The sequence below is a fragment of the Lycium barbarum genome, chromosome 10 (assembly GCF_019175385.1).
Source record: "Lycium barbarum isolate Lr01 chromosome 10, ASM1917538v2, whole genome shotgun sequence".
NCBI lineage: Eukaryota > Viridiplantae > Streptophyta > Magnoliopsida > Solanales > Solanaceae > Lycium > Lycium barbarum.
Window position 1 is genome coordinate 88,680,541 of NC_083346.1, and position 72,089 is coordinate 88,752,629.

General features: G+C 40.2%; 1 long non-coding RNA gene across 1 annotated transcript; it reads left to right on the forward strand.

The window, feature by feature from the left end:
- Positions 1-34,197: 34,197 nt before the first annotated feature.
- Positions 34,198-46,454, forward strand: LOC132614752 (uncharacterized). Its single transcript, XR_009572435.1, has 2 exons — positions 34,198-34,657; positions 46,016-46,454. It is a non-coding gene; the product is annotated as an uncharacterized LOC132614752 (long non-coding RNA).
- The last annotated feature ends 25,635 nt before the right edge of the window (positions 46,455-72,089 follow it).

The following is a 72,089-nucleotide window of genomic DNA, read 5'->3' on the forward strand; positions in this document are numbered from 1 at the left end:
ACCGACCCTACGTCACTCCGATAGACACATGACTTTCCTTGGGCTCTCATGCATGCTATATATGTATATGGGAGGGGGAAAGGGATACATGTATAAGGGGATATGGGAAGGGAAACATGTTTCATTGCCACCTGGTCAGCTGGCTTATCATCCCGGACGCGGGATGCCCGGACGCGGGACATATGGGCGAGCCGATGTATTTCGGCGCTATGTGGGCGAGCCGACTTGTTCGGTGCTATGATATGATATGACCAAATAAGCATGCATGGTTTCTGCCCTAAGTGGCCTTCATATGTACAGGTATTTTAATCAGCCTATGATACACTATATGACTCCCTATGATATGATGTGCTATGACATGATATGCTATGAGATGACATGATATGATACGGTATGACATGATATGACATGATATGATATGATACGACATGATATGCTATGAGATGGCATGATATGATACGGTATGACATGATATGACATGATATGATATGACACGATATGATATGACCTGATATGTACCCTATGAGATGCCATATGATTCCTTTATGATAATCTCCACTGATACCTCTTATTGTGTTCTCATTCATGTCTTACATACTCAGTACATTGCTCGTACTGAACCCTCTTCTTCGGGGGCTGCGTTTCATGCCGCGCAGGTACACCCAGAGGAGCCGAAGTCATTATAGAAGGTATTCCAGCGAAGTTGGCGAGCTCCATTTGGCCCTGGAGTGTAGCCGAGTCAGCGTGAGATGCCATGATGTCTTGTTCGAAGTTAGAGACTTTGCAGACAGTGTCATGAGTATAGCGTGTCAGCTTAGTAGACGGCTTCACCAGTCACAATGCTATTACGTTTCATGTCGCGGGTCCCATATGATGATAGACATTACTGATGGTTTTTTTTTTTTTAGAGCTTACTATGTATTTATTTCTTAATTGATACAAGAGTTCATCTATGTGATAAGAGTCAGCGGGTTCGCTCGGCTCCAGATATGGGGTCGGGTGCCTATCACACCCTAGTAAAGTCGGGGTGTGACAAAGTGGTATTTATGGAAAAGTTTATTTTTAGAGCTTACTATGTATTTATTTCTTAATTGATACAAGAGTTCATCTATGTGATAAGAGTCAGTGGGTTGGCTCGGCTCCAGATATGGGGTCGGGTGCCCATCACACCCTAGTAAAGTCGGGGTGTGACAGCCCGCCTGTCGATGGCACCATAACACAGCATAACACCAGAAGGTTCAAATCTCCGTATCCCCGGCACACATCATAACACAGCATAACGCCATACACACCATAACATCATATATAAGTGGAACCCGACCCTCTTTGGCGAGTAGCTCGGTGAACCATAAGCACAGCATAACTCCGGAGTATATCAAAGTGCGCACGACAACAGAACCGGCCCGGAAACCGGCGAAAGATATAACAGAACGCACGAGCAGAGTCATGAGTAACCATATGCATAAAATCATTATCATGAACTCAATTATAAGTAAAATGACCGTACTTTGAAAATCGAGATAATAGTAATGCTACATTCTTTCAAAAGTCCTCCGAATTACATAAAGGAAAGTCGCGGGACCCACGGACGGGTATCGACCCGAGCCGGGCCCGCCTATGGAAAACATACTTATCATACGCCATGCAAACTCCTACGAAGATATCGAAGCAATCCGAGCCTTTCTGTGAAAGTTACGGCGTTCATAGTTACGGAATTCTTTAAAACAAAACTTTTAGTGCAACATTGGAAATCAATTATTTCGAAAACATAAGGGTTCATATTTCATCACATCAAACATACAAATGCCAAGGAATATATATAGAGATCATAACATACTCGGATTGCGGATTTAGAATTTCCTCGAGGCTCGTGACATAGCCTATTTATAACTAAGACATGCCAAAAGAAAGAAGGTTGAGCTTTACATACCTCGTACGCACTCCAAGCTAACTCAACTCAAGCTAATACAACCTACGCCTCGGGCTCCCCAAGGTCTACAAATACGTCAACGAGTATTACACATTAGCCATCGGCACTAGGCAATTTATTCCAAACTAACACTTAATTCTACAGTAATTTGGGCAGCATTTCCCCTGTAAATAGGCCAACCCCGAGAATTTAACTCGGCCAGAATCAACAACAACAACAACAACAACAACAATCAACAACAACAACAATAACCAACCTAGCAACCCCAATGACCAATCCGAAAGATAATATAACATCAACAACTCTCTTTCACATCATTCGACAACATTCATAATATTAAATTCGACGGCTTACATTCAAGCCACATCACCGCTCATACATTCAATTTCCAACCCGAACCCATACCAACAATATTCAAGGACATTTCAAACAAGTTACACAATATTTCCAACAATCCAGCAATTTCTCCAATTTACCCGAAAACAGCCCCCAAACCTGAGAACTCCACTACAACACACTCCTCATTTTCAAATCATGATTTGTATCAACAATCCACACTATAACGATAACATTCTCATAAAAATAAAAGTTGCATTAATTGCACATAATTCTCCAAATCAGTCCGCAACACTTACCATATCAACTTGCGACATTAAACTCTTATTTCCAACATAAAAGTTATCACAACAACCACTAAAACATTAAGCGACATTAATGCGTTCTTTGGCATATAGTATGACCCACATTCGGCTATCACCACACATGCATATATTAGTGATTCTTAGCCATCCTACACACTACAACAATCAAACATGCTACATAAGATCAATTCATCACCTCCACACCACACAACATACACACACCTCACACGGCTAACACACCAAGCACACAATCCACTTCCAACATACCCTATCTCATGATTTTCATTCATTTTAGCATACTACAACATACATACAACATTTATAACACATAAAACAAGATCAAATCTTACCTTTCTTCTTCAACTCCACACTTTGCCTAGGGTTTGCGATCTACTAAACGGATGTCTTGATCGCTCCAAAAACACTTCCACGTTACTTAGGGACCTCCAATTAGTGTATTTGCACCAAATAAATATTTTTGGAATGGCTCAAATTGGATTTGGTTTTTCTCTTGGCTTGGCCGAAAGTTTGGTGTTGAAGTTCTTCAACTTCTTGGTTTATTTTGCTAAGTGTGAAATGATAAAAGATGACTTAGGAGTCATCTTTTAAGCCCCTAAGTGAACCCTCCAAGTTTCCATGGCCCACACAAGTGTTGGACCATTTAAAATTGGCCACAAAGTGTGGGACTTCTTGCATGATTTTCAACTTCCAAATTTGTGAATTTTGGTCCCAACTTTTCCTAATTGTTCCATGCCAACAATTTCATGTACATCTTATTTCTCCAAATAGAATCGAGGGTCAAGAATCCCGACTTCAAGTCCCGGAATGGTCTTGGCCCTAACTTATCATAGTTAATCCAGGTTGTCCCAATGTATAAAAATACGGGACATAACATATACTACCTCTCCCATAGTCTATATCAACTCCCCAACGTTCACAACAACATCCACAATATTACAATCAACAACCATCATTTATATACGTTTATCACATTCCACCATTTTTCTCCAATTTTCCCACATTTATTCTTATAACTCATTTTTGTGTTTTCGCACATTTAATGCTTGTTTCATGATATAAACATCAATTATAACGTATTCATAATCACAACATATAAACATTCATGATTCAATGCCACTATCATTCAATGGTGACACTATTCACCCATTCAAGACCCATTTCCCATGTCTTTCTACAATTCAAGCTTCTTAGTCTTCTAATACCTTAAACAACATGATAAGGTCATGAAACTTACCTTAGATGATAGTTGAACAAGTCTTGAGTTGAAATGCTTCACTTGGACAAAACCCTAGTTCCACCTTTTATGGAATTTCTTAACTTAAATGATCCTTTGATGTGTTTCTTACACTTGGTTTTGGTGGATTGATGAAGTTGATCTTAATTCTTCACTTGAATTCTTGGTTTGGAAGAGTTTGGAATGTTCTAGAGAGATATTGGGTTGTGGAGTGAGAAGGAGGAATGAATAAAATGAACTTGGATCATTTTTTTTTATAAAGTTGAAATCTGTCCCGATGCCATTATGCGGTCCGTATAATCGACCGTAAAACTGCTCCAGTGGCTGCCCTTTTCTGTGTCAACTTGACGGTTCATTTTACGGGCCGTATAATTTTATACGGTCCGTATAATCTACCGTAAAACCCACCTTTTCTCAACTTCACTCTGTGACACTTCTACGGTTCATTATACGGCCGTAAAACCATTATATGGTCCATATAATCGACCGTATAATCCACCAGTTAACTGAATCTTATTTTTGTTGCTTCGTTAAATCTCCGATCCTTATGGAACCTTCTTAACAATTGTTCAACACTTCGATACCAATCTAAGAGACGTCATTACTCATCAAAACATCGCACACGCTATGTCCTTTGTTAGCCTATTCACTGTATGCTAACGGGAAAATTTCCGAGGTGTAACATCCTGTCCCGTCCGTATGTCTAGTACTCTAATAGAGGCTCGTAGATATGCAGTGTGGGTGGTATGGTCTCACGAGGTTGCTATCATATGTATGTATATGTATATATTATTTCAATGACCAAAAGGCTTGTGCAGATAAAAATATTCATATCTTCGAATGAAAGATGATTTTCTTATAACTTGAGTATGATTTTGATAAAAGGACGTTTAATGAGTATGATAAGCAGTAGAATGAGGGGTGCTCGGTGGCTAGCCCCGGGTACCCGTCGCGGCCCCTGGTCGGGTCGTGACATTATGTCATAGTTATGGTTATGGGTGACATTGGAAGGGAAATGTAAGAATTGGATAATGATTAACTTGAAGAAGTTTATTAATTGTGATGGCTTCGTAGTTGTTATTGTATGGGGAAAGTCATTGAAACGAAGGATATGCTGCCCACTTTCCATTAACTCTTAGCCGCTTTAGCTTAAGCTTAAGTATGTTTTCGATTAGCTAATCTTGTACGAATTCTCTTGATGTAGAGTTGTGAGCTTAGAAGGAGAACACTTGGTCGTTAAGGAGACGTAAAGGTATGTTAAGGCTAGTCCTCTTCTTTCAAAGGCATGACTCTTGTATTGTGATTTCTCCTCTACATTCCCATAATATTCTTACATCCTTGGAGACGAAAGTTAAAGGTTCTTAAGAGCTCCTTATGAGATAGAGATGAGCTATGTTCTATGACAATGATGATGATAATGAGGCGTTCATGGGTTTGATAATTCTATATTCTTTATGACTTCAATGACGTTACTTCTTGTTGTTGTCTCACCTCATGTTATTAGTTCTCTCAAGATGAGGCATAGCGGTGATGATTATTCCATAATGTAATCGGAGGTTCCCGATGCTACATCACTCCGATAGAGTTATTGTTTTTACTTGAGCTCTTATGCACGCTTCATGTTAAGAATATAATGATGATTACACCATGCCTAGATGGCCAGGCATCATCGCTAAGGAAGGCGGCTTACTACACCTTGTTTGTATGGCACAGGCAGCACCACTAGTCGGCGGCGTGCCATGATTACCCCGGACGCGGGAGGCCCAGACGCGGGCTAATGATGTTATTGACTCAGACAGTTTGTGCATGTATATGTGATATGTTTAAAGGTAAAAGTGAGCATGTATGATTCCGCCGCAAGAGGTAAGAAGTTATAGTTATCTTTCCTTCCCATGCCTTCTATATTTCCTTATTATGTTATCATATATGCCTTACATACTCAGTACATTGTTTGTACTGACGTCCTTTCTTTTATGGACGCTGTGTTCATGCCCACAGGTAGACAGGGAGACGGTGCAGACGCTTAGGAGCTTACTCAGCAGATCATAGGAGCATCCCATTACTCCGGAGGTGTAGCATATTAGTATATTCTCTTGTGTCAGATATGGGGCAAGGCGGGGCCCTGTCCCGTCACTATGATTCCAGTATTCCAGTTAGAGGTTCGTAGATGCATACGTGTGGGTTGTAGATTCTATGTGGCCTCTCAGTGTATATTTTGTATGTCATTTTTTAGCCTCGTGGGCTAATGTACATATACATGTTATGGGAAATGTTTAGTGGTCATTCCATGGCGGGTATCAGTTTGAGATTATGTTTGTACGGGTTGAGTGTTATAGTTAGCAAGATGAGTGGTGCTCGGTAGCAAGCTCCGGTTACCCTTTAGGGCCCCTGGTCGGGTTGTGATAGGAGCCATCCTTCTTGCGCACAAACAATACCGTTGCTTCCCACAGAGACGTGCTGGGCCTAATGAAGCCCTTATCCAGCAAATCCTGCAATTGCACTTTTAATTCCTGCAATTCAGCAGAGGACATGCGATAGGGTGGAATAGGGATGGGTTGAGTGTCCAGATACACGTCAATAGAAAATTCAATTTCCCTTTCGCGAGGGAGACTTGGTAATTCATTGGGGAATACATCCTGACATTCATTAACTACAGGAACAGATTGCAAAGTTGGTGGTTCGGCCTGTGTGCTCCTAACTCGAACCAATTGATAAATATATCCATTGGAAATCATTTTTCGTGCCTTAAGGTAGGAAATAAACCTACCCTTTGGAGCCGGAGTATTGCCATTCCATTTGAGAACCGGCTCACCCGGAAACTGAAATTTCACAGTTTTGGACTAACATTCCACATTGGCATAGCAAGAGGCTAGCCAATCCATACCCATGATAGCGTCAAAGTCCACCATTTCTAACTCCACTAAATCAGCTAAAGTTTCACGACCATATATCGTAACCACACACTTGCGATAAATTTGTCTCGCAACAACAGGTTCTTCGACTAGAGTAGAAACTAAGAAAGGCTTGGGCAACGATTCGAGCTTAATACCAAACTTATCAGCAATATAAGGAGTGATATAAGATAGTGTGGAATCTGGGTCAATCAACGCGTAAACATCATAGGAACAGATGGATAAAATACCTGTCACAACATCTGGGGATGACTCAAGATCCTGCCACCCTGTAAGCGCATAAATACGATTTTCGCTGCCGCTGGAACCTGACCTCTTCCCCTACCTCTACCGGTTGGAACCGAAGAACCTTGCCCAGGAGGGCGAACAGAAGATGAGGAGCCTGTGATCAAACCTGTCAGCTATGTTGGGCCTCCTCTACCGCGAGATGGACAGTTTCTCATAACATGACCAGGCTGCCCACAAGAGTAACACATCCCCATACCCTGGTGACACTGGCCAAAGTGTCCCTTATCGCACTGATCACAACGGGCCAGTGGGGGCCTTGCTTGGCTTGATTCTCCCCTATAAGAAGGAACTGGTGCTCTCGAACTCTGACTTGGTCCAGAAAAAGTAGTTCGATCATAACGCTACATCAAAAATAGAGAGGGGGCACTAACTGCTGAAGGAGCTGATCTTCTATAAGATAGGGCCTATAGTGTTCCTGATAAGCAGCTGAATAACATGTAGATCTGGCTCGCTTATAACGTCCCCTATTCGGGTCTTGCTCAGTCCGCTGTTGATCTTCAAGGTCCTCAAAATTCTGAGCATACGGCTGGATACGAGCAATATTCATGCCACCCGGTAATGAAGCAGTCATACAATCCTTAATCAAGTAAGGCCCAAGTCTAGTCACAAAACGGTGTACCCTATCTTCCATGTCAGCCACCATTGTCGGAGCATATCTTGCTAAGGAGTTGAATTTCAAACTATACTCCTGGATGCTCATATTGATCTGGCGAAGCAATAAAAACTCATCAGCCCTAGCCCGGAGAACCTCAGCGGGCAGATAATGATCTAGAAAGGCCCTGGTGAATTCGGACCATACTGCTGGAGGTGCATTCTGCCCTCTTGACTGTTGCCAGGACTCATACCATACTGCAGCCACATCCCATATTCTATAAGAAGCTAGCTGCCTTGATTATGTATCAGAAGCATGCATTACCCTCAAAGCGCGACCTATTCGATCTACAAAGTTCTGAGGATCATCCTTCAGGTTTGTCCCCGTGAAAATCGGAAGGTCCAAAGTAAGAACGTCACGCACGCGGGAACCAAAAACCCTATCCAGAAGGCCAGCCTACAGCTGAGTCTGGGTAGCCACCAATCTAGTCAATAGCTGGACTGCATTTCGCAAGTCCTGATCGGAAACAGCAGGGGGAGGAGCTGGAGGCTGAGAAGCCGGAGGGTCTAGAGCTCTATCATGCTCTTCAGTAACTAATGGAGTAGAGGTAGCATGCGAGGGGGTTGAACTCTGGGCCTCACCATGCCCTAACTCGGCTGGGGATACTAGGCTCGGGCCTTTCCTCGCAGCGCCCCATACTTTGCTGGCCTTCTTCTTTCTCGGAGGCATCGCTGAAATTTAAACAGGAAAAGATTAGATAATATCAACCTTACTTGGCTCTATCGCACGATCTAGATCATGAAGAAAAGTGTCTTCCTAGATGCCCTGTAGCCTCCTGGCTATGGATATGGTGCATGACATACCGATAACCAGGACTCTACTGAAGACGGTTCATAGACATCCTAGGATTGAACTGCTCTGATACCAATTTGTCACACCCCGACGAGGAGTATGACGGGCTCCGCCCAGTGGGCCAGATACCACCTGATTTAACAGTTACTTTGAACATCATATACAGTAATTCAAAGAACACCTGCACGCAGAAAAGGTCCAATATAGAAATATCCGATAATCCAACATCTCTATACGTATGCGAACTGGCAAGGTCACTACGACATCACGAGTATCATAAAGGCGGCAAGGCTAACAATAAAGTATCACCAACCAAAACAATGCCAGCATGACCATATACAATACTTACATACCCCACTATGTCTATGAGCCTCTACGAGTGTACATGTGAACATATGTTACACTTGCAAAAAAATACCAAAAGACAGGAAGTCCGGAGAAGTGGCACTTGCTAAAATCGCTGAAGCTGGAAAATCCTACTGCGATCGCTCCTCAATAACCCTGTCAGAGCTTGCAGCATGAAATGCAGCGTCCCGTGCAATGGGATGTCAGTACGGATAAAAGTACTGAGTATGTAAGGCTGGAATCAATAACATAAGTAAGACAGAGGTATAAAGAGAATAGAAGTAACCTGCCATCTGAGAACGTACAATATACAATGCATGAGTTTAAAATCATATGCAAGCATTTATATATATATAAATAGTATCATCATCATAACATAACCAACCTTTTCAGGACTCGGTGTATAACGTACCCGGCCCTTACAGGACTCGGGTGTGTAACGTACCCCACCCTTTCGGGACTCGGTGTGTAATACAATACCAACTGATCAGTGGTTGCACAATAGGTGCCGTACCCGGCCGATAAGGTCGTAACCTCTGAATGAATTATGGATTTCGTATCGAATCCAAGGAACTAACTTAATGATGATAAACATGATATTATGGTAAGGATCAATCTTGTAATTAAGGCATTAAGATTTGAAATATATAGCATAGGAATGGAGTGAATTTGTTATGGAACGCTCATGTTTATGTTCTAGTTGGATTCGTGCCAAAGAAAGAGAGAAACAAACACCTTACATACCTTATCCATCAAGCACCACTTAAAGAATCCCTTACTTCGGTGCTTGCCCTTCACCCGAACCTTTATATTAAGAAATACATCTTTAATCATACTTTCATCATATTTCTATCAACTTATAAGCACTACTATTGAAGACTAATTTGGTTTACGAAAATTTGGGCAGCATCTCCCATATATTATCCACTTCCTCCAAATACCAAAATAACTCGCAAACAATACCAACAACATCAATAACATCATCCTCAAAACCAAAATACTCCATAAAACATCCCGCACGATGTTTCTCCAATTTCTCAACCAATAAATTCGTTATACGACTATTTAATAACTTTATCTCCATAATTAAACCTAAATCCATACTAATAAAGGAAGATTCATACCTCACTCCCGCTAGAACTGCGATACCTTCAATATTCACCTTGAACTCCAGCCAAGATTCACCGTAATACAATTTTATAACCGTAACTATATGTTGTTCGAACCTGAATCCGGAGATTAAACTTGATTTGGGCTAAAATTTGGTGTATGGAAGTTGAGAGAAATTTCCATAGAGAGAGTTTTGGGGTGTTTTGAATAAAAAATGAGGGGTAAGCCCCCTTTTATAATGTTCCAGATTCTGCCTCAACCGACCTAAAAATTACTCAGCGCATTCGCGCCACCTTAGGGTGGCTTCACGCTGCGTTGTCTCCTGTCTCCTCTGTGTGTTCGTGCCACCCACAGGTGCGTTCACGCAGAGCTAATCCCTGCTCCGGTAGCCTGTCTTAAAATGCTCATAATTCTCTATTCCGGGGTCGAATCGACACACGGTTTGTTGCGTTGGAAACTAGACTTCCCGAACTTCAATTTAGGCTTTTATTTCACTTCAAAACTCCTCGTATACCATAAGTTATTTCTTCCTTAAGTAGGGTCAAAATTACCCCTTCTATTTCTTCCAAAATCCAACAAACTTAATTTCCTTGATTCACTTGCCCTCCAATCCTTCCATTGCTTATTATATGGTTTTAAACCCTCATAAACATAAAATAAGTGCATCTAATCTCATGCATCCTTGGAGATAACTCCAATGTCCATACTTAAAACAGCCAACTCTTACGAGTTTCAACGTACCAAACTACGGGGTGTAACACGCTATATCTGCTAGTTCTCTTAAAGCATAACTGAAATGGGTGCAACTAATTGTATGTACCTCTATTACAGTTAGAAGGGGACTCACAATGCTTATATTTCCCTGCCTGAATTGTAAATACTTATAATCTTCACTGACTTGGTACCTCGTATCCTTTTCACCTTGCCTCTCTTGCCTGCTGAAACTTATACTTTTACCTCCTGATACTCTCATTACCTGCTATTCACGAGGTGTGTTAGATATTCCCATCTTAGGGTCTTAAGCAGGAAATTTTCCCATGCATGATCTGATAGGACCTCAAAATAGGCCACGTCATCAATAACTCTCCCTGCTAGTGCCCTTACTTGCTGCTATATTAATCCTCTGGCTAGCTGTAATCTTTCTAATTGCAAACATATCTGTATCATTAGAAAACATAAGTCCCGACTCAAACTCTTATGACCCAGCTCTATAGCACAATTTGGATTTGAAAGAAGGGTAACAGACTACTAAATGCCTTGTAGCTTCATGTTTATATAATGTGGTGCATAACACACTTATAAACAATACTTTACTAGATACGACTTGTAGACTCCCTAGGACAGACTTGCTCTGATACCAAGTTTGTCATGCCCCAAAACCTAGGGAGACATGGCCCGTACCCCGGTGCCTCACTAGGCCCGTACCCGGGGCCTAACAAGGCCCGTACCCGGTGCCTCACTAGGCCCGTACCCGGTGCCTCACTAGGCCCGAGCGTACTAATCTGTAGCTCGTATAACCTATGTCTCAATGAATACCTCAGGCCGATGAAGTCGATCTATAAGCGTGGCATCGTAACTTATAAGCGTGGTATCGTAACTTAGGCCGACAAGGCCACACACTAAAATATTTGTAACAACAGTCACCTTAATCAAAGTGGGATCATCCTGTCATATATACCATAAGTATCATTATACGGGCCGACAAGGTTGCCATACTAACACTACTGGACCAACAGGATATGCCTACAAGCCTCTAAAGAGTGACAACTATACTATGGTCAGGATAGGGCCCTGACCTACCCATCATCTATATATACACAAAAATTTGGACCTGGTAACTCCGATTGACATGGAGCTTACCACACTAGCTGGTACTCAAAATATTTACCGATGAGGTCCCTCCGGCTGTCTATCTGAACCTGCGGGCATGAACATAGCATCCCCGACAAAAGGACGTCACTACAAAATAATGTACCGAGTATGTAGGGCAACTGAAACTAATACTGAACTGAAGTACAAGATAAACTGAAGAGTCAATAAAGGATCTGGCTATTCTTACCTTCCTCTGTCATCTAACAGCTAACCAACATAATATCAAACTACTTAGCCTCATGTATGGCATCTAGACTTGTGTAAATAGCTCCGAAGGCAAGTGCATAGCCCCGAGGAAAGTGTATAGCCTCGAAGACATTCTATATAGCCCCGAAGGCAATCTGTATCTGTATAGCCCTGAAGGAAAGCACACATCTGCATAGTCCCAAAGTCAACTGTATAGTTAATAGCCCCGAAGGCAACATGTGAATAGATAGCCCAGTAGGAAAGTGCATACTTTTATGAACTCTACAATCATCTTTTCTATCTACTAACTTGTCACAGCTTAACCGGAGGGCCATGACGGGTATCCGGAGCTAACCTACCCAACACCTATCATCATACTCTCAAAATCATATCTGGGTGAGCCACAAGGCTGCCTCATAATTACCATGCATCAATAGCACAATTTCCATCGGGAAAAGGCACCATTTTATATAAACATCATCGACTATGCCAATATATACACAAGCCGATAAGGCTATGAAAATGATATATCAATGTATGAGCCGACAAGACTGAGAGATACCTAACTGTACACGACTGTATACGAGCCTCTAAGAAGAGTACATAAAATCATAAAGACGGGACAGGACCCCGCCATGCCCATATATTTACCAAAAGAATAATATCAACTATTTCAGTTCCGGATCAATTGGAGAACCTCAATGCAGTCACTGAAGAAGCAGCCTACTGGTCTGGTCTGTCTCTCTATCTACTTGCGGGCATGAATGCAACATCCACAAATAAAAAGATGTCAGTACGAATAATGTAATGAGTATGCAAGACATGAATAATAACATGATAAAAGCATGAAGAATAACATAAGATAAATGAATCATTTATACCTCTTAAGACATTTGCTAGGCTTACTTAACTTTCCTTTGAAAATAACATTTCATACATCTACATATAATGATACCATACCCGACTGTATCGATTCGGTGTCATCCATACTCGGCCTTAACAAGGCTTGGTGTTTTCCGTACCCAACTGCAGTGGTGTGCACGCAATAGATATCATACCCGGCCATATCGGTTCGGTGTCACATCTTAGCTTCATACATCCATTATTATCGTCATCATTATCATCATCACTATTATCATTATCATCATTATCATCATCACTATTATCATTGTCAACAATATCAAGAGAATATCGAGAATTATGAGCTTACAACATTTATAGGAGTAGGAATATCATGGATATCTCGTATAGGTTCAAAATTAGGAAAACTTGCCTCTAGAAAGAAGGGATAACCTTACATACCTTTACATCTTCTTAACTACTTAACGTTCTTCCCCCAAAGCCCACAAACTCTACATTCAAGAGAATTTATACTAAGGTCAAGTCATTGAAAACATGCTTAAGTTCAAATTAGAGCAACTAAAAGGCTAATGGAATTTGGGCAGCACTTCCCCTATTTCATCAACTTCCACCATAAGGAAAAACAACTCCCAAGCAACATTAAAAACATCTATAATATCATAATCAAGAAGTTATATTCAATTCAATCTCAACTTTATCCAAAATTCCTTTTTCAAGTTCATCTCTTAGTCATCTTCTTCACTAAAACACTTATGGCTTCTCTGCTTTAATTCATTTCCTTTCTAAGGGGTGCTAACCTTATACATAAACTCAACCATAAGAATAGGATGAAGAACATACCTTATAATAAAGGAACTTCACCTCACTCAACTCCCTCCAAGATCAAGTTCAGCACAACTTTGAAAGGAAGCAAGAACTATCACCTTCTATGGGTTACCTTTGACCTTTGATGTTGATCTTCTCTTTTGATGATATGTGTTACACCTCGAAAAATTTCATATCATTGTGTGGTAAATAGACTAACGTAGGGTAAGATGTATATGATTTCCCTACAAGTAAGAAGGGGTACTTAACGATTCTAATTAAGATTCCAAAGACATTTGAGGAAAGAGAAGAAAGTTCGTTGAGGAAGGCGAAGTATAAGTCGTGTTTTGGAAAGGATTTGCAAAGTACCGAGCTACGGGTGATTTAAAAATGCCTTGAGGAAGAATTATAATGCTCCTTATATTTTTAATGAACTTAGATTTTTAATGAAGTGTTAAGAAGGTTCCATAAGGATCAGAGATCAAACGAATCAACGAGAACGACTTCGGAAAAATGTGGGTTATACGACCATTTATACGGTCCGTATAATGGTCCGTATAATAGTCACAGTGAAGGGTCATCACTGGACGACTTATACGGACCGTATAAAATTATACGGACCGTATAAGTGTCCGTATAATTCTTGATGGGCAGCTTTGCACTTCTTATAAATATAAGTCCCTAGTTTATATTTTTCATTTTCCATCTTCTCCACACCTCTCAAGAGCTCTAGAACATTCCATACACAATACCAACACAAATTCAAGAGAGATAAATGATCAAATTCCAAATATTAGTGGAATCAAGTGCAAGGATGCTAACTACGGTTAAGGGAACCCAAGAATCTCTTTGGTATTGAAGTTGGGTTTTTCTCCAAGCAAAGTATTTTCATCCAAAGCCCATTCCTACATAATAAAAGGTGAGTTTTGTATTCATTTTATGCTAATAAGAGTATTGAATGGTTGAATGACTTGGATTGAGGAAGAAGGTAGAATATGAAGTTCAAATATGGAAATAGTGGTATTCTTGAATAGTGACTTGACTTGAATGATAGTTCTTGACATGTTATGGGTATAATATTGTTATGAATGATATTAAGGATGTTAAAGAATCCTTATATGTGAATGAATACGACTTTGGGTGGTAACTATAGTTATGGATGACTTGGAGGGGGTAACTATGGTTATGGATGACTTGGAGAGGGAATTTTGAGAATTGAATCATGTCTAGCTTAAAAAAGTTTATTGGTTATGATATTATGGATGTTGTTATTGATATTTGGGAGTTGTTATATTATATGGAGAAAGTCGTAGAAACAAAGGAAGTGCTGCCCAATTTTCGTTAGCCCTTAGTTGCCTTAGCTTAGCTTCAAGAATGTTTCCGGTTCTCTAATCTTAGTACGAATTCTCTTGAATGTAGAATCGTGAACTTGAAGGGAAGCGTTTAGTCGGCAAAGTTAGTGAGACGTAATGGTATGTAAGGCTAGCCTCTTTCTTTCAAATGCATGGCTCATAATTTGTGATTCCTTTTCTATATTCCCATGATCGTCTTATATCCTAAAAGATGAAGGTTAAAGGTTCTTAAGGGATTCTTATGAGATAGAGATGAGAAATGTTCCATGATCATGATGATGATAATGATGCTACGATGAGCTCGATATTCTTATTTTTATGGTTTCATTGATGTTGCTTCTTGTTGTTAGTCTCACCTCATGTTACTAGTTCCCTTAAAGTGAGACATGACGATCATGACTATTCCATAACATAATCGGGAGCTTACGACCTTACGTCACTCTGATGGAATTATAGATTTCTTGAGCTCTCATGCATGCATTATGTTATGTATACATATGATTACACCGCGCCTATATGGCCGGGCCGTCACCACTATGACAGGCGTAGTGGGTAGCTGTGATGATGATTACACCATGTCTATATGGTATGGGCAGACACCACTAGTGGGCGGCTTGAGATGTTTTACCCCGGACGCGGGAGGCCCGGACGTCGGCTAATGATGATCACATTGTACCTATATGGACTGGAAGTTTATATATATATATATATAGATGTTGTTCATTATGAGAGTTAGCAGGCATGATTCCGCCTTAAAAGGCAATTAGTTACAGGTTATCTGTTCATCTCATGTTCTCTCACTTCTTTATTATGTTGACATACATGCCTTAATACTTAGTACATTGTTCGTACTAATGTCCTTTTTCTTTTATGGACACTGTGTTCATGCCCACAGGTAGACAGGGAGACGGTGCAGACGTGTCACGACTCGACTAGGGGCCGTGACGGGTACCCGGGGCTAACCACCGAGCACCACTCGTTCTACTACTTATCACGCTCATTAAACGCTCTTTTATCACATTCACACTCAAATTATAAGGAAAACATCTTTCATTTGAAAATATAAATACTTTCATATACATATGCCTCTCGGCCATCAAAATAATATATATATATATATATATATATATATATATATATATATATATATATATATATATATATATACATAATAGCATCTTCGTGAGACCATATAACCCACACTACGTATCTACAAGCCTCTACTAGAGTGCTAGACATAAGGACGGGACAAGACCCCGTCATGTCCAAAATACATATACACAAAGGAATAATCATAAGCACCTCCGGACAATGGAGTGCTCTCAAATCAGCTGCCAGCTCCTATGAGTCTGGATCAGGATCACCTCCCTGTCTACCTGTGGGCATGAACACAACGTCAAAAGAAAACGGACGTCAGTACGAACATTGTACTGAGTATGAGAGGCATAAACAATAATGAAACATCAATGAAATGAGGAGCCATCAAATGACGAGCAATCTGTAACTGACTGTGAATCAGAAAAGAAATAAATCATGTTGTCTTACTCATACTCATCATCATATCATATATGCATAAATGTATAAGTATAAGCTGCCCGTCCATATAGGTATGGTGTGATAATAATTAACCTGCGTCCAACCCTCCCGCGTCAGGGGTATAAGCTGCCCACTATAGTGCTGTGTATATCTGCCCGACCATATAGGTACGGTGTAATATCATCATCATATGCTCATTATAATATGCTCATCGTAATACATGCATGAAGACTCAAGGACAACTATACTTTATCGGGGTGACGTAAGGTCGTGATCCCCCAATTTCATTATGGAGCATTCATTGACATTCTGCCTCACCTTGAAGGAATTAGAATATAAGGTGAGTATAAACAATAAATAACATCACTTACTTTATAGGATTCATCATATCACACATTTTAGAATCTCTATACTTTAACTCATCATCATCATTATAGGGCTCACAAAATGTCTCTTATCTCATATAGCTATTCATGATCATTGACTCTCGACTTACCGGTATATATATATAGAGAATTCATGGAGAGGAAGGAGAATCATACCATCGGATTCATGCCATAGAAAGAAAGGACTAGCCTCACATACCTCTTACGTTTAACTAAGCTATCGTTCTCTTGTTCTCCTCCAATGTCACGTTTCTACCTTCAAGAGAGAATTCGCATTAACGTTAGATAATCGACTATAATAACGCGCTACTATTTCTAGGGAAAATTGGGCAGCATTTACTTTGTTTATACTACCTTTCCCATTTTCTATATCAACTTCCAAACGTTCATATCGACATTCACAATATGGCAACAACAATCATCATTTGTATACATTTATCACGATTCACCGTTTCTCTTCAATTTCTCCACAATTTATGGTTATAGCTCATTATCGCGTTTTCTCATATTTAATACTTATTTCATGGTCGAAACGTCATTTATAACATATTCGTAATCATAACACACCAACATTCATGATTTCATCCAACTACCATTCAACCATGACACTATTCACTCATTTATGACCCATTTTCTGTCTTTCTACAATTCAAGTGTCTTAGCTTTCCAATACCTTAAACAACATGGTATGGTCATGAAACTTACCTTAGATGATGGTTGAGCAAGCCTTGAATGGAAATATTCTTCTAGCACCAAAACCCTACTTCATATCTCTTGGGATTTCTTGGTTTGGATGACTTTTACTTAGGTTTCATACACTTGTTTTCATGGATTTGGTGTTGTTGATCATGGATTTCCTTTGATTTTCTAGAAAATGAGTGATGGAGAATATTCTAGAGGGTTCTTGACTTGTGGAGAGTGGGAATGAAGTAAAATGAAATGAAAAAGGGTCCCTTATATTGAATTAAAAGCTGGCCCGATCAACTTATACGGACCAACATACGGTCCGTATATTTTTTAATGACCGTATGTTTGGTCCAGAATGTGCTGCCCCTCTTGACCAATTATACGGCCTAACATACAGCCAGTATAATTTATACGGTCCGTATGTTGGGCCGTATAATACCCAGTGGTTCCGTTTTCGTTCTCGTCGACTTGTTTGATCTCCAATCCTTATGGAACCTTCTTGACACTTATTTAGCACCTCAATACCAATCTAAGGGAAGTTATCACTCATCTCCAAGTCATCATTATTCCACCATTAACTCGTCGCTCGAAATTCTTACGCGACATGCAACATATCCTTTACTTTCTTTACCAAACTTCTTCCTTTTGATCAAATGTCTTCGAATCTTGATTAAGATCATCAAATGATATTTCTTACTTATCCAAATCATCGTATACCTCATGTTCTTTGCTATCCTATTCACTGTACGCTAACGGGGAATTTTTCAAGGTGTAACATTCTTCCCCCCTTTTGGAACATTCGTCCTCGAATGTTAAACACTCGAAATTCTACGAAACTTTCGCCTGAGTTTCCCCTGTAATGGCACTACCAAACTGTCACAACAACCTATAATAACATTGCCTCATAGGGCCTCAACACAATAGAACTTATAAATTGGCCACACACGACCAAAAGCATGAAAAGTAAGCATACATACCTTATATCGTTGGCGCTTCATCTTGAATCTCTCCTGGGGGTTGGAATAAGTGCAGATACTTGGACTTCATACTCTCTTCTGCTTCCCAAGTCATTTCTTCCCGGTTGTTGTTTCGCCCCAAGACTTTGACTAAAGCTACTTCCTTATTTCGAAGTCTTCGTACTTGCCTGTCTAAGATGGCAGTAGGCACTTCTTCGTATGTTAGATTTTCTGTCACCTGAACATCATCAATCGGAACAGTCCTCGTAGGATCTCCAACACACTTGCGGAGCATCGAGACTTGAAACACCGGATGGATTGATTCAAAATCAGGAGGTAGATCTAATTCATAAGCCACCTTGCCTATTCTGCACACAATATCATAAGGCCTAATGCGTCGGGGACTAAGCTCCCCTTTCATTCAATGATCTTATTGCATTCGTAAGTTGTCACACCCCAAGGCTACCGTAGGAAGCGTATATCATGTACTTATGTCATATTCCAAGTAATTGTCCTATTTATCCCTAACAATAATCCCTACTCAACATTTCAGCTCAATTTACCATATGTTTTCCTTCAACTGACCCGGGGTATCATGACCACACTATTCTTGTTTACCTCTGACTCCTCTTTTTAAGTATCCACTTGGTTTCATTAGCGACGTATAATTACTTGCGAGTTACATAATCGTTCTTGCGTGATTCATGTACATACACATCTATACATATACATGTATCCCTATCTACATTCGTATTCATAATCGTACTCATTTACATATCGTATCCATGGTCATATTCATATACATATCATTTACATAGCATGCTCAACCATGAAGGTTCGGTGTCATTCATACCAAAAGTCTTTTGTTTATCTGTAGTAACTTACCTCGTCGTGCTCTCTTCCTTCCTTGATTATCATATCTAGTGTCTTACTATAGAAAACCTTAGGTCTCTTTCTTAATTGTCGCTTATAAATAGCAATATCATTCACAACGACTTTACCGCTAGTGTCTTTACCTCTGTTCTAGTATAACACCGCCATCCTTTACAATACCCCTTGAGTTATTTTCTCTCAATGTCACGTGGTTCAAGGTATACGCGCATGTTTTCCCGTACAGTCTCAGATGCCTGCTCAATTTATGTTCGTTTATTTACTAGTCATTAGATTCATTTCTGCATAACTCTCGCTCTTTGCTTTAGAGTCTATATCTGTCACATCTTAGGGCCCATCATTTCAATCTTCACACTTGTATCCTCTTTATTCGCTCCCCCCCTGTCACGACCCGACTAGGGGGCCACGACGAGCACCCGGTGCTACCCCACCCGGGCACCCCGTTATCATGCATATCATAACATCTAGGTGAACCATAATTCATTTCATGCATTTTAAATCATTAATCAAGCTAGTCCCATTGGACGATCATCATCAATTAACATATCATGGGCATCTATGCCATGTCAAAAATACAAGGCCGACGAGGCCAACAAAAGATATACAAAACATAGGCCGACATGGCCAAACATCTCTACCCACATACACATGACTACGAGCCTCTAAGAGTATGACATATCATGAGCGGGACAGGACCCCGCTATGCCCATAGTTATATACACAAAAGAATGAGTACCCAAAAGATATGGCTCCGAAGGAAATGGAGCTCTCTATGAAATCTTCAAATAGGCAGCTATGGGTCAAGTCTGTCTCCCTGTGCACCTGCGGGCATGACGCAGCGTCCACAAACAAAAGGACGTCAGTACGAAGAATGTACTGAGTATGTAAAGCATGATTAACATTGATATACAACATAATAAACAATATATGGAATAGCATAGGAGGGGAGACAATAATATCATCATCATCATGTCGCTTACTTACTCACATCGTCATTCGTATTCTTATACATAGTCTCATCACATTCTTTTACATAATATATATAAATACATAATCATTTCGTATACATGGCATTTACATAGCGTACCCGACCTCATTGGATCAGTATTTCATATACATACTTGGCCAACCAAGGCTCAATGTTACTCATACCTGGCCCTACCAAGGCTTCAGGGTTATCCGTACCATCTGCAGATGTGTGCGCGCGTTTCGAAATCGTATACATATTCTATACATATTCATACCCATATATTCTACCCGGCGTTATAAGCTCGGGGTTTCATTATAGCCCTTCAGGGGCACGTATGAGCATAACAGCCCGTAGGCACTCTTAGCATCATTATTATCACCATCATCATTACTATCATTATCGTTATTGTTACTTCTATATCGTAGTCCTACTCGTCACCTGAGGTGCGTAGCGCATTCGTAGTACCAATCAAGGATAGTGAGCTTATGAGCTCGGAATGTGAAACATTTGTAGTCAACATGCTCATATAGAGGGATTAGGAGTTTGGCCAAAGAACCATGCCTTATGAAAGAAGGGTTAGCCTTACATACCTCTTTGTCGAATTATTCTACACTTGCACGTACTCCTTCGATGCTCACGTTTTTACCTTCATTAAGGCCATACTATCATTAGTATCGATAACTAGTGCACATGGCTAGAACTAGAGAAAATTGGACAACATCTCCTTTATCTATACAACATTTGTCCATATCATAATTCAACCCCAAACGTCAACAACACATTTATAATATCATTTCCATGGCCATTAATCATCTACATTATCCACATTCTCAATTCACTTCCATTTGTCCCTATTTAGGGTCACAACACCCAACTTCGTTCATCCATATACAATGTTTATTTCATGATCTTAACGTCATTTATAACACACTCATATCACAATACAACAACAATCATGATTCAATTCAAACTATGTCTCAAAAACGTCACTATTCATCATTCATGTCCTAGTGGACCATGTTTTCTACAATCCATGCATTTTAATTCTCCCATACCGTAAACATCATATAAAAATCATGAATCTTACCTTAGAAGTTGTAGGGACAAGCTTTTGTTGATAATACTCCACTTTGAGTAAAACCCTAGTCTTTCTCCATTTGGGTTTCTTGACTTTAGATGATCCTTGATGGGTTTCTACCTTGGATTTACTTGTTTAATGTGGTTGATGGATTAATACCCTTGAAAACTTGTACAAACGTTGTAGAGAGATGTTTTAGAGAGATAGAGGAAATGTGGAAATGATTTTCATGAACTTGGTCTTTATTTATTAAATCATCACCGAACTGCCGGGTTCCATTATACGGTCCGTATAATGGTTATACGGTCCGTATAATAGACCGTGAAATGGGTCTGCCCAGCACCCCTTCACTGTGACTACTTGACGGTCCGTTATACGGTCCGTAAAACAGTTTTACGGTCCGTATAACTGACCGTAAAACGTTACTAGTGAGTAACCTTTCACTGTGACCATTCGACGGTTCGTTATACGGTCCGTATAAATTTTATACGGTCCGTATAACTGACCGTAAAATTCCACCAGCAACCAACCTTCACTGTGATGGTTTTACGGTCCACTATACGGTCCGTATAACATTATACGGTCCGTATAATGAGCCGTAGAACTCATCAGTCACTGAACTTAGTTTCGCCACTTCGTTTGATCTCCGATCCTCATGGAACCTTCTTAACACTTGTTTAACACTTCAATACTAATCTAAGGGACGTTATAACTCTTTCCCAAAATGCCCTTAAGTCATCATTAACCCGATACTCGTATTTCGCTAGTTCATTCACTTGCGTACCAACGGAAGATTTTTCCGAGGTGTAACATTCTCCCCCCCTTAAGAACATTCGTCCTCGAATGTCGAGAACACCCGGGATTTTATAAAAATTTCGCCAGAGTTTCCCCTATAACATGGCACTAACAACCTGTCACAACAACCCATAATATCGATGCCACACAGGGCCACATCATAACAACATGAAAAATTTTTGGCCACACACGACCCATAAGCATAAAAGGAAAACATCCATACCTTATGATTTTGACGTCTCATCTTGGACTTCTCCCAAGGGCTGAAATAAATGCGGGTACTTGGATTGCATATTTTCTTCCGCTTCCCATGTCATTTCCTCTCGATTATTATTTTTCCACAAAACTTTAACTGAGGCCACTTCTTTGTTTCTAAGCCTCCGTACTTGCCTATCTAATATGGCAATGGGTATTTCATCATAAGTTAACTTTTCTGTCACTTGAATATCATTCACTGGGACGACCCTCGTAGGATCTCCAACACACTTCCGAAGCATCGAGACATGGAAAACCGGGTGAACTGACTCCAAGTCTGGAGGTAAGTCTAATTCATAGGCCACTTTGCCTATCTTTCGCACAATTTCATAAGGCCCTATATACCGGGGACTAAGCTTCCCCTTTTTGCCAAATCTCATAACGCCCTTCATCGGCGACACTTTCAAAAACACCCAATCCTTAACTTGAAACTCTAAGTCCCTTCGACGATTATCTGCATAAGACTTTTGGCGACTTTGAGCCGCCAACAACCGATCTCGTATGAGCTTGACTTTCTCTATGGCTTGTTGGACCAAATCGGGCCCCATTAACTTGGCCTCTCCCGTTTCAAACCACCCAATCGGGGATCTACACTTTCGCCCATATAAAGCTTCATATGGTGCCATTAGGATGCTGGAGTGATAACTATTATTGTAAGCAAACTCAATGAGTGGCAAATGGTCATCCCAATTTCCCCCAAAATCTATCATGCATGCCCGTAACATATCTTCAAGATTCTGGATGGTGCGTTCAGCTTGCCCATCGGTCTGTGGGTGAAATGCCGTGCTAAGGCGCACTTGGGTCCCTAGACCCCCTTGAAAGGACTCCCAAAATTTGGCCGTAAACTGAGTTCCTCTATCGGAGATAATAGACACTGGGACACCATGGAGTCTCACTATTTCTTTAACATAAAGCCTTGTATAATCTTCTGCCACATAGGTCGTCCTGACCGGTAAGAAATGAGCTGATTTAGTGAGTCTATCCACAATCACCCATATGGAATCATACTTGCGTCGAGAACGAGGTAGCCCTGTAATGAAATCCATATTAATCACTTCCCACTTCCAAGTTGGGATTTCTATAGCTTGCAATAAGTCACCCGACTTTTGGTGTTCTATTTTTACTTGTTGGCAATTGGAACATTGGGCTACAAACTCCGCTACATCTTTCTTCATCCCATTCCACCAATATATAGACTTAAGATCATGATACATCTTCGTCGTTCCAGGGTGAACGGAGTAACGGGAACAATGAGCCTCTCTCAAAATCTGGTGGCGTAAGTCTGCCACATCGGGGACACATAGCTTGCCTCGGCATCGGAGGGCTCCGTCTCCCGAAATATCAAATGGTGACCCCTCTTTCTGAGCGAGCGTATCTCTGTACTGCATTAGCCTGGAATCCTCACCTTGCCGCTCTTTTACTTCCGCTACTAGCGACGGAACTGCCGAATTCTGAATGGTAGCTCTGCTGCTACCTGAGTCCACTACTCGGACCCCTAGGCTGGCTAGCTGCTGAAGCTCACGGGTCATTTCTCTCTTTTCTTGTCGCACATCGCATAAGCTTCCCATAGACCTGCGGCTAAGAGCATCGGCCACAACATTTGCCTTTCCGGGGTGGTACAGGATTTCGACGTCATAGTCTTTTAGCAACTCTAGCCATCGTCGTTGCCGCAAATTTAACTCTTTCTGCTTGAAGATGTACTGGAGACTCTTATGATCTGTATAAATATCCACGTGGACACCATATAAGTAATGTCTCCATATCTTTAAAGCATGGACCACCGCGGCCAATTCTAAGTCATGGGTAGGATAATTCTGTTCATGTTTCCGTAATTGTCTAGAAGCATACGCGATCACCTTACCATTTTGCATCAATACACAGCCTAGCCCGACACCTGAAGCATCACAATAAACAACATATCCTTCCACTCCCTCTGGAAGTGTCAAGACTGGGGCAGAAGTCAATCTGTCTTTCAACTTTTGGAAACTACGTTCACAAGCATCTGTCCATTGAAACTTAGCTGACTTCTGAGTCAACTTTGTGAGCGGTGCAGAAATAGAAGAGAAACCCTCAACAAATCTTCTGTAATACCCGGCTAAGCCCAAAAAGCTACGAACCTCTGTAGGGGTTGTGGGCCTTGGCCAAGTTTTCACTGCCTCGATCTTTTGACTATCCACTCGAATACCATCAGATGCAACAATATGGCCCAGGAATGATACCAAGTTCAACCAAAACTCACATTTGGAGAATTTTGCAAACAACTCTCGAGCTCGAAGAACTCCAAGGACGGTTCGCAAATGCTCCGCATGCTCAGCCTCGGATCTAGAGTACACTAGGATATCGTCGATGAATACAATCACGAATAGGTCCAGAAAAGGCCTGAATACATTGTTCATTAAGTCCATAAACACTGCCGGTGCATTAGTTAGCCCAAACGACATTACTCGGAACTCGAAATGGCCATATCTTGTTCTGAAAGCTGTCTTAGGGATATCTTTCTCCCTAACTCTTACTTGGTGATACCCGGACCTCAAATCAATCTTTGAAAACCATTTGGCACCATGCAATTGATCAAATAAATCATCAATCCTCGGGAGGGGATACTTGTTCTTAATTGTCACTTTATTCAATTGCCGATAATCAATGCACATTCTCAAGGAGCCATCCTTCTTCCGGACGAACAATACGGGTGCTCCCCACGGGGATGAACTAGGCCGAATGAAGCCTTTTTCAAGCAAGTCTTTCAATTGCTCCTTCAACTCTTTCAAATCTGCGGGTGCCATCCTATAGGGAGGAATAGATATGGGATTTGTGTCTGGCAACACATCAATCGCAAAATCTATCTCTCGCTCGGGAGGAAGGCCTGGAAGCTCTTCCGGGAACACATCCGGAAATTCGTTCACTACCGGAACTGATTGAAGAGTCGGCGACTCAACCTCTACATCTCGAACTCGCACTAGGTGATAAATACACCCTTTAGTGATCATCTTCCTCGCTTTTAGATAGGAAATAAACCTACCCTTTGGTGACGCCGTATTCCCTTTCCATTCTAAGACTGGTTCGCCCGGGAACTGGAAACGAACCATCTTCGTTCTACAATCAACATTGGCGTAGCAAGAAGCCAACCAATCCATGCCCATAATAACATCAAAATCTACCATTTTTAGTTCACGATTTTGTTAAGGTTTCGTACGTGGATGGTCAAAGTCATAGATTATAAAGAAAAGATAGGGATATGGTACAGTATGCCAAGTGAGTTGAAAAAGGGGGGGGGGGGGATCAGATGAATTTGAGATTGGAAATAGGGATGCAGAGCGGAATATAAACAGATAATGGTATAAGTACACCCTAAAGGGGGGAAGCGGGTGTGAGAAAAGCAAGTGTAAAATGGAAACAATTGACACTGCAATATATTTGATATGGATATTTAAACTTCAAGTGAGATCCCTTGCCGAAACAAGTTAGTGAGATCTGAAAGCCAGCAATAAACGGATAGAAGTCAGGATGATATTTGAGACGGTGTTGAGAATCATTTGTAAAGGTCTTGAATTGTATGACATTATACGACAAGAGAATGGTAACGAGTAACTTAAAAGATATTATAAAGGATGGCAATGCTATACTGGATTAGAGGTTAATGTTATATCCCGTATTTTTGAACGTCGGATTATTTGTAAGCTGAGGTGGGGCCCACACATCAAGATTTTTTTTTGGAACACGTGACAAGCTATATGAATCACATATGTAAAGTTAAACACAACTCATGAAGGACCCTTGGGCCAAATCAAAGTGGAAGCCCTCCAAACGAATATTTTTAAGAAAACGTTTCCGGGTGACCTGACTTGGAGGGGCAAACACGGTATTATAAGTTTGGAATGTGGAAAAATACCAAGAGATATAAGTTATAGATAATTGAATTATCTTTCCAACCATAGGTCGTGGGTTCCTAGGTGACGTTGGTACAAGGAGATATGGACGTTTTAAGGTCGAAAAGTCAGTGGGCTAGGCCCAACTCGGGACCAACCGAATTGGCCCAAAAAAATGAAAAGAAAAAAAATTAGGCCCAAGTTTGAAGGGAGGCCGGCCAAGCCTTGGCCCAAACCCACAATATGAAATTGTCATGTGATTAGTCATGTGACAATTATATTAAAAAGGGGTCTTTATCCTTTTGAAGCTTCAAGAAAAATTAGATAAGGAGAAGACAAAAGATGAAGAGCAAGAGAAAGGGGCCATTTCGGCCAAGACCATGGAAATTAGGTGCTTTAAATTTTGTTCCAAAAATTATTTTCTTGTAGTATTTCCAATAATTCAAGGGTCCTCTACAACATAGTATAATTGTTTCGGAAGATAAGTCATCTGTTTCATTGTTTCCGCACTTTGGCCAAGTGAAGAAGTTGAAGAGAAAGGGTAAGATTTAATTCTTTTTTATGTGTTATGAAGGTTTGGTTTATGTTGTGGGAAGTAGAAAGGGTTAAAATTCATGAAAACATGGAAGTTGCATGAATATATATATGTATGAATGTAGCCGTGTACATGTGTGGTTGTGTAGTCAAAGATGAGTTAATTTTATGTTGTATTCTAGTTGTGGTTATGGTGAAATTCATATTGGAAATGAAAGTTGATTGAATTTGATTGAAGTTGGAATTATATGTATTGGCCGAGTGGTATATTGAAATTGGAATGGGAATGAATTAATTTTGTTTAATATGTTAGTTGTGTTGTGGTGATCCTTGCAATGTAAATGAAGGTAAAATGATATAAGTTTGCATTGTAATGGAATGTAGAAGTTTGTGTCATTTTAGTATGATTTTATGACATTATGGAAATGAAGTTGTTAAGGTGCAAATAATGATGATTGTTGATGTAATAGGAAGATGGAAACATGTTATGAATAAGTATGTTAAAGATTAGAAGTTTTGGATGAATTATGACTTTGGTGGAAAGTTTGTATATTTTGTATATCTTCTGAATATTTTGTGGAAATGATATGAAATGCTTCCAAATTATATTGTGATGATCTAGATTAATGATGAATGTGAAACCATCGAGCATGGTTTGGAAATTTGAAGTTGAAATGGAAGATATTGCACTATGTTGGAAAGGGAACTAGTTGTGCCATATTGAGTGTTTTATAGTGATTGTTGTTGGTGGTGTTGTTGTTGTTGGGTTGTTGTTGATTGTTTTGGCCGAGTTGAATTCTCGGGGATGCTATATGTATAGGGGAGATGCTGCCCAAATTTCTGTAGAAAAGTGTTAACTTTAGATTTAAGCCTAAAGCCTTATGGTTAACATTTGGTAAATGTGACCATTTGCAGATTTTGGACGAAACGGGAAGTGAACTTGAAAAGGCGTAAAGTGTGTAAAAGGTATGTAAAGGCACCCCGATTCTTCTTTTGGCATGTCCTAGATGTACTAGGATCGGATTCACGCCTCAGAGCATATTCTGCTCATCGGAATCCGCGTCTGAAATTGTCACATTTTCGTTCAATAGAATTGAACCCTTTTAGTATGCTTTAATGAAAAATTATGCAAAATTTCTCCAAATCACTTAGGAAGTTATGGAATGCCCTAGGACCTCTGTAGGTGACCCCATAAGCTTAATACACGTAATTTGAGCCCGCCGCTTTGGTTGTCCCGAGGTGGGCCCGCTATTTCCGATTTTACCCTTATGGTCCTTTGTGACTTGATGTCAAGCAATTTTTAAGGAAACGTCTTATCTACTTTTCCAACTACTAATGATGCTTATTCGGGGTACTATATTGAGTCTCTGTAAAGGTACGATATTTTGTATTGCATTTAGTTCCACTATTCCCGCTTTGCTCTCTTATTGTACTATTGCCTTATTTTCGAACAATATAAAATGAAACGTTTTAACTATCCTTTTAACTACTAAGGAAAATTGTTTAAATGATTCCCTCGAGTCTGGTAAACTATTTGGGAATATGAGAATGACCCCAGAAGGATTATTCTTCCGTAACTCATTATGACATACGACATACACCTACTATGATTCTGTCCGACTTCATTGATTTGATTTGTCATTTCGATATGCCTCATTGAGTCTTTGGAAATCTGTGATATTTTTTGTTGCATTTAGTCTCTCACTACTCCATTCGTGGATGCCCCAATGTTTCCCACACTGAGCCCGGGCCAGGATATATTGTCAAGCGTATTCCAATGCATTGTTCGCCGTGCCTCGATGTGAGGGGGCAGGTATATATGTACATGGGTTTTGGAGTATGCTGTGCCATGTACACACATTCTGATATGATATGATCTGATATGGCCATCTGATATGATATGATATGTTATGTTACGGGGTTATCCCCTACTCTGTTCCTTATGTATGGTGGCACCAGCGTCTGGGGGTGGCCACGTTCTGTTTCGCCGAGCCCTTGGCAGGGGCCGGACATGATATGGTATATGTTTCTGAACACACTCCTCATGTTTTGAAAATATGCATTTGATACTTCGGATGTCACACTCACTTCTCTGTAAGTTCTGTTTCGGTTATGATCTTGTTCCGTATTGGGACCAGGTACGACATATGTTTTCAACAAATACTATTTATACTTTATGATCAGTATTTTGCTAATCTGTACATTTTGTCCATTTTCTGTACCTTCTACTTTGATTATGACTTTGTTTACTACGTTCCGTGCTTTACATACTCAGTACATATTTCGTACTGACCCCCTTTCTTCGGGGGCTGCGTTTTCATGCCGCGCAGGTACAGAAGACATATTTGTTGATCGCCTGCCTAGGACATCTATTCTGCTATATTGGGAGCGCTCTTTTGTTCAGAGCCTGTATATTGGTACAGTCTGCCGCTATATTATATATATGTATGCAATTCAGGGGTATGACGGGGCCTTGTCCCGTCTTATGATTTTGTTATGATCTGTAGAGGTCTGTAGACATACTTGTGTGGGTTCTGTATATGTTTGGGTATGATATGATCTGTGACAGCCTCATCGGCTTCCATGTACGGTGTCGGTTCATTGATGGTTATTATTAACGCCAAGCGACTTCTATATTTTAAAATATTCTGTCGTTTGCTAATTTGGGTTATTGGGTACGTTTGAGTGTCCATCACGGACACTAGTCGCGGCCTACGGAGTTGGGTCGTGACAGTTAAGATGTTGGCAATGGAATTGTTTGCTAATGCTATTGTGACTTATAAGTAGCAAAGGAGAGGGGACAGAAAATCTCCTATAATAGGATATGAGAAAATCAAAGGGTGAATCAAGGGAAAGGAGTATGACAAGATATGCTACGAGCGAGTTTTAGTACAGATGAGTTATGTAATGCATAATGAACCAGGAAAAGGAAAGATGTAAAGATGGTTTGGGTCAAATTACCGAGATAGAATTAATACTAAGGGCAAGTAAGACATGGCCATGGCTAAGCCGAAGATTTATCCCGATACCTATTGCAAGATATGAGGGGAGAATGCAAGATAAGCATGAAGACTACTGAGACGACGCTAAAATATCTCTGGGGCTTATTTGAGCACTGATGCATATTCTGATGCGTGATAAGAGAACTAAGAGAAAAATCTGAGTAAAGAGGCAATAAAATAAGTTTGAGGAAAGGGAGTAATGTGTCCCTTATAGAAATCAATATAACTGAAAGCATCAATGAGGTTAAGGGAAGTTGAAGCTCATAGAGGAAAGGTAAGTAGTGAAAAAGACTTTAAGAGTTGTGAAGGGTTAAGTGATATGTCACGACCCAACTAGGGCCGCGACGGGTACCCAATACTTGTACCGAGCACCCCCTATCTCGTATCGTATTCTTATCACTAAGTGGGCCGTATGCACTATACCATATCCTGTTTTTTTTGCTTAACATCAACATTAATAGCATAATTATAAACACGGGCTAATAAACTTTGCTAGTACATTATACAGCGACGAGGACCCTTAAGAGTACAAAACATCTAACTATACATATCTGTCTACGAGCCTCTAAACAGAGTACACATATACATAAGAAGGGCCGAGTACTGCCGTGCCCGAATATATACACAAAATAGTACCAAGGAACTGAGGCTCCGAGACAACTGGAGCGCCGCTATAGTAATGCTGATGAAGCTCCTAGGAGTCAAGCCTGTCTACCTGCTGACCTGCGCGGCATGAAACGCAGCGTCCACAAGAAGGGACGTCAGTACGAATAGTGTACCGAGTATGTAAGGCATGGAAAAATAATGCAAGCCGAACCATAGAGCTTGAATAACAATATCATGGGATCATAGGACATATAATGAAATAAGAAAGTAACCTGTACATAGGAATGCCCTTTCAGGCCAGATACCATGCATGCTTGTCTGTCTTTGGAAAACATTTCTTTTTCATAGACATAGAAAATAGAACTTATATTATGTCATGTCTTATCATATCATATCATATCGTATCAAATCATATGAGATCATGTCATATCATATCGTGTAATAGCATAGCAGGACATAGCATAGCACCGAACAATGTCGGCTCGCCCACATGGCACCGAAATACATCGGCTCGCCCATATATCCCGCGTCCGGGATGATAAGCCAGCTGACCAGGTGGCAATGAAACATGTTTCCCTTCCCATCCCCCATGTACATATTCATATCTCACATACATATGTCATATAAGCATGCAGGAGAGCCCAAAGAAAATCATGTAACCATCAGAGTGACATAAGGTCGGTGACCTCCGATTACATTATGGAACAATCGTGATTGCCTTGTCTAACCTTGAAGGAACGAGTATTTTAAGGCGAGACTATCAACGGAGAATAGTGTTGAAAGAAACATAGAATGAAATCATAGACGTCATAGAAATCAATTCACCGGCTTTAGAATCTTTAGAGGATGGTGTCATAACCAAGGAATAGAATTGAAATCAAGAACTAGTTTGATACTTTCATATTCATATTGGGTCCTTAGCTTAAGACTCTTAGTCATGGAATCATTCTTGTCATACTTATCATAGACGTATTCTCTTCCTTAGCATCATCGTTATCATGGTCATCATAGACATATTTCTATTAAAAATAGTACAGTACTTATCGTTTGATAATTGGAACAAGGATCAAAAGCTTCCTTTGGATTCTACTCCAAAATGAGTCACACGGAGCAATAGGGAAAATCCGGGAACAATGGGCCCACCTCGGGCCGAATGAGGTAGCGTACACCATTTTCATATGTTACATGTCATGGCGTTACTTGTGAGGGTTTCAAGGTAGTCGGGTCTTATTTATGCAAGTTCTAGAGGTTTAGGAAGTTTTTCCAACATTTCACACGATTTATAATTCAATTCTACTGAATGAAAAAGGGGAAACTTTAGGTAGGATTCCGGAGAATAGAGTTGTCCCCGAGGCTCGTATCCGACCTATTATGTCTAAGACATGCCGTAGAAGGAAGGGTGAAGCCTTACATACCTCTTTCCGCTCCTTATGCTATTCCAAATTCAAGTTGCAAATCCGCCAAAATCTACAAATTGGTCACATTTACCAAACTTGATTAGAGCATTTAGAATTGAAATCTTAAGATAATACTTGGCTACCGAAATTTCGGCAGCACTTCCCCTGTAAATACACCATCCCCAAAGTTCAACTCAGTCAATTTTTAATCAACAACAATCCAGGAATTCAACCCGGCCAAATTATCAACATAATATCAACAACCATACTAACAATTTCCATATTCAATCCAAGATACATTATAACAACTTAATCAATTTACTACTTCCTTCAAAACCTTCCAACTCCAATAAAACAATAACAACCTTATAATATACATTCCAACAACACCATATTAATATCATTACCTTCCATACATGTAAGAACATAATATTCAATTTACATAATCTTCCAAGACAAGCCTCCAACTACTAATACTTCACTAAGCTCATTAGGCTTTTGTTAGCAATATAGAATCCACACAACAACAATCAATATACTAAATAAAATTAACTCATCTTCCTCCACACCACACCACAACTACACGGCTAACATCATGCACACACAACTACAACCTCTCCAAAATCATTCAACTTCCATTATCAACATAGCATCCACAACAATAACAACCAAACACTAGATAGAATAATTAAAACATGATTCATACACACACATAGGCATGCACGGCCACACACCTATATTCTTTTTCTTCATGAATTTCACTCATTTTTACACACTACAACATGCACAACATATAAGAAAAGGATGAACCCTTACCTTCTTCTTTGATTCTCCAACTTGCTTGAATTTCCAACTTATGAATTTGTGTTTTTCTTGCTTCAATAACAACTCTACTTTGTTAAGGACCCTCCACTTGGTAGAAAATGATTTTTGAAGGAATTTTTGTCAATTTTCTTGTTGTTTTTGCACTTGGCCGAAATGGCCTCAGAGCTTTCTCTTGCTTTTCTTGTTCTTTTGTTTTCTTGAAATGTCTAGAAGGTGTTGGAAATAAGATGACTAAGTCATCTTTTTATTTATCCATTAAGATCCAAAGTGGGCTAAGCCCACTCCAAGTGGGAAGGCCAACATGGCCCAAAACATAAGCCTATTTTTTTTTGTACTTCATGACAAATTTTAATTTTTCCAATTTCCAAATTTGCCCTTCGTCTTCCTCCATAATTCCACGAGTCATATTGCGAATTTCCCTTTATGCCCTTGACCTTTCTTAATATTCCCACTTCAAAATTTTCATAACAACTTGTATGCCAAACAAAATAAAAAAATAAGGCCTTGCTTGTCATCTCCCCGCAATTATCTTAAATTATCCAAATGCGCAAAATGCGGGATATAACATGATATTAGTAAGCATTGGAATTGGATACGAGTATTGATCTTCATTGAACATTCGAGGACGAATGTTTCTAAGAGGGGAAGGATGTAACACCTCGTACCTTGGCGTTAGGATATGTCGTAAATTTCGTACATGATTAAGGTCATTCATGAGGTTATAGAGGGTTTATAACGGTATTATTATAAGACCCAGTATGTTTGACAACCTGGATACCGTTAGATGTTATTTTGATATGGCATATATATTTTCTTTTAAGTAAAACCTTTTAGTAAATATTTGACCACTATGATTTCGGGTAGTTACTATTATTACTACCTCCGAATATGTTTTAAATTATACACATTATATGAGGAAGAATATAAATGGGATTTCCTTTATTATAAAGGTAGAACTGATTTTCTCATGAGAAAAGAAAGTACTTTTTCCCATTTTGAGAATTTATAGAACAAAATTTGTACACTTGAGATCAGATTGGAGAATTAAAATGTGATGAAATATTTTTTTTTTGGATATAATGTTAGTATATGTGTAAATTTTTATGAGGTATTTTGGAACTATTAGTATTTTAAATTGTGAATTTATTTTGTTACAATGTATAATAATTATCAATTAATAGATAAATTATATACATATATTATATGAATAAGTGGGTAGGTGGAATTATATACGTGCATGTAAGTGTAGGTGGCATAGTTAGTAGTGAGTATTAAAGGGGGTTGGCCAAAAGGATGCCATGTGTAAAGGAAAAAGGACTTCCATTTATCTCTTTTCACTTTACTGAGAGGATTCATCTTTCAAGCAAATATAGGCAATATATGTTTCATAGTAGCATTAGATCGTGAGCTACATTTTCTTGGCAGTAGCACAACACAATCACGTCAATAGTGGGAGCTGATTTCTCACTTTGATTCACCAATCTACTTAGCAACGTTTTCCCCCACAAATACCTTGATAATTTGTGTTTTCTTCAAAAAAAAGAAAAATAGATGCCACATAGGAGGGCACGTGTAAACAACAAGGGCAGCACCTAAATACCCATTTGATGACTAAGTGGATCCATTATTTCATTCACAAAATTGGAATTTGAGAGAGAAGCAATTTATTTCCCAAAGTGAGCTAGAGAGAAGGACTCTCGGCCATGGTTGCTCTTAGTTGAGCTCAAGATTTTGATAACAAATAAAATGGTTTCTAAGGTGCTACATACATTCAAAGGGGGTGGCAGCATGAATTTAATTCTTGGAGCAACAAGAATACTTGCAATCTTAATCTACAAAATGCAACAACGTTAGGTGTTCTCAATTTGCTAAGGTAAGATTCAATCCTTTTTACACATTTTGGAGAATGTTTAGACTTGTATAATTGATAGATGTATGTTGAATATGAAGTGTTATATATGTTGATGTGGGAGTTCAAGTTGGACCGTGTAGTAGGGTTGTGTTGAGTAAGGATGGTGAATTGATTTTAAGTTGCATTGTGGTTGTTACTATCATGGATTATATAGTAAAAGAATGAAAGAATTGGATAGTTAAGGTTAAAGTTGTGTTGTTATGAACATGTTGTTATCCTTGTCAAATTGGAATGATTGAAGATATGACTATGTCCATATGTTATTGTTGGTATTTCTGTGTTGACAGGAGGATAATTGGCAAATCGAGTTAGTCGAATATATAGGGGAAATGCTGCCCGATTGTCATTAAGAATTTAACTAATAGAAAACCCTAAACGAGGAATATAAGTTAAAAGAATAAGTTCTATAAGCGATGGCCTACGGATTTATAAACTAGAAAATATAGTTACTAACGATAACGTTACTCTTATATTAAATAGGCTAAAAGAGCGACGAGGCGAACAGATTTATGAATAGTCGCTAACAGGTATGTAAAGTTAACCCTTCTTTCTTTTTGGCATGATCTTTATGAAACGAACAGACGATGTGTATAAGGTTCCAAGGAAATTCCTATTCTTAGAGCCACTAGGATGACTAATGTTATTGATTCCCAGAACTTACTTTATTATGTTTTGATACGTACATATGGTTCCAGAGTTCGATTTTGATATAATTCACAGTGACATTCGAAAAGTATTTGCCATGACTATTGTCTTGATTTGCAATTGATGGTTTGTTTTGATTATTCCAGTAAGTCTCAAATATGATTTAAATTGCATATAGTTGCTCACTACTCTGCTCGTGCGTGCCTCAATATGTCTTTCACTGAGTCCCGGGCCAGGACACGTTTTCGTGAACAGTTTCACTGCATTGTTCACCGAGTCCCTCACTAGAGGGCCGGGACACGTTATATATATGATGTGATGATATGATGGTGTGATGATGTTACACCTCGGAAAATTTCCCGTTGGTACGCAAGTAAATGAACTAATGATGTGTGCGAGGAGTGCGAGTGTATAATGTTTCATGGGAAATGTATGTAAAGGGATGTGGATGATTAGAATGAAAAGTCGAGAAATGAGAAAAATTGAAAGTTGGCAAAACTGCCCAGTGGTCGTATATTGCAAAATACGGATCGTAAAGTGCAATACGGTCCGTAAACTGGCAGTCGTAAACTGCCATGCAAAAGCTTCAGCTTTCTGCCAGTGGTCGTAAAGTGCAAATACGGACCGTAAACTGGTATACGGTCCGTAAACTGCCAGGTCGTAAACTGGCATGCCAAAATTCAACTTTCTGCCAGCCGAGGAAATGGTTAAATACGACCTGGTGGACGGACCGTAAAGTGATTTACGGCCCGTAAACCATGGTCGTAAATCACCATCAAGGCAGCCCAGCTTCTGGTTCTGGAAATGGCTAAATACGGCCATAGAGGACGAGCCGTATAGTGGAATACGGTCCGTAAACCTCCATGGACGACCACTGTTCACCCAGCACAGATTTTCCAATTCATTAAATATGAGGATCAAGACTTATTTTATTTCATTACAACATTACACCACTTCTCTGTAAAACTTCTCTCTACATTTATTATATGAGTTTTCAAGGATTATAAGCCATCAATAACATTAAGACAAGTGAATCAAGGATAAGGGAATCATCAAGGATCATCCAAGTCAAGAAATCCAAATGGAGAAAAACTAGGGTTTTGTTCAAAGAAGAGTATTTTCAACCAAAGCTTGTTCTTACAACTTCTAAGGTAAGATTCATGATTTTTACAAGATGTTTAAGGTATTGGAGAATTAAAATACATGGATTGTAGAAAATGTGGTCAACTAGGTCATGAATGATGAATAGTGACATTTTGAGAAATAGTTTGGATTGAGTTATGAATGTTGTTGTGTTGTGATATGAATGTGTTATAAATGGTAGTAAGATCATGAACTAAACACTTTAGACGAATGGATGAAGATGGGTGTTATGACCATGAATGTGGGTGAATTAGAGGCAAATTGAGGAATCTAGATAATGTGGATAATGTGAATGACTAATGGCCATTGTTATGATATTAATGAAGGTATAAACGCTAGCATTGGAAGGGAACGTGAAAGTGTAGAATAGTTCGACGGAAAGGTATGTAAGGCTAACCCTTCTTTCATAAGGCATGGTTCTTGGCCAAATTCCTAATTCCTCTATATGAGTATGTTGTCTTCACATGGTTGACATTCCGAGCTCATAAGCTCACGACCTTTGATATGTACTATGATTATACTACGTTCCTCGTATGACGAGTAAGTCCATAATGTAGATGTAACGATAACGATGAGAATAGTAATCATAATGATATCAAAAATGATGTAAAAGGTGTCTACGGGCTATTATACTTATATGTGCCTATGAAGGGCTATAATGAACCCCGAGCTTATAACGCCGGGTAGAATATATGTATATGAATATGTATGAAGTATGTATACGATTATGAAACGCGCGCGCACGTCTGCAGATGGTACGGATAACCCTGAAACCTTGGTAGGGCCAGGTAGAAATAACATTGAGCCTTGGTTGGCCAAGTATGTATGAAACACCGAACCTTATGGTCGGGTACGCTATGTATGTATATAAGTGTATGGCTATGTATATAATATGAATATGAATGTGATAAGACTATGTATAAGAATACGAATAAGGACATGTATATGAATTTGAGCACAAGTATGGTACGAGTATTATTATGGGATACGAACGACGATGTATGCAAGTAAGCGACATGATGATGATGATATTACTGTCTCCCCTCCTATGCTATCTTCATATGATATCTATTATGCTTCTATATTGATGTTGATCATGCTTTACATACTCAGTACATTCTTCGTACTGACGTCCTTTTGTTTGTGGACGCTGCGTCATGCCCGTAGGTGCACAGGGAGACAGACTTGATCCATAACTGCTTGTTCAGAGATTGCATAGCAGAGCTCCATTTCTTTCGGGGCCGTAGCTTTTGGGTACTTATTCTTTTGTGTATATAATTATGGGCATAGCGGGGTCCTGTCCCGCTCATACGATATGTCATACTCTTAGAGGCTCGTAGTCATGTGTATGTGGGTAGAGATGTTCGGCCATGTTGGCTCATGTTTTGTATATCTTTTGTTAGCCACGTCGGCCTTGTACTTATGATGTGGCACAGATGCCTATGATATATTAAATGATGATGGTCGTCTAATGGGATCAATATGATTAATGATAAGAAAAGCACAAATTGACTTATGGTTCACCTAGATGTTATGTTATGTACGATAAGTGGGTGCTCGGGTGGGTAGCACCGGATGCTCGTCGCGGCCCCCTAGCCGGGTCGTGACAAAAGTGGTATCAGAGCAGTTCAGTCCTAGGATGTGTCTACGAGCCGTGTCTAGTAGAGTCTTGGTTATGGGTGTGTTGCGCGCCACACTTATAAACGAGAAGCTGCGGACATTTTAGGAATATATGACCTTCTTTCTTCATAAGAATCGTGCGATAGAGCTATGATGTAAGAAATTCTTGTTCCTAAATCGTGTGTTGTGTATTTCAGAGATGCCTAAAAAGAAAAAGGCTACAGCAGCCCAAAAGGGCAAGACGGTGGCAGAAAAGCGGGCTGAAAGAGCACCGCCACCGGTAGTAGAGGAAGATGAGTCCCAGAGTGCGGCTTAATCTCAGTCCTCCCAGACAGTGCCTATTACTGAGGAGCACGTGGGAACCTCAGCCCCAGCTCCAGCTCCTCCACCGAATGCTTCGGGCCAAGACGTGAGAGAGGCCATTAATTTGTTGACTCAGTTGGTTGCGGCCCAGACTCAGAGGCCAAGAGCAGGGCAAGGTGACAGGGTTGTTAGTGCAAGGGCCCGTGACTTCATTGCTTTGAAACCCCCGGAATTCTTTGGGTCGAAACTGGAGGAGGATCCCCAGGACTTTATTGACGGTATGTTGAGGACTCTCCGGTTGATACATGCTTCAGACACCGAATCGGTGGAGCTAGCGTCATATAGATTGAGGGATGTCTCAGTCCAGTGGTATACAGTTTGGATGGTTTCGCGGGGAGCCAATGCACCTCCACCGGTATGGCAAGAGTTTGTTGATGCTTTTCTCCGTCATTATATGCCTCTGGAAGTTCGGCGAGCTAGGGCCGATAAATTCTTGAATCTGAGGCAAGGTAGCATGAGTGCTACAGAGTATAGTCTCCGCTTCAATTCCTTGGCTAGGTATGCTTCGGCCATGGTAGCGGATATGGGCGATCGGGTGCACCGGTTTGTGAAATGCCTAGGGCCACACTTGATGGATAAATGCTTGATTGCGTCCCTTCAGGATGGCACGGATATTGCACGCATTCAGGCACATGCTCAGGAATTAGAGGAACACCTACAGCAGCGGAGAAATGAACGTGAGCAGGATAGGGGCCATAACAAGAGGCCCAGACCTTCGGGTTCGAGGAACGAGTCCAAGGGCGGACACAGACAACAGTTTCCCAGCCATTCAGGCTATTCTATGACAAGTACACCTCCACAGTTCACGGGGCAGAGATTTGACAGATCTACTCGATCCGAGCCGAGTCAGGGTTATTCGGGGTCTCAGTTTAGAGGTGATTCAGGCCAGTCAAGGCCGCCTGTACCATGATGTTCCCAGTGTGGGAAGTTGCATTGGGGTCGATGCCGATTGGGCTCGGATGGTTGCTATTCATGTGGTCAACCAGGCCATATTTTGCGTGATTGCCCCTCAGTACAGGGTAGAGGTAAGACCCAGCCAGCAGGGTCGGCAGCCGGATCATCAGCATCTGTACGCCCTACGGGGCCAGGTTCACATGCGCCAGTCGACCATGGTAGAGGTAGAGGCAGAGCTCCCAGTACTAGCGGTCCTCAGCACCGTATTTATGCTTTGGCTGGACGCCAAGATCTTGAGTCTTCTCCTGATGTAGTCACAGGTATATTATTGGTATTCTCTTATGATGTATATGCTTTGATTGATCTGGGCTCCACATTATCATATGTTACTCCATATATTGCGGGTCGATTTATAATTGAGCCGGAGTCTATCAAACCTTTTGAGGTGTCTACACCCGTGGGTCACTCGGTAATAGCTAGACGAGTATATAGGAATTGTGTGATTGTGATTTGTGATCGTCGTACCGTGATTGATTTGCATGAGCTAGAGATGGTAGATTTTGATGTCATTATGGGCATGGATTGGTTGGCTTCTTGTTATGCCAATGTTGATTGTAGAATAAAGATGGTTCATTTCCAATTTCCGGGAGAACCAGTCTTAGAATGGAAAGGAAATTCGGCATCACCAAAAGGTAGGTTTATTTTCTATCTAAAGGCAAGGAAGATGATCACTAAAGGGTGCATTTATCACCCAGTACGAGTTCAAGATGTAGAAGCTGAGTCGCCGACTCTTCAGTCAGTTCCGGTAGTGAACGAATTTCCGGATGTGTTCCCGGAAGAGCTTCCAGGCCTTCCTCCCGAGCGAGAGATCGATTTTGCGATTGATGTGTTGCTAGACACTAATCCCATATCTATTCCTCCCTATAGGATGGCACCCGCAGAGTTGAAAGAGTTGAAGGAGCAATTGAGGGACTTGCTTGATAAAGGCTTCATTAGGCCTAGCTCATCCCCGTGGGGAGCACCCGTATTGTTCAACCGAAAGAAGGATGGCTCCTTGAGAATGTGCATTGATTATCGACAATTGAATAAAGTGACGATTAAAAACAAGTATCCTCTTCCGAGGATCGATGATTTATTTGATCAATTGCAAGGTGCCAAATGGTTTTCAAAGATTGATTTGAGGTCTGGGTACCACCAAGTAAGAGTTAGGGAGAAAGATATCCCTAAGACAGCTTTCAGAACAAAATATGGCCACTTCGAGTTCCGAGTAAGGTCGATTGTGTTAACTAATGCACCGGCAGCGTTTATGGGCTTAATGAATAATGTATTCAGACCTTTTCTGGATCTATTCGTGATTGTATTCATCGACGATATCCTAGTGTATTCTAGATCCAAGGCAGAACATGTGGATCATTTGCGAATTGTCCTTAGAGTTCTTCGAGCCCGAGAGTTATTCGCGAAGTTTTCCAAATGCGAGTTTTGGTTGAATTCAGTGGCATTTCTGGGCCACATTGTTTCAGATGACGGTATTCGAGTGGATAGCCAAAATATTGAGGCAGTGAAGACTTGGCCAAGGCCCACGACCCCTACGGAGGTTCGTAGCTTTTTGGTCTTAGCAGGTTATTACAGAAGATTTGTTGAGGATTTCTCTTCTATTTCTACACTACTCACCAAGTTGACTCAGAAGTCAGCTAAGTTTCAATGGACAGATGCTTGCGAGCGTAGTTTCCAAGAGTTGAAAGACCGACTGACTTCAGCCCCAGTCTTGACACTTCCAGAGGGATTGGAAGGATATGTTATTTATTGTGATGCTTCAGGCATCGGGCTAGGCTGTGTATTGATGCAAAATGGTAAGGTGATTACGTATGCTTCTAGACAATTACAGAAACATGAGCAGAATTATCCTACCCATGACTTAGAATTGGCCGCGGTGGTCCATGCTTTAAAGATATGGAGACATTACTTATATGGTGTCCACATGGATATTTATACAGATCATAAGAGTCTCCAGTACATCTTCAAGCAGAAAGAGTTGAATTTGCGGCAACGACGATGGCTAGAGTTGCTAAAAGACTATGATGTTGAAATCCTGTACCACCCCGGAAAGGCAAATGTTGTGGCTGATGCTCTTAGCCGTAGGTCGATGGGAAGTCTAAGTGAGGTACGACCAGAAAAGAAAGAGATGACCCGTGATCTTCAGTAGTTAGCTAGCCTAGGAGTCCGAGTGGTGGACTCAGGTAGCAGCGGAGCTACTATTCAGAATTCAGCAGTTTCATCGTTAGTAGCGGAAGTAAAAGAGCGACAATATGAGGATCCCATGCTAATGCAGTACAGAGATACACTCCCTCAGAAGGAGGGGTCATCATTTGACATTTCGGAAGACGGAGTTCTCCGATGTCGAGGCAGGTTATGTGTTCCCGATACGGAAGGTCTATGCCATCAGATTTTGAGAGAAGCTCATTGTTCCCGTTACTCCGTTCACCCCGGAGTGACGAAAATGTATCATGATCTTAAGTCTATATATTGGTGGAATGGGATGAAGAAAATATAGCGGAATTCGTAGCTCAGTGTCCAAATTGCCAACAAGTGAAGATCGAGCACCAAAGGCCGGGTGGCTTATTGCAAGCTATAGAAATCCCAACTTGGAAGTGGGCAGTGATTAATATAGAGTTCATTATAGGGTTACCCCGTTCTCGACGTAAATATGATTCTATATGAGTGATCGTGGATAGACTCACAAAGTCAGCGCATTTCTTACCGGTCAGAACGACCTATATGGCAGAAGATTATGCCAAGCTTTATCTTAAAGAGATAGTGAGACTCCATGGCGTTCCGGTATCTATTATCTCTGATAGAGGAACTCAGTTTACAACCAAGTTTTAGGGGTCTTTCCAAGAAGGTTTAGGGACCCAAGTGCGCCTAAGCACGACATTTCACCCCCAGACCGATGGGCAAGCTGAACGTACTATTCAGACTCTTGAAGATATGTTACGGGCATGTATGATAGATTTTGGAGGAAATTGGGATGACCATTTGCCACTCATTGAGTTTGCTTACAATAACAGTTATCATTCTAGCATTCAAATGGCACCGTATGAGGCTCTATATGGGCGAAAATGTAGATCCCCAATTGGGTGGTTTGAAACCGAAGAAGCTAAGTTGATAGGGCCAGACTTTGTCCAGCAAGCAATAGAGAAAGTTAAGCTCATACAAGATTGGTTACTAGCGCCTCAAAGTCGTCAGAAGTCCTATGCGGATAATCGTCGAAGAGACTTAGAGTTCGAAGTGAAAGATTTGGTATTCTTAAAAGTGTCGCCGATGAAGGGCGTGATGAGATTTGGCAAAAAGGGGATGCTCAGTCCCCGGTATATTGGGCCATACGAAATTGTGCACAAAATAGGCAAAGTGGCCTATGAGCTAGATCTACCTCCAGATTTGGAGTCAGTCAATCCAGTATTTCATGTCTCGATGCTTCGGAAGTGCGTTGGAGATCCTACGAGGATCGTCCCAGTGAATGATATTCAAGTGACAGAAAAACTAACTTATGATGAAATACCCATTGCCATATTAGATAGGCAAGTATGGAGGCTTAGAAACAAAGAAGTGGCCTCAATTAAAGTTCTGTGGAGAAATAACAATCGAGAGGAAATGACATGGGAAGCGGAAGAGAATATGCGATCCAAATACCCACATTTATTCCAGCCCTTGGAAGAAGTCCAAGATGAGACGTCAAAATCATAAGGTATGCATGTTTTCCCTTTTATACATTCAGGTCGTGTGTGGCCAAAATTCTAGTGCTGTTGTATTATTGCCCTGTGAGGCATTGTTATTGTGGGTTGTTGTGACATGGTGGTAGTGCCACATTACAGAGAAAACTCTGGTGAAAATTTTATAGAATTCCCCAAGCCTTTAACATTCGAGGACGAATGTTCCTAAGAGGGGTAGAATGTTACACCTCGAAATATTTCTCGTTGGTACGCAAGTAAATGAACTAATGATGCGTGCGAGGAGTGCGAGTGTATAATGTTTCATGGGAAATGTATGTAAAGGGATGTGGATGATTAGAATGAAAAGTCGAGAAATGAGAAAAATTGAAAGTTGGCAAAACTGCCCAGTGGTCGTATATTGCAAAATACGGATCGTAAAGTGCAATACGGTCCGTAAACTGGCAGTCATAAACTGCCATGCAAAAGCTTCAGCTTTCTGCCAGTGGTCCTAAAGTGCAAATACGGACCGTAAACTGGTATACGGTCCGTAAACTGCTAGGTCGTAAACTGGCATGCCAAACTTCAACTTTCTGCCAGCCGAGGAAATAGTTAAATACGACCTGGTGGACGGACCGTAAAGTGATTTACGGCCCGTAAACCATGGTCGTAAACCACCATGAAGGCAGCCCAGCTTCTGGTTCTGGAAATGGATAAATACGCCCACGGAGGACGAGCCGTATAGTGGAATACGGTCCGTAAACCTCCATGGACGACCACTGTTCACCCAGCACAGATTTTCCAATTCATTAAATATGAGGATCAAGACTTATTTTATTTCATTACAACATTATACCACTTCTCTCTAAAACTTCTCTCTACATTTATTATATGAGTTTTCAAGGATTATAAGCCATCAATAACATTAAGACAAGTGAATCAAGGATAAGGGAATCATCAAGGATCATCCAAGTCAAGAAATCCAAATGGAGAAAAACTAGGGTTTTGCTCAAAGAAGAGTATTATCAACCAAAGCTTGTTCCTAAAACTTCTAAGGTAAGATTCATGATTTTGACAAGATGTTTAAGGTATTGGAGAATTAAAATACATGGATTGTAGAAAATGTGGTCAACTAGGTCATGAATGATGAATAGTGACATTTTGAGAAATAGTTTGGATTGAGTTATGAATGTTGTTGTGTTGTGATATGAATGTGTTATAAATGGTAGTAAGATCATGAACTAAACACTTTAGACGAATGGACGAAGATGGGTGTTATGACCATGAATGTGGGTGAATTAGAGGCAAATTGAGGAATCTAGATAATGTGGATAATGTGAATGACAAATGACCATTGTTATGATATTAATGAAGGTATAAACGCTAGCATTGGAAGGGAACGTGAAAGTGTAGAATAGTTTGACGGAAAGGTATGTAAGGCTAACCCTTCTTTCATAAGGCATGGTTCTTGGCCAAATTCCTAATTCCTCTATATGAGTATGTTGTCTTCACATGGTTGACATTCCGAGCTCATAAGCTCACGACCCTTGATATGTACTATGATTATACTATGTTCCTCGTATGACAAGTAAGTCCATAATGTAGATGTAACGATAACGATGAGGATAGTAATGATAATGATATCAAAAATGATGCAAAAGGTGCCTACGGGCTATTATACTTATATGTGCCTATGAAGGGCTATAATGAACCCCGAGCTTATAACGCCGGGTAGAATATATGTATATGAATATGTATGAAGTATGTATACGATTACGAAACGCGCGCGCACGTCTGCAGATGGTACGGATAACCCTGAAGCCTTGGTAGGGCCAGGTAGAAATAACATTGAGCCTTGGTTGGCCAAGTATGTATGAAACACCGAACCTTATGGTCGGGTACGCTATGTATGTATATAAGTGTATGACTATGTATATAATATGAATATGAATGTGATAAGACTATGTATAAGAATATGAATAAGGACATGTATACGAATTTGAGCACAAGTATGGTACGAGTATTATTATGGGATACGAACGACGATGTATGCAAGTAAGCGACATGATGATGATGATATTACTGTCTCCCCTCCTATGCTATCTTCATATGATATCTATTATGCTTCTATATTGATGTTGATCATGCTTTACATACTCAGTACATTCTTCGTACTGACGTCCTTTTGTTTGTGGACGCTGCGTCATGCCCGTAGGTGCATAGGGAGACAGACTTGATCCATAGCTGCTTGTTCAGAGATTGCATAGCAGAACTCCATTTCTTTCGGAGCCGTAGCTTTTGGGTACTTATTCTTTTGTGTATATAATTATGGGCATAGTGGGGTCCTGTCCCGCTCATACGATATGTCATACTCTTAGAGGCTCGTAGTCATGTGTATGTGGGTAGAGATGTTCGGCCATGTCGGCCCATGTTTTGTATATCTTTTGTTAGCCACGTCGGCCTTGTACTTATGATGTGGCACAGATGACTATGATATGTTAAATGATGATGGTCGTCTAATGGGATCAATATGATTAACGATAAGAAAAGCACGAATTGACTTATGGTTCACCTAGATGTTATGTTATGTACGATAAGGGGGTGCTCGGGTGGGGTAGCACCGGGTGCTCGTCGCGGACCCCTAGCCGGGTCGTGACAGATGATGTGATGGTGTGATGATGTGATTATGGCGCCAAGGATGGTATGTGGCGACCTTATTCACCGAGTCCCTCACTAGAGGGCCGGGACACGTTTTATATATGATATATGATATTGATATGCATGATTTTCATTTCATAAGGCAAGTGTATTGATGTTTAAAAAGTCATACTTGTTTATGGTAATCTCTATTTCAGTTACGATCCTTTGTACTGTATTTAATGCTTTATATACTCAGTACATATTCCGTACTGACCCCCTTTCCTCGGGGGGCTGCGTTTCATGCCCGCAGGTACAGATAGTCGGTTTGGTGACCCTTCAGCATAGGACTTCCACTCAGCTGTCTTGGAGAGCTCCGTTGTTCCGGAGTCTAGACTTTTAATACAGATCTCATGATATATATATATATATATATATATATATGTTTATCCAGGGGTACGGCGGGGCCCTGTCCCGTCATATGTTACTGTTAATACTCTTAGAGGTCTGTAGACATATGTGTGGGTTGTGTATAAGCTCTGTTCAGCTGTGTCTATACGTTGTGCTATGTATATGTTCGTCTGTAATGGCAGCCTAGTCGGCTAGCATATGAGATGATATTGATGTGTAGTGGCAGCCTTGTCGGCTTGCGTATCGTTTTATTATTTGATCAGTTGTGACTCCTCAGGAGACAGTTTATCTCTGAATATACATATATGACGACGTTATGAACCGTTGGAGTTCTTTTGCAAGTTTCCATATTATTCATAGATTCAGTTTGATTATATGTAGCAGGTTCGTATACGGGTGTCCAGTTCGGGCACTAGTCATGGCCCACGGGGTTGGGTCGTTACAGATATGGCCGAGCCGAGCACAGGTATAACAAACATCTGAGCCCAAACGGCATGGTCCCCAATGTAACCTGCGACACCGAGTACATCGTGGTACCGAGGATCTCGTCTGACTAGAACCACTCTGAATCTGAGAACTAGAAACTCTGAGACTTTGGGGTGACCTAGAGTAAGTAGGTCCATCAAATCTGGGTCTAGGAAGCTGCGGAGGAGCACCTCTTGTTGAACGAACTGAGTGCCTAGAGGATTGTTGCCTCGGGGCACCCTTACACTCATGATCACACCCTGAAGAACTAACTCTCTTTCTCCAACCCATGTTATCGGGGCCTAAATCCTGCCGCTGAGCTTGAGCGGCTACCAATTGAGTTAGTAAAAGAATAGCCTGTCCCATCTATTGGCCCAAGGCATCTGGTGGAGGAACGGGGGGTGCTGGAGCTAAAGTTGAGGCTCTCCTCTGATCCTCGAAGGTGGGCAAAGTACGGGAAAAACGAGGTGGGGCCTTATTCTGGGGTTCGCCCTCCTCCATATCTATAGACGGCTCCCGTTCAAGCCCTTCTTCGGCCACTATCTTGCCCTTTTGGGCTGCCGTAGCTTTTCCTTTCATCAACTTTGCTGAAATTATAAAGCACCATTAGGGAGGGGATAATCTTATAAGACAGCTCTATCGCACGATCTCTTAAGATGAAAGATGGTCATTTTTCCTAAATGCCCTGTAGCCTCTTGTTTATTAGTGTGGTGCGTAACACACCATAATCAAGACTCTACTAGACACGGCTCGTAGACACTTCCTAGGACTGAACTGCTCTGATACCACTTTGTCACAACCCGACTTGGGGCCGTGATGGGTACCCGGGCTAACCACTGAGCACCACTCGTTCTACTGCTTATCATGCTCATTAAATGCTCTTTTATCACATTCACACTCAAATTATAAGGAAAACATCTTTCATTTGAAAATATAAATACTTTCATATACATATGCCTCTCGGCCATCAAAATAATATATATATATATATATATACACATAATAGCATCTTCGTGAGACCGTATAACCCACACTGCGTATCTACGAGCCTCTACTGGAGTGCTAGACATAAGGACGGGACAAGATCCCGTCATGTCCAAAATACATATACACAAAAGAATAATCATAAGCACCTCCGGACAAAGTGCTCTCAAATCTGCTGCTAGCTCCTATGAGTCTGGATCAGGATCACCTCCCTGTCTACCTGTGGGCATGAATACAACGTCAAAAGAAAACGAACGTCAGTACGAACATTGTACTGAGTATGAGAGGCATAAACAATAATGAAACATCAATGAAATGAGGAGGCATCAAATGATGAGCAATCTGTAACTGACTGTGAATCATAAAAGAAATAAATCATGTTGTCTTACTCATACTCATCATCATATCATATATGCATAAATGTATAAGTATAAGATGCCTGTCCATATAGGTACGGTGTGATAATGTATAAGCTGCCCGTCCATATAGGTACGGTGTGACAATAATTAACCTGCATCCAGGCCTCCCGCGTCCGGGGTATAAGCTGCCCACTATAGTGGTACGGTGTAATATCATCATCATATGCTCATCATAATATGCTCATCGTAATACATGCATGAAGAATCAAGGACAACTATACTTTATCGGGGTGACGTAAGGTCGTGATCCCCCGATTTCATTATGGAGCATTCATCGACATTCTGCCTCACCTTGAAGGAATTAGAATATAAGGTGAGTGTAAACAATAAATAACATCACTTACGTTATAAGATTCATCATATCATACATTTTAGAATCTCTATACTTTAACTCATCATCATCGTTATAGGGCTCATAATATGTCTCTTATCTCATATAGCTATTCATGATCATAGACTCTCGATTTACCGGTATATATATATATATATAGAGAATTCATGGAGAGGAAGGAGAATAATACCATCAGATTCATGCCATAGAAAGAAAGGACTAGCCTCACATACCTCTTACGTTTAACTAAGCTATCGTTCGCTTGTTCTCCTCCAATGTCACGTTTCTACCTTCAAGAGAGAAGTCGCATTAACGTTAGTTAATCGACTATAATAATGTGCTACTATTTCAAGGGAAAATTGGGCAGAATTTCCTTTGTTTATACTACCTTTACAATGTTCTATATCAACTCCCAAACATTCATATCGACATTCACAATATGGCAACAACAATCATCATTTGTATACATTTATCACGATTCACCATTTCTCTTCAATTTCTCCACAATTTATGGTTATAGCTCATTATCGCGTTTTCTCATATTTAATACTTATTTTATGGTCTAAACGTCATTTATAACATATTCGTAATCATAACACACCAACATTCATGATTCCATCCAACTACCATTCAACTATGACACTATTCACTCATTTATGACCCATTTTCTATGTCTTTCTACAATTCAAGTGTCTTAGCCCTCCAATACCTTAAACAACATGGTATGGTCATGAAACTTACCTTAGATGATGGTTGATCAAGCCTTGAATGGAAATATTCTTCTAGCACCAAAACCCTACTTCACCTCTCTTTGGATTTCTTGGTTTGGATGACTTTTACTTAGGTTTCATACACTTGTTTTCATGGATTTGGTATTATTGATCATGGATTTCCTTTGATTTTCTTGTAGATGAGTGATGGAGAATATTCTAGAGGGTTCTTAACTTGTGGAGAGTGGGAATGAAGTAAAATGAAATGAAAAAGGGTCCCTTATATTGAATTAAAAGCTGGCCCGATCAACTTATACGGACCAACATACGGTCCGTATATTTTTTACTAACCGTATGTTGGACCGTATGTTTTGTCCAGAATGTGCTGCCCCTCTTGACCAATTATACGGCCTAACATAAGGCCAGTATAATTTATACGGTCCGTATGTTGGGCCGTATAATACCCAGTGGTTCCGTTTTTGTTCTCGTCGACTCGTTTGATCTCCAATCCTTATGGAACCTTCTTGACACTTATATAGTACCTCAATACCTATCCAAGGGACGTTATCACTAGTCTCCAAGTCATCATTATGCCACCATTAACTCGTCGCTCGAAATTCTTACCCGACACGAAACATATCCTTTACTCTTTTTACCAAACTTCTTCCTTTTGGTCAAATGTCTTCGAATCTCGATTAAGATCATCAAATGATATTTCTTACTTATCAAAATCATCGTATACCTCATGTTCCTTGCTAGCCTATTCACTGTACGCTAACGGGGAATTTTCCAAGGTGTAACAAGACGCTTAGGTGTTTTTTCCAGCAGATTTGCAGGAGCACTCCACTACTCTGGAGTCACCATTTCTTGGTATGTTCTTTTTTGTACATAGTGGGGCATGGCGGGGTGCTTTCCCATCCTTATGATTTCAGTACTTCAGTTAGAGGCTCGTAGGTACTTATATGTTGGTTGTAGATGTTATGGGACTTTTTCAGTGTATATTTTGTACATCATTTTTGTGGTCTCGTGGGCTTATGCATATATACATGTTTCGGGAGATATTTGGAGATGGTTTCGTGATAATTCTTGTATTGAGGTTGATGTATGTCCAGGGTGAGTATGATGGATAACATGATGAGTGGTGCTCGGTTGTCAGCTTCGGGTACCCGTCATGGCCCACTAGTGTGTCGTGACAAAAGTGGTATCAGAGCAGTTCCGTCCTAGGGTGTGTCTACGAGCCGTGTCCAGTATAGTCTTGTTTATGGGTGTGAAGCGCGCCACACTTATAAACAAGAGGCTGTGGGGCATTTAGGAATAATGACCGTCTCTCTTCTTCATAGATCGTGTGACAGAGCTATGTTATAAGATTTGTTTTTTCCCTAATTGTGCGTTATGGTTTCAGCGATGCCGGTAAAGAGAAAAACAATAGCTGCCCAGAAGGGCAAGATTGCAATAGGAAGTCTGGTTGAACAGGAGCCACTGGCAAATATAGAAGAGGGTGAGTCTCATAATGAGGCTCCATTCTATACCTCTCACGCTCTAGCTGTTTCGGAGGAGCATGAAAGGGACTCAGCTCCAGCTCCAGTGCCTCCAGTTCCTCCACCGGGTGCTTCGAGTTAGCAGATAACCGAGGCTATTCAATTATTGACACATTAGTTGCTGGCCAGGTTCAGCGGCATAGTGTGGGTCCGGGTGATAGAGCCACTAGTGCCAGAGCTCGTGATTTTATGAGTTTGAACCAGCCAGAATTTTTTGGGTCAAAGCCTGATGAAGTCCCGCAGGGTTTTATAGACGAGATGCTGAGGACATTGAGGATTAAACATGCTTCTTATACTGAGTCAGTGGAGTTAGCGTCCTATAGATTGCGGGATGTTGCCGTTCTATGGTATAATAATTGGATATCTTCGAGGAAGGAAAATGCACCTCCTCCAGTTTGGCAGGAATTCGTAGATGCTTTCATCCGCCATTATTTTCCACAAGAGGTCCGTCGAGCTTGAGCTGATAAGTTTCTGAATGTAAAGCAAGAGAATATCAGTGCTCAGGAATACAGTCTTCGTTTCAATTCATTGGCCCGGTATGCTCCGACTATGGTGGCCGATATAGGAGACCGAGGCCACATTTGATCAAAGACTGCTTGACAGCTTCTCTACAGGAGGGGATAGACATCTCCCGTATTCAGGCCCATGCTCAAAATCTAGAAGAGCAGTAGCAGCCGTAAAGGGATGAGCGTGATATGGACAGAGGGCATAGTGAGAGATCTAGATCTGCCGGTGCTAGTAGTTAGTATAGAGGGGGTCAGCGGCTACAGTACTCTAGATATTCAGGCCAGTCTGCAGCTAGTGCACCTCTTCGATTCGCAGGCAGGAGATTTGATCGCCCCGTATATTCAGGACAGGGTCAAAGTTCGAGGGTCTCAGGTCCTCAGTTTGGAGGTGATTCTAGTCAGAGGAGACCACCGGTACCGCGATGCAACAAGTGCGGTAGATTACATTCAGGTCCATGTCACCGAGGCTCAGATGCTTGCTATGCCTGTGGTTAGGTTTGGCATATGATGTGTGATTGTCCGTCGATGGGTGGTAGAGTTGGGGCTTAGCCTACCGGATTAGTAGAAGGTTCTTCTTCGTCTGTGAGCCCTGTAGGGCAGACTCCCCAGGGTTCCGCAGGAGTGGTAGGGGCAGAGGGGTAACAACTAGTTCAGGTGGCCCCCAGCCCCGTATTTATGCTTTAGCCGGACGACAGGATCTTGAGTCCTCCCCTGATGTGGTTACAGGTATACTATCCGTATTCTCTCATGATGTTTATGCATTGATTGATCTGGATTCTACGTTTTCTTATATCACTCCTTATATTGCTAGCCGTATTGGGGTGAAACCCGAGCCAATTAAACCTTTCGAGGTATCTACTCCGGTTGATGATCCAGTAATAGCTAGAAAAGTATATAGAAATTGTGCAGTTGTGGTATGTGATCGCCAGACTATAGCTGAATTGATTAAGCTGGAAATGTTAAATTTTGATGTGATTATGGGCATGTATTTGTTGGCTTCTTGTTATGCTAATGTGGATTGTAGAACGAAAATAGTTCGGTTCCGATTCCCCGGAGAACCAGTGCTTGAATGGAAAGGTAATGCAGCATCTCCTAGAGGTAGGTTTATTTCCTATCTCAAGGCGAGGAAGATGATTGCAAAAGGCTACATTTATTATCTAGTCCGGGTTCATGCTACTGAAGCACAGCCGCCGACTTTCCAATCCGTCCTTGTAGTAAATGAGTTTCCAGATGTATTTCCAGATGAACTTCCAGGTCTTCCACCGGAACGGGAAATTAATTTTATCATTGATGTGCTGCCGGACACCAAGCCTATATCTATACCTCCTTACAGAATGGATCCTGCAGAATTGAAAGAGCTAAAGACACAACTGAAAGATTTGCTCGAGAAAGGATTCATTAGACCCAGTTCGTCGCCATGGGGAGCACCTGTCTTGTTTGTAAGAAAGAAAGATGGGTCTCTACGAATGTGCATTGACTACAGACAGTTAAACAAGGTGACAATCAAGAATAAATATCCACTTCTGAGAATCGATGATTTATTTGATCAATTGCAAGGCGCCAAGTGGTTTTCAAAGATTGATCTGAGATCGGGATATTACCAAGTGAGAGTCAAGGAAGAAGACATTCCGAAAACGGGTTTCAGAACTAGATATGGTCATTATGAATTTCGGGTGATGTCATTTGGGTTGACTAACGCTCCAGCAGTGTTTATGAATTTGATGAATAATGTATTCATGCCTTTTCTAGATCTATTTGTGATCGTGTTTATCGACAATATTCTAGTATATTCTAGGTCGGAAGCAGAGCATGCAGATCATCTACGTACTATCCTTGGAATTCTTCGGACTCGAGAGTTATATGCAAATTTTCAAAATGTGAGTTTTGGTTGAATTCTATGACTTTTCTGGGCCATATTATCTCAGCTGATGGTATTCGTGTGGATACTCAAAGGATTGAGGCCGTGAATACTTGGCCAACGTCTATAACGCCTACAGAAGTCCGTAGCTTTCTGGGATTGGCAAGTTACTATAGAAGATTTGTGGAAGGGTTTTCTTCTATTTCAGCACCATTGACGTAGTTAACTCAGAAATCAGTAAAATTTCAATGGACTGATGCCTGTGAGCGTAGTTTCCAGGATTTGAAAGATAGATTGACTTCGGCCCCAGTCCTGACACTTCCAGAAGGGTCAAAAGGCTATGTTGTTTATTGTGATGCCTCTGGTGTTGGGTTAGGCTGTGTATTAATGCAGCATGGAAAGGTTATAGCCTATGCTTCCAGGCAATTGCGGAAACATGAGAAAAATTATCTGACCCAGGATCTTGAACTAGCCGCAGTTATTCATGCATTAAAGATATGGAGACATTATTTTTATGGCGTTTATGTTGATATTTATACAGATCATAAGAGTCTCCAATATATCTTCAAGCAGAAAGAATTGAATCTGTGGTAGAGGCGATGGTTAGAGTTATTGAAAGACTATGATGTGAGTAACTTATATCATCCCTGAAAGGCAAATGTGGTGGCCGATGCTCTCAGTCGTAAATCTATGGGCAGTCTATGTGATGTTCAGCTAGAGAAGAAAGAATTAGTCTATGAGCACCACCAGCTAGATAACCTGGGAGTCCGTTTAAGGGACTCGGCAATACAGGAGTCGGTATTCATAACTCAGATGTTTCATCCTTGGACATGGAAGTGAAGAGGCACCAATATGAAGATCCCCAGTTGAGTCACTATCGAGATATACTTCCTCAGAAAGAGGAGTCACCATTTGAGGTTTCGGCAGATGGAGTTCTAAGGTATCGAGGCAGGCTATCTGTGCTAGATGTGGCAGGACTACGTCATCAGATTCTGGAACAAGCTCATTACTCACGTTATTCTATTTGCCCAGGAGCGACAAAGATGTACCATGATCTTAAGTCAATATATTGGTGGGATGGAATGAAGAAGGATATAGCAGAATTTGTAGCTCAATGTCCAAATTGCCAACAAGTGAAGATTGAGCATCAAAAGCCAGGAGGATTGTTACAAGCCATGGAAATTCCAACCTGGAAAGAGGAAGTGATCAACATGGATTTCGTTGTAGGTTTACCTCGTTCCCGGCGCAAGTATGATTCCATATGGGTGATTGTTGACAGACTCATGAAATCAACTCATTTTCTTCCAGTCAGAACCACATATTCAGCAGAAGATTATGCAAGGTTGTATCTTAAGGAGATAGTGCGACTTCATAGTGTCCTAATATCCATTATCACAGATAGAGGAGAAAAATTTACTGCTAAATTCTGGAAGTCTTTTCAAGATGGTTTGGGAACTCAAGTGAGACTCAACACAACATTTTATCCACAAACTGATGGGCAAGCCGAACGCACTATTCAGACCTTAGAAGACATGTTGCGGGCATGTATATTAGACTTCGAAGGAAATTGGGATGAACATTTGCCACTTATCGAATTTGCCTATAATAATAGCTATCACTCCAGTATCCAGATGGCTCTGTATGAAGCTATGTATGAAAGGAAATATAGGTCGCCAATTGGATGGTTTGAAGTCGGGGAGATATAATTGATAGGTCCAGAATTGATTCAGCAAGCGGTGGACAAGATCAAGCTTATCAGAGACCGATTGTTGACAGCCCAAAGTCGCCAAAAACCTTATGCAGATAACTGCCGAAAAGACTTGGAATTTCAAATCAATGATTGGGTGTTCTTGAAATTGTCGCGTATGAAAGGTGTAATGAGATTCGGCAAGAAGGGTAAGCTTAGCCTCCGGTATATTGGACCTTATAAGATTGTGCGCAAAGTGGGCCAAGTGGCTTATAAGCTAGACCTACCTTCAGAACTTGAGCCAGTTCATCCATTTTTCATGTGTCGATGCTCTGTAAATGGGTTGGAGATCCTTCCAAGATCATGCCGGTAGATGATGTTCAAGTTACGGAGAAGTTAGCTTATGAAGAGGTACCCATTGCCATCCTAGATAAGAAAGTGCGGAAACGTAGAAATAAAGAGGTAGCCTCGGTTAAGGTCTTGTAGAGAAACAATAACCGAGAGGAAATGACTTAGGAAGCAGAAGAAGACATGAATTCCAAATATCTGCAATTGTTTCCACCCCCGGAAGAGACTCAAGATGAGGCGCCGCTATCATAAGGTATGTAATGCTTTCTTTTAATGCTTTGGTCGTGTGTGGCCATATTTTCGTGCTATTGTGCAGTAGCCCTATGAGGCGTGTTATTGTGGGTTGCTGTGATAGGATGGTAGTGCCATATTACAGGGGAAACTCTGGCGAAATTTCTGTAGAATTCCCGAGAACTTAACATTCGAGGACGAATATTTTTAAGGGGGGGGGGGGGGGAGAGTGTTACACCTCGAAATATTTCATATCGTTGTGTGGTAAATAGACTAATGCAGGTTAAGATGTATATGATGTCCCTACAAGTAAGAAGGGGCACTTAACGATTCTAATTAAGATTCCAAAGGCATCTGAGGCAAGAGAAGAAAGTTCGTTGAGGAAGGAGAAGTATAAGTCGTGTTTTGGAAAGGCTTTGCAAAGTACCGAGCTAATGTTGATTTAAAAATGCCTTCAGGTAGAGTTATAAAGCTCCTTATATTGTTAATGAAGTGTTAAACAAGTGTTAAGAAGGTTCCATAAGGATCGGAGATCAAACGAATCAACGAGAAAGATTTCGTAAAAAGGTGGGTTATATGACCATTTATACAGTCTGTATAACTTTATACGGTCCGTATAACAGTCATAGTGAAGGGTCATCACTGGATGACTTATACGGTTCGTATAAGTGTCCGTATAATTCTTGACGGGCAGCTTTGCACTTTTTATAAATATAAGTCCCTAGTTCATATTTTTCATTTTCCATCTTGTCCACACCTCCCAAGAGCTCTAGAACATTCCATACACCATACCAACACAAATTCAAGAGAGATCAAATGCCAAAAATTAGTGGAATCAAGTGCAAGGATGCTAACTAGGGTTAAGGGAAGCCAAGAATCTCTTTGGTATTGAAGTTGGGTTTTCTCCAAGTGAAGTATTTTCATCCAAAGCTCATTCCTACATAATCAAAGGTGAGTTTTGTATTCATTTTATGCTAATAAGAGTATTGAATGGTTGAATGACTTGGATTGAGAAAGGAGGTAGAATATGGAGTTCAAATATGGAAATAGTGGTATTCTTGAATATTGACTTGACATGAATGATAGTTATTGACATGTTATGGGTATAATCTTGTTATGAATGATATTAAGGATGTTAAATAAGCCTTATATGTGAATGAATGCGACGTTGGGTGATAACTATGGTTATGGATGACTTGGAGAGGGAATTTTGAGAATTGAATCATGTCTAGCTTAACGAAGTTTATTGATTATGATATTATGGATGTTATTATTGATGTTTGGGAGTTGTTATATTATATGGGGGAAGGTGTAGAAACAAAGGAAGTGCTTCCCAATTTTCGTTAGCCCTTAGTCGCCTTAGCTTAACTTTAAGTATGTTTCCGGTTATCTAATCTTAGTACGAATTCTCTTGAATGCAGAATCGTGAACTTGGAGGGAAGCGTTTACTCGGAAAAGTTAGAGAGACGTAAAGGTATGTAAGGCTAGTCCCTTTCTTTCAAAGGCATGACTCTTAATTTGTGATTCCTTTTCTATATTCCCATGATCTTCTTACATCCTAAAAGATGAAGGTTAAAGGTTATTAAGGGCTTCTCATGAGATAGAGATGAGATGTGTTCCATGATCATGATGATGATAATGATGCTACGATGAGCTCGATATTCTTATATTTATGGTTTCATTGGTGTTGCTTCTTGTTGTTAGTCTCACCTCATGTTACTAGTTCCCTCAAAGTGAGATAGGACGATCATGACTATTCCATAACATAATCGGGGGCTACCAACCTTACGCCACTCTGATAGAATTATAGATTTTCTTGAGCTCTCATGCATGCATTATGTTATGTATACATAAGATTACACCACGCCTATATGGCCGGGCAGTCACCACTACGGTAGGCGTAGTGTGCAACTATGATGATGATTACACCATGTCTATATGGCATGGGCAGACACCACTAGTGGGTGGCTTGAGATGTTTTACCCCGGACGCCGGCTAATGATGATCACACCGTACCTATATGGACGGGCAGTTTATATATATATATATACATGATATGATGTTGTTCATTATGAGAGTTAGCATGCATTATTCCGCCTTAAGAGGCAATCCGTTACAGGTTATCTCTTTATCTCATGTTCTCTCACTTCTCTATTATGTTGACATACATGCCTTACATACTCAGTACATTGTTCGTACTGACGTCCTTTTTCTTTCATGGACGCTGTGTTCATGCCCACAGGTAGACAGGGAGACGGTGCAAATGCTTATGAGCTTTTCCAGCAGATTTGCAGGAGCACTCTACTACTTCGAAGTCGCCATTTCGTGGTATACTCTTTTGTGTACATAGTGGGGCAGGGCGCGGTCCTGTCCAGTCCTTATGATTTCCGTACTTCAGTTAGAGGCTCGTAGATACTTATATGTGGGTTGTAGATGTAATGAGACTTTTCAGTGTATATTTTGTACATCATTTTTGTAGCCTCGTGGGCTTATGCATATATACATGTTTCGGGAGATATTTGGAGATGTTTTCGTGATAAGGCTTGTATTGAGGTTGATGTATGTCCAGGGTGAGTATGATGGATAGCATGATGAGTGGTGCTCAGTTGTCAGCTTCGGGTACCCGTCATGGTCCACTAGTGGGTCGTGATAATATGGAAAGGTGTGGAGTGTTAGGGAACCTTCAATAGCTCTCAAGAAGTCTCTAGAAATGTAAGGAAATAAGTACGGAAAGTTAGAAATGAAAATGAGGTCCTTGGGGATTTAAAAAGGTGGCAAAAATCGCTCCCCGACTCAATTAGCAGTGAGTATGTGACCTAGCACACTAAGTGTGCGGCCGCACACTCTCTCCAACACTTGGGGGTGGTGTTGGCCAGTGAGTACACCCAAAATGGGGAGTTTGCGATCACTATGCGGCTCAGCACAATCAATGTGCGACCGCACACTACCCCAATTTCTTCAATTTGGTGAAATCGCATTCTTTTCGATTCGTTTGACCTCCAATCCTTATGGAACCTTCTTGGCACTTGTATAAAACTTCATTAACCATCTAAGGAGCCTTATAGCTTCCCCCTCAAGATATTACCATACAACGCATAACTCAAACAATACGAAACCTTCCCAAAACATGACTCCATTTCCAATCTTTCAACAAACTGAATTCCACCGCTTCATATGACCCTGAAACCTTAAGGTACATACTCGGAATTGTTGGATAACGTTCTTAACCTTATAAGGGATTTATATGCACTTTAGGCTTGCACTATTTAACTCATAATGCAAACGACATGAAATTTCCAAGATGTAACATTCCTACCCCCTTAAGAACATTCGTCCTCGAATGTTAGGCTCTTAGGGATTCTAGGAAATTTCGCCGGAGTTTCCCCTATAATATGTCACTACCATCCTATCACAACAACCCAAATTATACAACGCTTCACAGGGCTACAATAACAACAACAATAACGGCTACACACGATCAAGAAATCATCGAAGGAAAACATTACATACCTGAGGACAGTGGTGCCTCTGTCTGAATCTCTTCTGGGGGTGGAAATAAATAAGGACACCTGAAATTCATATCTTCCTCAGCTTCCCAAGTCATTTCTTCCCTATTATTGTTTCTCCATAAAACTTTAGCTGAAGCTACATCTTTGGTTCTGAGTCTCCGAACTTGTCGATCTAGAATGGCAATGGGAATTTCTTCGTAGGATAGTTGCTCGGTGACCTGGACATCATCTACTGTTACAATTCTGGAAGGATCTCTATTGCACTTACGAAGCATTGACACATGGAAAACTGGGTGGACTGATTCCAAGTCCGAAGGCAAATCTAACTCATAAGCCACCTGGCCTATCTTGCGTACAATCTTATAAGGCCCAATATACCGAGGGCTAAGCTTGCCCTTTTTTCCAAACCTCATGACGCCCTTCATCGGCGATACCTTCAAGAATACCCAGTCATTCACTTAGAACTCTAAGTCCCATTGACGATTGTCTGCATAAGATTTCTAACGACTCTGAGCTATTAATAATCGGTCCTGAATAAGCTTGACCTTTTCTATGGCCTGCTAGATCAAGTCTGGCCCTATTAGTTTAGTTTCTCCCACTTCGAACCACCAAATTGGTGATTTGCACTTGCGCCTATATAATGCCTCATACGGGGCCATCTTGATGCTAGAGTGATAACTATTGTTATAAGTAAACTCAATAAGTGGTAAGTGATCATTCCAACTACCTCTAAAATCCAACACACATGCCTGTAGCATATTCTCGAGAGTCTGGATGGTATGCTCAGCTTATCCATCGGTCTGTGGATGAAATGCTGTACTAAGGCTCACTTGAGTTCCCGAACCTTCTTGGATGGATTTCCAGAAAGTAGCCATAAACTGCGTCCCTCTATCAGAAATAATAGATATTGGAACATCATGAAGCTGAACTATCTCTTTGACATAAAGCTTTGCATAATCTTCAGTTGCGTATGTAGTTCTGACTGGTAGGAAATGAGTTGAATTCGTAAGTCTATCCATAATTACCCGTATAGAATCATACTTATGCTGAGATCAAGGTAAGCCTGTGATAAAATCCATAGTAATCACTTCCTATTTCCAAGTCAAAATTTCCATAGCTTGCAACAATCCACCGGGCTTTTGATGCTCAATCTTTACCTACTGATGGTTAGGACATTGAGCTACAAATTCTGCTATATCTTTCTTCATTCCATTCCACCAATATATGGTTTGAAGATGATGATACATTTTCGTCGCTCGCGGATGCACCGAATAACGGGAACAATGGGCTTCCTCCAAAGTCTGATGCTGTAACCCTGCAACATCTGAAACACACAACCTGCCTCGATATCTGAGAACTCCATCTGTAGAAATTTCAAATGATGACTTATTCTTATGAGGAAGTGTATTTCTGTAGTGAACTAGTATGGGATCCTCACACTAGCGCTCTTTCACCTCAACCACCAATGACGAAACAGCTGAATTCTGGATGGAAACTCCCATATTGCCCGAGTCCATTACCGAACTCCAAGGCTGGCTAACTGCTGAAGTTCATGAGCTAACTCTTTCTTCCTTGGTTGAACATCACATAAGCTTCCCATAGATCTACGGCTAAGAGCATTAGCTACGACGTTTGCCTTCCCGGGATGATACAGAATGCTAGTATCATAATCTTTCAAGAACTCTAACCATCGGCTTTGTCGTAAATTCAACTCTTTCTGCTTGAAAACATACTGGAGACTCTTGTGATCTGTATAAATATCAACGTGAACACCATACAAATAATGTCTCCACATCTTTAATGCATGAATCACCGCGGCTAGCTCAAGATCATGGGTTGGATAGTTTTTCTCGTGTTTTCGCAACTGCCTTGAAGCATAAGCAATAACTTTACTGTGCTGCATTAACACACAACCCAACCCTACTCCTGAAGCGTCACAATAGACAAAATAGCCCTTTAACCCTTCAGGAAGTGTCAGAACCGGGGCCGAAGTCAGCCTATCCTTTAGCTCCTGAAAACTGCGCTCACAAGCATCCGTTCATTGAAATTTAGCTAATTTTTGAGTTAGCTTCTTCAGTGGTGCAGAAATAGAAGAAAATTCTTCTACAAATCTTCTGTAATAACCCTGCAAACCTAGAAAACTACGAACCTTTGTAGGTGTTATAGGTCTTGGCCAAGTCTTTACAGCTTCAATCTTCTGGGTATACACCTGAATACCATCAGTTGAAATAATATGCCCCAGAAAGGTCACAGAATCCAAACAAAACTCACATTTTGAAAATTCGCAAATAGCTCCCGAGCCTAAAGAACTCTAAGGATAGTACGTAAATGATCTGCATGTTCTGCCTCAGATCGTGAATATACCAAGATATCATCGATAAAAACAATCACAAACAAGTTTAGGAAAGGCCTAAACACATTGTTCATCAAATCCATGAACATTGTCGGTGCATTCGTCAGTCCAAATGACATTACCCGAAACTCAAAATGACCATATCTAGTTTTGAAGGCTGTCTTTGGAATATCTTTCTCTCTAACTCTTACCTGGTGATACCCGGATCTCAGATCTATTTTTGAGAACCATTTGGAACCCTGCAATTGATCAAATAAGTCATCAATCCTTGGAAGCGGATATTTATTCTTGATCGTCACCTTATTCAGCTGTCTGTAATCAATACACATTCGTAAGGAGCCATCATTATTTCTTACAAATAGCATGAGTGCTCCCTATGGCAACGAACTAGGCCTAATAAAGTCTTTCTCAAGCAAGTTCTTCAATTGCTCCTTCAACTCTTTCAACTCTGCAGGAGCTATTCTATTGGGAGGAACAGATATGGGATTAGTATCCGGTAACACATCAATAGTGAAATCAATCTATCGCTCGGGTGGAAGGCCTGGAAGCTCTTCCGGAAACACATCTGGAAACTCATTCACCACGGGGACAGATTTAAGAGTTGGCGACTTTGCCTCTATATCCTGAACCCGAACTAAATGATAAATGTAACCTTTGCCAATCATTTTCCTTTCCTTGATATAGGAAATAAACCTACCTCTCGGGGACGCTGTATTTCCCTTCCATTCTAAAACTGGTTCTCCTAGAAACTGGAAACGAACTATTAGTTCTACAATCAACATTGTCATAGCAAGAAGCCAACCAATCCATACCCATAATGACATCAAAATCTACCATTTTCAACTCATGTAGGTCATCCATAGTATAAATTCAAGAGAATTTATACTAAGTTCAAGTCATTGAAACATGCTTTAGTTCAAATTAGAGCAACTAAAAGGCTAACCGAATTTGGGCAGCACTTCCCATCAACTTCCACCATATCGCAAAAAAACTCCCAAGCTACATTAAAAACATCCATAATATCATAATCAAGAAGTTATATTCAATTCAATCTCAAATTTATCCAAAATCCCTTTTTCAAGTTCATCTCATAGTCATCTTCTTCACTACAACACTTATGGCTTCTCCACTTTAATTATTTTCCTTTCTAAGGGGTACTAAACTTCTACATCAACTCAACCATATGAATAGGATGAAGAACATACCATATAATCAAGTAAATTCACCTCACTCAACTCCCTCAAAGATCAAACCACAACTTTGAAAGGAAGCAAGAACTTTCACCTTCCATGGATTACCTTTGAGCTTTGATATTGATCTTCTCTTTTGATGATATGGAAAGGTGTGGATTGTTAGGGAACCTTCAAGAGCTCTCAATAAGTCTCTATAAATGTAGGGAAATAAGTTTGGAAAGTTGGAAATGAAAATGAGGTCCTTGGGGATTTAAAAAGGTGGTAAAAATTGCTCCCCGACTCAATTAGTGGTGAGTATGCGACCTAGCACACTAAGTGTGTGGCCGCACACTCTGTCCACCACTTGGGGGTGGTGTTGGCCAGTGATTACACCATAAAATGGGGATTTGGCGGTCACTATGCGGCTCAGCACAATCAATGTGCGACCGCACACTACCCCAATTTCTTCGATTTGGTGAAATCGCGTTCTTTTCGATTCGTTTGACCTCCAATCCTTATGGAACCTTCTTGGCACTTCTATAAAACTTCATTAACCATCTAAGGAGCCTTATAGCTTCCCCCTAAAGACATTAACACACAACGCATAACTCAAACAATACGAAACCTTCCCAAAACATGACTCAATTTCCAATCTTTCAACAAACTTACTTCCACCGCTTCATATGACTCTAAAACCTTAGGGTACATACTTGGAATTGTTGGATAACATTCTTAACCTTATAAGGGCTTCATATGCACTTTAGGCTTGCGCTACTTTACTCATAATGTAAACGGCACGAAATTTTCAAGATGCAACATAACTATATAAGCAACCATCCTATTCTGAAGGAAATCTCTCGACAAGAGAAACTACTATGAAGCTATCAAGAACAATATGGAGATGAGATATTTATGGAGGCACTTCTTTATGCTCTTATTCAGGACTCGCTCGGTTGAGGATTCATGCCAAAACGAAGAAGGAGAATAGCCTTTACATACCTTTCGTCGAATTACTCCAACAATCCCAATGAACAACACCCGAACAACACTTCAATCTACAACCACAGTGATAACATTCTCATCAAGCTAAGAATATACTAGTATACAAGGCATATCAAGTGGCAAGCTCGTTCTATAACAAATCGGACAGTACCCCCTTTTCTTAACATCCTATAAACTGAAACAACAAGAACAACAACAAATATCCAAAATCCATCAATTTCAGCCATCAAGATAACTTGGAACCATCATTAAACATCCCACACGACCACCACAACATCAAATACTATTTACGGTATAATTTTCGTACTTTATCATTTAGCAATTTAGCTATGATCTAGATTGACTCAAATTCATAATAAGGAGGAGAATTCTTACCTTTTTTGCCAAGAACTCCTCTTCTTCCACCTTACTTCAATTCGAAGAAAGCCCGGATTCAACAAAACGATAAAATAGAACTATGCAATCGAAGCGGTGAGCGATTGAATAACGTTGCTGCTCATCCTAAAAATAGAAGTTGCTGCTTTACGTCTCCCTAAAATCCCGTAGCTGCTGCCCTTTTAAAAATAAGAGCATCCCATTAAATCTCGTATGCCATTCATTCCGAAGGTACAATCTGTTGCATATTACTATTATATATAAGGGACTACAAATGGGCGTTTGATACTCTGGCTCGAACCCGAGACCCTTGATTAAGGGAGGAATAGCCCCATCCGCTGCACTTTATTTTTCGTATTGCTTTCTTATATTGATCTTATCTATTAACCTAAAAAATAGTCATTTCTTCACTAGATAATCTTGCTTCTTGTTGCTCTTTATTTTCTTCTTTTTCATTTGTTTCTTATTATCGATTTTTACATGTAAGCATTTCTTTTACTTTATATTTGTATTATAAAATTTGAGATTTTTTGAAAATTCTTTTACTCATATGCAGGCATTTATTTTACTTTATATTTATACTTTAATGAGCTCGTGTGTTTACCAAGATTAGTACAAAAATGATCTCTAGATATTTTTAAAAATTATTAAATGATGCCATATAATGTTGAAAATGAAGACAATATTATCAGTCGAGATCGGGTTATCTTTAAAATATTTTGTTTGGTTAACTAAAATTAATCTTTTAAACGCAAAATGAGTTTGAAGCAAGGCGGAATTAGAGTGTCAGCTACCGATTTGATTGGATTCGGTAGCACTTCGGTTCAAATTCTGCATTTGTCTTAAAAGTTCATTAAATATGTATAAATTATTAATTTAGAACTAAATAACGTAAAAATTAGGATTTGAAACTCATATATTTCTAATTATGGCTCCGAATTTAATTTGAAGTAAATAATTTCATCAAAATGAAAGTTAAGATATTAAAGGAGTGAAATGAAAGTTCTGCTTTTATATATTGAAAATATACTTATTTGAAGTTTAATTATTACCAACATAAATTATATTTCTTTAATTAAAATATTACTTTTTATATATGGAGTTGGGCTCGGGCTTAGCACGGGCCTCGTGAGACTAGTATATATATATTTATGATTTATCATATATAAAAAGCTTATTAAAAAGGAGAAGGGTCCAAGATATACTCTCTAATGGGGTCCACCAACTTTAAGCCCGAGCTCGTGAGACTAGTATATATATATATATATATATGATTTTTCATATATAAAAAGCTTATTAAAAAGGAGAAGGTCCAAGATATACTCTCTAGTGGGGTCCACCCACTTAATCAATGCATTGCTATACTTACACGTTATCCCAAGCCACCAACTCTATAATTAGTCTTAGGCCTCATTTGTTTTCATTAAGATTAAGACGTCTGAATCTGAATATACATCTGAATGATTAGGATGTTATCTCTAGATCTGAACATTGAATGATTTAGATTGTTTGTTTTCTCAACGTCTGAATGTGCATAATGTATTTATTTAAACGCAATAAATATACAATTCAAATAAAATCAGAACTAAAAATTATAAAATAAATAAAAATTTAATAAAATAAGAATATTATTTGATAAAAATATGAAACATTTATGTCTGCTAGAAATGATGGGGTTGTTTGTAGTGATAGTGGGTAAGGGTTTTTTTTTTAGGGTTGGGAGGGGGGGTTGGTAGGTGAGGTGGGGTACGGTGGTGGTGGGGTGGGTCTGGGGGTAGGGTGGGTGGTGAATGTAGTGGTGTGGTGGTGATGGGTGGGTTTGTGGAGTAGGGGTGGAGGTTGGGGCAGTGTTGGTGGTGAGTGGGGGTTAGGGTTAGTGGGTAGTGGAGGGTTGGGGTTGGTGGTGGTGGGTGGGTTGTGGGGTAGGTGGGGTAGTGGTGGTGAGGTGGAGGGTAAGTAGGGGGTGGGTGGTGGGACTGAGGGGATGGGGGGAGATGGAGCCAGTGGTAAAAATTATCCACACAAAATACCTCTTAATGATAATAAGACTTGTTCAAGATCTTAATGATTAAGACCTATTCAAACCAAATAAGTGCTTAGATCTTAATGTAAACAAATGCATTAATGGTTTAAAGTCTGAACCATTCAGATTCAGACTTCCATTAAGTGCAAACAAATGAGGCCTTAGTCATGTATTGCTTACTTGCCATGCACACACATTGCAAGTAAGAATCACACTTGTTACCTTTTTTTTTTTTTTTTTTTTTTTTTTTACTTCTTCACTTTGTCTCATGTAATTAAATACTTGTTCCCAATATAACACACTTCATATACTCATAATCATGTGGTATAACACTAATCCATAGCCTTTATATGGACACCCCAAAATATTATTTCCATCCATCGTCGTCCCACTTTTATATCTGAAATCATTTCGGGACTTCATCTTCTTATATAGTGAGCTCTTTATTTGCATACTCAAATATGACCGAATTCTCTGGGACTCAGGTCTACTTACATACGTCGACCGGCTCAAGCCATAGCCCGAAAGACCGGGGTATCACATCGATGAAACTTATACTCTCTGATTCGCTTAACCTCTAACCTTCACAACACTTACTTATCACTTGCTAAACATAGTATAAATACTTATAACCTCAAAAATAATCTTATCCTTGAACTTATGTTAATTAACCTACAAAAGATCAACGTACAAAAGTACGGGATGTAACATTAACTTTTAAGTTTAGGAGTTCATGCTTTTAATATAATATAGATATAGATATAAATTATACGTACTAAAATTGTTTGTGCTTCGAGCGGTCATAAGAAAATTATTGAACTTACAAAAGGTACAAAATGACATTTTCTTTTGTAAATTTTAATCGAGCTAAGCCTTATCATCTTTGGAAAAAGAGTAATGGACAAGGGTCAGATTTGCCCTTGTACTCTCACAAATAATCTATATTTGTCCTTTGTTATATTTTTTAAACATATTTACCTTTGTCATCCGTTATAGCCAAACTTGCCCTTTTCCTCTAAAAACAAAGCCATTTTATCCCTATTCCGTTAAATCCGCATGGCCCACCTTAATTTTTCTATGTGGCGCCTGCCCACTTTTTTTCCCCACTTAAATCTACTCACCCATTTAAAATCCATTAACAAGTTCGTCTGATCCAACCCCCCAGACCCATAAAAGTCATCCATCTCAGGTACTGAAGTCTAAAATTCACAAACCCAAAATAAATATACAGGACCAGGCATTGACCCATGAATTAAGAACATTTAGAAGGTTAAACTAATTCTTTTTAAAATGAAAAAGAGTGTCGTCTTTAGGATAATTTTCAAAGATTCTTGGTACATGCTATGCTAGTAGTTGACGATGTCCTTTTTAGGCCGATAGTTGATTTTTTTCTTTTCTACTGTAGTATCTAACAGTGCATTCATGTATTTAAGAGACTTTTGCATAACCACAAACATATTTCTTTACAATTTGACATTAGTTGTTATCACCTCCACATTTTATGACAAATTCAGAAATGAAGTGCAGTCTTGTTAACCATCAAAATTAATTATCTTAAGGCAACATTAGTTCCAATGGATAGCATGATCTCCTACCTCGAAACCGAACAGGAGCCACGAACCCTCAAGCCGGAGCCTTTCCCTTTCGAAGTGCTTCCAAACGACCAAAGTTTATCAAGTATAGATTTATGTTAATACATGGATCCTACCCATATTGCCATACTTTTACCCGGAACTAAAAAACGACCCCAAAATAGTTAAACCCGAGCCCCAAGGGCAAAACTAGAAATTTATCTTACACATAGTCTAAATAGTAAGAATCCAAAAAATAAAGGTAATCTAATCACAATTTTCCCTTCAATTTCATTATCTACACTAAACTCATGTCTATGGAAAACCCTTACTCTACAATCTAAATCATGGAAGGAATCGATAAACAATAGATGGAATCACAAGGAAATACCAAATTTAAGGTTAGAAACTTACCCCCGAGTCATAAAGTGATGATTGCCCTTGGAATCACCCAAAACCGACCTCTTGAACTCAAACTATGAAAATGGGAAATGACTTTCGGATTGAAAAATTCTATAAAACTTACATCTCGCTGCAATTGCGGCAAAGCACTGCAAACGCGGCCTAGACACTGCAAATGCGGTATTCCCCAGCCTACCTAATATTGAAAAAGTGGCAAAACACCGAAATTGCGGTCAAATCGCCGCAATTGCGGTCACACCAGAAACAAGCAAATCCTAAACCTCCCCGAACTTCGATTCAACACCCGAAACTCATCTGAAACCTCTTGGAAAAAAACCAAATATGTAACTGGAGTATAATCGACGCTATGAACTTGGTCGTGCACTTGAAATTCCCAAAAGAGGTCGTCTTGACCTGGTGTTGACCAAGGTCAACTCCAAATCCTTTAATTTCCATAATCTCAACCCACGACCCAAAGCGCACCCGAACGCCTCAGGACCCAAACCGACAGCTCGACTAAGTCATAAATGACATTCCAGACCTAAGAACTCGATAAAACTTCAAAAATGACACAATTACCCCCAATGTTGACTTTGGTCAAACATCTTCATTTCTTTAACTTAGAAACCCTCAAAATTACTAAAACCAATCCAAAACCCACCAATCGCCTGGGGAACCGCGCCACCCATACCCACAAGTCATAAACAGCGAAATGAAATTATGGGAAGGATATTTTGGGTAAAAAGAGGTAATAGCCCAAAACGACCGAATGGGTCGTTATCTCAGATACCAATTAAACAAACTTTCATCCTTGAACAGAAAAGAAAACAAAGGAAAGATACTTGAATCGATGAACAACTGGGGGTATCTACTTCGCATATCCACCTCAGTCTCCCATGTAGCCTCCTCAATCGGACGGTGCTTTCGTTGCATCTTTACTGGAGCTATCTCCTTGGATCTCAACTTCCTAATTTGCCTATCCAAGATTGCCACTGGCTCTTCCTCAAATGACATATTCTGATAAAAAAGGATCGAGTCCTATTGGATTATATACGACCCGTCTAAATGATATTTCTTCAGCATGAAAACATGAAATACAGGGTGAACATCCGCTAAACCTGGTGGCAACACCAACTCATAGGCTACCTCACCAACATGCCGAAGAATCTCAAAAGGACCAAAAACCCTTGGACTTAGCTTGACCTTCTTCCCAAATATCATCACACCCTTTATGGGCGGAACCTTCAACACAACCTGATCACCAACCATGAACTCCACATCGCGAACCTTCCGATCCGCATAACCCTTTTTCCTACTCTGAGCCACAATGAGATTTTTTGAATCAACTTTAACTCATCCAAGGAATCTCTCAACAAGTCTGTACCCCACCGTCTCACCTCGAATACGTTGAACCAACCAACCGGAGAGCGACACCTCTTATCATACGAGGCCTCGAATGGCGCCATCTCAATAGTCTATAACGAACCGTTCAGTCGTTATTGAGTTTTTAACCATTTTGCCCTTGTTGACCCGTTCTCGAGCCTTATTAGTACCATTTTGAACGGCAAGGATAGATGGAACGATTCCCTAGGCATCAGTTTGAGTGTTGACGTGACTTTTGAAAAATTTGGCTTTTTAGTGAAAACTGTTTGACTCATAGTTGACTTTTGGGTAAACAGACCTTTTTTAAAAAATTCATCAATTTCGAGAGGTCCGTATGATCATTTGTGACTGATTGGTGGGTTTGGTTCGGTTCCCAATACGTTCAGTTGCGTTTTTGGACTTGGGTTGGAAAGTTGCTTTTAGGCTGTTGGGAGGTTGACTCGGTCAACGAGTCCTTCATTAGGAATTTTGAGGCCACGAGAGCGTTCGTAGCGCATGTTTATTCAAATATGCATATTTGGCTTGTGTTCGGGAGGTTCCGAGGTAATTTTGTGTGTCGATTCTAAGTTTGGAAGACACCAAAAAATTTCTGGTGTCCAGTGACCACAAAAGCAGCCGGGTGACTGCAAAAGCAGCCAACGGGCAGTTTTCTGATTTAAATGCCTTTGAAAACCCTTATTTCCTCATATGTCTTATATTATTTTTCCTTAGCATGTTGGAGGAGATTCGAAGAGGGTTTGGTCAGATTTCTCTTGAGGGTAAGTTCTATAATCTCAATCTCTTTCGTTACCTTTGCTAAGTAAGAATTCATGCTAGTAACTCCATAGAACTTGGGGAATAAGAGAGGGTTTTTGGGTATCTTTCATGAATAAGTTGTTAATCATAAAACCTTGATTTGTTGGTGGATTAAGCTTGATTAAGCATGGATATGTTGAGTAGTAACTACATTAACATGATTCCTTCATTATTAGTGACAAAATTGTGAGATTTAAGGTTAGGGTTTATACCCAAAATTGGGGTTTTCACCTAGAATCCTAATTTGAGTCTTTTATGAGTTAATATAGCTTCCAATTGATGGGAATTGATCACCTAGAGTATGAATTTCTTATTTAAGCTTTGAATCCCTAATTTCTCCTTTTTAGTTCATAAACCTCATTGCATGGGTTATGATTTGGGACTTGAATAGAGGTACGGTTTGAATGATGTTCTTCTTGATTCTAATTTCGTGATTCAGATATGTTTAGATTTCCATTATCTTGAGGCTCAAAGGAAAGGGAAGACTAAGGTTTGATTTTGGAGACTTTGTTGTTCGGCCGTCCAGGTAGGTTATGGTTTACCTTATAGTGAGACTCTGATTAGCGAAGCGTATGTTTAGATGATATTGTCGGAGAATGCATGTAAACTTTGGGTATGAAGTTGGGTTGGATATTGCCTCAGGTGGGGTATTATTGTATGATTTGGGGCTATCCACCCTATTGTGTTGTGACTTATCTTGTTTTATTTGTTGTTGGCTCATTGCCACGTGGAGATAGTAGATATTGGTGACTAGTGATATATCTAGATGATGATATTGTAGCACCTTACTTGTTGCTATTTTGAGACGAGGATTGTGTCTTTATTGTGGCTTGTTGTGTAGCCTTTTATTGTTATTGTTGGTGTGCCCATGTGTGGTACTGTTGAGATTGATTTGATTATTGACATTGAACTCATACATTGCACGCATTCTCATCCTTTATGATCTATTGTTGATACATTGATTCTATACAGGGAAACACTGTTATGAGCTGGGCTTAGTTGGATGAGAGTGACGTGAGGACTGATGTCTGATGTTTACCCTGGAATTGAGGTATGAGTGCTGGTAGAGATTGCTAAGGTCTTTGACGGAATCATGAGGATTAGTACATGGACTTCGCGGGTCCCCTATGGGTTGTGCTGCCGAGATGTGATGTTCCATCATCGGAGTACATGTGTATCGGTGCATATACATTGCATCCATATTTCATATTATTGCATTGGATTGTACCTTTGGCTTCTTGTGATGTTCTTGTGTTATAGTTGTGATATACAGATTCAGATTGGATGTATTGAGGCTTGGCACAGTTGGGTTTAGATGCTATAACATAGGTGATGACTTGTACTTGGTTACTGGCTCGTGTTGACTTATACCTTGTTGATTTACCTATATATCTTACTTTATTGTCTTGGTATATGTTAGCTAACCTTAGTCGGCCTATGATACCTACCAGTATGTGTTGTTTGTATTGACCTGCACTTGCTACATTCTTTTATGAATGCAGAGTATCAGGTGGGATCGACTTCTACCTCTCGTGGCTGAGAGTTCGAGGCTGCTGATTCTAGTCTGTTGGGGTGAGCATGGGGATGCTTTGCTACCGAAAGACTCTTCTTCTATTATGTCTTACTTTGCTATTCTGAGACATTATTTGAGACTATTGATGTATTATTATCACTTCCAGACTTATAGATTTTTAGTTAGATGCTCTTGTATGACCAGACCAGATACTGGGGTGGTTTTTGATTTACTCCCGCACTTATTATGTATTCATATGTTAGACTTACATACTTTATCTTCTTTCGCTATTAATATTGTGTTGTGAATGTTGGGTTAAGGATTCGCCTACTGAGGTGGGATAGATAGGTGCCCGTCCAACTTTGTGAAATTGGGTCGTGACATAGCCACCCCTAAAACCCACGTTGGGCGCAAGAAGCATCCGATGCTATGAACAATACCGGACGTACCTTATAAAATCAATAAATGTCTAATCTCTTTTGATAATCTTTCTACATTTATTTAAAACAGTCATTTATAGCTAACCGAAAGCATACTCATACTTACAAAAATCAGCGGAAGTTTAATGGAAATGAGATGTCATAAAACGTGGCAAACACCCCCAACAAGTCATACAAGACTTCAACAATCTAAACACAACTATGGAGCTTCTAAGATAGATAAATGAATAGAAAAACTTCGAGACACAACTCAGAAACTAAAAGCAATAAACTAAGATAGAGGGGTGTCCCACAAACAAGCATGCAGGCTCACTAATAATTCTGGAAAGCAGTAAGTTCCCCTACTCCATACGCGTATCAC